General features: G+C 38.6%; 1 protein-coding gene across 1 annotated transcript; it reads left to right on the forward strand.

Moving 5' to 3' along the window:
- The first annotated feature begins 20254 nt into the window (after positions 1-20254).
- On the forward strand, positions 20255-23099 carry LOC104230860 (cytochrome P450 93A3-like). The gene is made up of 2 exons (XM_009783756.2): positions 20255-21196; positions 22268-23099. The coding sequence occupies exons 1-2, from the start codon at positions 20288-20290 to the stop codon at positions 22904-22906; spliced, it is 1548 nt and encodes a 515-aa protein (XP_009782058.1). The 5' UTR covers positions 20255-20287; the 3' UTR covers positions 22907-23099.
- The last annotated feature ends 48990 nt before the right edge of the window (positions 23100-72089 follow it).

The raw sequence follows: 72089 nt of genomic DNA on the forward strand, positions 1-72089 counted from the left end.
TAACGACGGTGAAGTTGCGGCGACATGGATGATGAGGACGAAGGAAGCTGAAGCAGCAGCGCGGAACGGAGGAGCTGGAGGATAAAACACCAACTGAAGAAGATGAAACAGTAGCTCGGAGGAAGATGAAGTGAGGCAAAACAGGAGCAGCCGGAGGTCGACGACGGGGAGCAGCCATGGCGGACAGCAGTAGCTCGGAGGTGACGCGTTCTTGTTCGTTTTCTGGGTTTTTGCCGGAGAAGAAAGTGGCGCAGCAGCAACATCAACAGCTGCTACTCGACAGGGGGGTCCGATGGTTCGAGCATTGGGGGTGCGAGGGGTCGTCTGGGCAGTGGCGTTTGGTGGTTGTTTGGTCGTTGACTGGACAGTGACGACGAGGGGGAAGCTGGTGGTTGACGGGGACTGTTTGGTCGAAGGTGTTTGGACGTGAGGGAGGTGATGGGTGGTGGACGACGACGGGGAGGCAGTCGACGCAGCAACAATGGTCGACGCAACAATGGCGGAGAAGAAGAAGAAGGTGAGGTCAAGGAAGAAGAAGGTGGAACGGGAAGCAGAGGAAGTAGTGACAATGGCGGATTGCGGAGGGTACGCGAAGAAGATGATGGTGAGGCAGCCATGGGAGGTCTTCATTTGGGTGATGGAGAAGAAGACAACCAAGGGGGGGAGGCGGATCATTTCCTTAGTTTTTTAGGGTTTTGTCTTGTTCTTTTTGTTTTGTTTTTATGTTTAGACCAAAAAATGAAGAAAGGGGTTGGGTATTGGATTAATGGGGCAGACCGGGTCGACCCGTGTGAAGTGGACTGGGTCGTGGACAATTGTTTGGGCCTGGGGTTGAAAATTGAAGAAGTGGCCCAATCCGATTTTTATTTGTATTTTTGTTATCTTTTCTTCTTTTATTTTCTAAAACTAAATTATAAAAATACTTAAATTATTATTAAGAACTAAATTAAGTTATAAAATCGCAAATTAACTCCCAATAACAATTAACGCACAATTAAGTAATAATTAAGCATAAAATTGTTCATTTGGACATTAAATGCTAAAAATGCAAAAGATGCCTATTTTTGTAATTTTAATTTTTGTAAAACTAATTTAATTACTAAAAATTGTAGAATTAAATCCTACATGCAAAATGCGACATATTTTTATATTTTTTATTAATTTAACAAATAAACAAACACAGACAAATACAAATAATTATCCAAAAATATCACAAAAATACTCAAAATTGCACACCAAGGAAAATCATTTTATTTTGCATTTTCTGGGAGTATTTCTCATATAGGGCAAAAATCACGTGCTTACAGCTGCCCCTCTTTGCCCGAAGACACGAAGGGTTTTCGCGCAAAGATAAAGTGAGCGATTTTTGCCTATCCGAGTACTCCGTGTGAAGCATTTTTTTTGAAAAAGATTTAACCGAACCTCTGCTTCAAAGGTTTCCTACATATCCCTGGCTAAAGGGGAATCAGGTTAATGTAGTTCGGGAAACTTTGGGTAGCTGGGACTACCATGGGATTGCAATGCTTGTTGTTACTACTGTTGCTGTTGTCACCGCTGCTTTACTGACCGCCTTATTACAACCAAAGAAAAATTGAAACTGAACTAAACACTTATATGCATGTCAACTGCTAGTTACAAGATTCCTATCTATGATTCTTTTGCGACTTGATCTTGGGTCTTAGCTGATTCTGCTTGTAGACTCCGATCTGAATCTTGATGCTTGCAAGTTGTAGGCGCCTATTTATTTCTGTGATACTGAATATGACGGGGTTGGTAGAACTCGGGACCTTGATCAAATCTTGGAGCGATCCGCCTTCCATTTTCTCCGGTGTCTCGGGACATCTTTTTTCTTTTTCTTCTTAGATTCTGAGTTGAGACTCATCTTGTGGGTCGTTTCGATCCGTGTGGCTCGAGGTTAGACCTGCGGGAAAAACAAATGAACGAAATTTTCTGCCCCAGTTTCACTAGGAAAATTTCGTGAATTATTCGCCAGGAAGTTCATAAAATTGATGAAAGAGGATATGCATGCTCAGTTCAGGGTTGGAGCCCTAATATCGACTAGCTGGGGAAAGGTTCAGTTTAGAGTTGAAACTCTAATACTGACCAACTGGGGAAAAGTTCAGTCTAGGGTTTAAAACCCTAATGCTGATTAAAGGAAAAAGTTCAGTTTAGGGTTAAAAAACCCTAATGCTGACTGAAAGGGAAAGGTTCAGTTTAGGGTTTAAAACCCTAATGCTGGCTGAATGGAAAAAAGTTCAGTTTAGGGTTTAAAACCCTAATGCTGACTAAAGGAAAAATTCAGTTTAGGGTTTAAAACCCTAATGCTGACTGGAAGGAAAAGCTCAGTTTAGGGTTTAAAACCCTAATGCTGGCTGAATGGAAAAAGTTCAGTTTAGGGTTTAAAACCCTAAGGCTGATTAAAGGAAAAAGTTCAGTTCAGGGTTTAAAACCCTAATGCTGACTAAAGGAAAGAGTTCAGTTTAGGGTTTAAAACCCTAATGCTGACATGCATGGAAAAAGCTCAGTTTAGGGTTTAAAACCCTAATGCTGGCTGAATGGAAAGAGTTCAGTTTAGGGTTTAAAACCCTAATGCTGATTGCATGGAAAAGCTCAGTTTAGGGTTTAAAACCCTAATGCTGGCTGAAAGGAAAAAAATTCAGTTTAGGGTTTAAAACCCTAATGCTGACTAAAGGAAAAAAGTTCAGTTTAGGGTTTAAAACCCTAATGCTGACTAAAGGAAAAATTCAGTTTACGGTTTAAAACCCTAATGCTGATTAAAGGAAAAATTCAGTTTAGGGTTTAAAACCCTAATGCTGATTGCATGGAAAAGCTCAGTTTAGGGTTTAAAACCCTAATGTTGGCTGAAAGGAAAAAAGTTCAGTTTAGGGTTTAAAACCCTAATGCTGACTAAAGGAAAAATTCAGTTCAGGGTTTAAAACCTTAATGCTGATTGCATGGAAAAGCTCAGTTTAGGGTTTAAAACCCTAATGCTGGCTGAATGGAAAAAAGTTCAGTTTAGGGTTTAAAACCCTAATGCTGACTAAAGGAAAAAAGTTCAGTTTAGGGTTTAAAACCCTAATGCTGACTAAAGGAAAAATTCAGTTTAGGGTTTAAAACCCTAATGCTGATTGCATGGAAAAGCTCAGTTTAGGGTTTAAAACCCTAATGCTGGCTGAAAGGAAAAAAAGTTCAGTTTAGGGTTTAAAACCCTAATGCTGACTAAAGGAAGAATTCAGTTCAGGGTTTAAAACCCTAATGCTGATTGCATGGAAAAGCTCAGTTTAGGATTTAAAACCCTAATGCTGGCTGAATGGAAAAAAGTTCAGTTTAGGGTTTAAAACCCTAATGCTGACTAAAGGAAAAATTCAGTTCAGGGTTTAAAACCCTAATGCTGATTGCATGGAAAAGCTCAGTTTAGGGTTTAAAACCATAATGCTGGCTGAATGGAAAAAAGTTCAGTTTAGGGTTTAAAACCCTAATGCTGACTAAAGGAAAAAAGTTCAGTTTAGGATTTAAAACCCTAATGCTGACTAAAGGGAACGAGTTCAGTTTAGGGTTTAAAACCCTAATGCTGACTGAAAGGGAAAATTCAGTTTAGAGTTTAAAACCCTAATGCTGACTGGTTGGGGGGTAAAGTTCGAGAATGCTAGCTAGCCTCTTTTTTTTTTGGATTTTCTTGTTTTAGTAGCAGATAAAAGGGAGTCTCGTAGAAACTTACCTTTCGAGTGAATTCCTTATTGTCAAAATATTTCTTGTACCCATGTACCTTCTTCTTTGGGCGACACCTGCTTCTTGCACGGTTGTCTTGGATTATACCTGTTTCAACTTTTCAGACAGAGAACAATTGTTAGTTCGGAAATGACAGTCGGTTTGGTGACCTTGATCGTTCCTGTTGCTTTGTTGCGTCCTTATTTCTGTCGCGAAGTCCCGCCGTTGATTGGATTCAAATGGCGAAACACTTTTGACTGCTCAGGCTTTGTATTTCCAGATCCTGTGATGATTTGCCTCTTAAGGCTCTCTTTTATTTAATTTTTTTTATTTTTTTTTGTGTCCCATCTTGCTTGGAGATTCTCAACGGGGATTTTATTGGGGATACTCTGTGGGGATTTGTACAAAAGGAAGCTCTGTGGGGGGAATATTTACAAAGTGGATTCTTTGTGTGGATTTTTGTACAACGGGGCATGCTGGGGATTTGTTTCAAAGCGGGCTTTCTAGGATTTGTTGGGGTAAGCTTGTTGGGGAATTTTTACAAAGGGACTCGCTGGGGATGTGCTGAGGAAATTCCAACGGGGATTTTTTTTTTAATATTGGGGAGACTCTGTGGGGGATTGTACAAGGGGAGACTCTGTGGGGATTTGTACAGAACGGACTTGCTGGGGATTTGTTGGGGCAAGCTTGCTGGAGGATTTTTACAAGGGAACTCGCTGGGGATGTGATCTTAGGATGTTTTGGCATCTTAGGAGAAAGATTCATCAGACTAAGATTTTGATCCTAGGAGAAGGTTCATCAGACTAGGTCTCTATCTTAGGAGAAAAATTCGTCAGACTAAGATTTTGATCCTAGGAGAAGGTTCGTCAGACTAGGTCTTGTTTTTTTTTTGGTATCCTAGGAGAAAGATTCATCAGACTAAGATTTTGATCCTAGGAGAAGGTTCATCAGACTAGGTCTCTATCTTAGGAGAAAAATTCATCGGACTAAGATTTTGATCCTAGGAGAAGGTTCGTCAGACTAGGTCTTTTCTTTTTTGGTATCTTAGGAGAAAGATTCATCGGACTAAGATTTTGATCCTAGGAGAAGGTTCATCTGACTAGGTCTTGTTTTTTTGGTATCCTAGGAGAAAGATTCGTCAGACTAAGATTTGGATCCTAGGAGAATTTATCAGACTAGGTCTCTATCTTAGGAGAAAAAATTCATCGGACTAAGATTTTGATCCTAGGAAAAGGTTCGTCAGACTAGGTCTTTTCTTTTTTGGTATCTTAGGAGAAAGATTCATCGGACTAAGATTTTGATCCTAGGAGAAGGTTCATCAGACTAGGTCTCTGTCTTAGGAGAAAGATTCGTCGGACTAAGATTTTGATCCTAGGAGAAGGTTCATCAGACTAGGTCTTTTCTTTTTTGGTATCTTAGGAGAAAGATTCATCGGACTAAGATTTTGATCCTAGGAGAAGGTTCATCTGACTAGGTCTCTATCTTAGGAGAAAGATTCGTCGGACTAAGATTTTGATCCTAGGAGAAGGTTCATCGGACTAGGTCTTGTTTTTTTTATTCTTTTTTATTTTATTTTAATTATTATTCTTTTTTTTTTGCATAGCTTCTTCCTTCGAAGATTACCTCCCTTGAGAGTGGTTTTGCCTTTCCCCGAAAGGAACCGCTGAGGATACCGACTTTCCAACCTTATGTTGGACTCCTCGCAACTGCTAGGGATAACACTGTTGGGGAATTATTTACTTACATGTTGGGGGTACCTGACTTCCAGAAAATTTTCTAAATGGAAGGAAAATTTTCTGCCCCAGTTTGATAATATCCCTGTGCATGCATTTCTGGCATCAATGCCATTTCCCTTACCTGTTTCAAATCAGACAAAATTTGTTAGTTTAAAACATGGTGGTTGGTTGTGATACTCCCACTGGGATGGTTTTCCCTTTCTCCTTCCTTGCTCTACGCTCCACAGCTTGTTGGGGATGATATTATGTGCTGGGGATAATCCCTTTCTGCTGGGGATATCCCTCTTCTTTTGCGACATAGCTCGGAAACTGGCATTTCCCCGACCTTTTAGTCTAGTATGAATTTACCAAATCATGCTCACTGCTCTCCCTGCTCTGTTCATGGGCCTTGGCCTTGAGGTTTATAACTTTTGATAAAGGCAATGGTATCCCTCTTGACACTTGTCAACCCTTCTGTCAATTCCCTTTTTGCTAGGGATATCTTTTTGACACTGGCCTCGCGTTTGTTCCCTGTTGACTATACCACTTGGATGTACTAGTCAGATCTCATTTTGGAAAGCTGATGGCCTATTTTGAAGTCAATTCACACTTGTTCTGACCAAACAGACTCTATTGGGGATTTTTTTTATGAAAGAAAAAAAAAGATAAAAGGGAACAGAATAAAAGGACAAAAGGAAACAATGACTCTTTAACAAAAGAAACTATAAATGAAAACCTATCAAATGCAGATACCGACTCTAATGGCCATGACATGCGTATGTGGCCTATCCTCTACCGTCAATCATCTTTCAAGATCTTCAATTGGCGATTCCCCATCTGATTCTCAATCTTATTCGACTTGTAGTGCCCGAAGGGTTTTCACTATCAAGTCTCTCTCATTTTTGGGTTCTTCTCTCAGCTTTCATCGCCTTATGGTGCCTGTGAAGGTTTTCACCAATAAGACTCTCTCGTTTTATATCTCTCTCCAGCTGGGGATTTGGAGTGTTGCCGGTATGACTCTTTCTGCTGTGGAATAGAGTCCTTTCTGCTGTGGAACAGAACGTTATGCTCACCGGTGAGACTCTCATTTGTCTGACTTGGCATCTTTTGAAGACTGATCAAAAGGTCTTTCTTTGGACCGTAATGTGGGTTTTGGATAGGGCTAGAAAGAAAAGGTATAAAAGGCTCAAAAATACATTAATTTTTGGGTTATTAGTTACAACCTTCGGAATTAGATTTATTTACAACAAACGCAACTTTTGCCCCAGTTTCTTCCCTGGGGATATTTTAATTGATTTTTTTTCATTTTCAAAACTATGACCGAGCCGTGAAGCGCCTACGTATCCTCTTTGAGGAATCAGGTCAAACGTAGTTCCCAATTCCTCGTCTTTCAGTTGACTTTCTTTCTCTGTTATCATTTTTCTTTTCTTTTTTCTTTTCTTTTTTTTCGTTTTGTTGTTTTCTTTCTTTTTTCTTTTTCTTCGTTGCTACTGATTCCGAACGAGGCGTATGAAAGAAAGTAAATAAGGCTCAAAAGGGGTAACGAAGGATAAAGTGTTTAGGTAGCAGAACAAAATGTCTTCGTCATTCCAGTCTTCAAAACATGCCAAGTGCAAACAACACAATTGAGCATAGATTTATAGTCTCTTCCGATGGTGCTGGACTTGACAATTATGTTAAACATTTATTTTTCCTTTGTCATTTCTAAGCACCGTTGGGTGACACTCTCATTATCATGACCGACCTTCATGCCAATTTGGCGAATCTTGCTTTTAACGGTTTTCTTTGTGCTTAACTTGCCCCGGTTCCACATGACTCGAGCTCTGAATAATCTCAAACCGTCCTTATTTTCTTTAAATGGTCTGATCGCCTTTCCGGGGTTTAATGATTAACTTTAAAGATTAGGCCCAAACTGGGTGCGCATGTCATGTCCCTAGAATCGGCAGTGAACGAAATGATAAAAGTATTAAACAAAGAGATGATTGGAAATAATAAAAGACCGGATTTGCTTTAGACTACCGGTGGAATGGATTGAGAAAACCAAACAAACCAGAATAAAATCCTAACACAAACTGGACAAAATTTAAACAAACTGCTAGGACAAAATGGAAAGATAAGAAGGTTTGACACAGGACAAAATCCAAATTACAACCTTAATAATCCGGACAACAGAAATGACAACAAAATAAGCCACCAACAGCGTCTCTCTCGCTAACCAAAGAATGGAGCGGCCTCCCACTTCATCAAAAACTGGCATCTTAGCCACTGAGCTTTGCATCAATACTGCCAAGACCATTACTAGCTTCGACATCATCAACCTCTGTCAACAAGTTCTCGATAGGGCTCGAGTGCTCCATGTCACTGTTATTGATCACAATCCGCCCTTCTTGGATCATTCTTTCTATTTCTCTTTTCAAATCCCGACAGCTTCCCACATTGTGCCCCTGGGCATTGGAATGGTATTCGCACCTTTTAGAAGGGTCAAAGCTTCTTGCACGTGGGTCCACACGATTTGGAGGAATAGGTGCAATCATGTCATGATTCTTTAACTTCTCAAATAAGCTTTCATAGGACTCTCCTATTGGTGTAAAATTATCTTTCAACCTTTGTTCCCCTTTATACCTCTGGCTTGGATGTGGGTTATAGGGCACCTGAAAATTTTGTGGAGACTTCCTGGAGATTTTGTGATGCTCGTGCTCGCCTCCTGGGGCGTTTTGGTGGCTGGACAACATACTGAGGTGGAGCGATAAAGTATTGAGGGTTCTGAGGTGGATAATACTGCTCAGGGGAGCCATGAAACATCTGAGGAGGCTGCTCATACCTTCGAGATGTACTCCTGGGACCTCTTCTAGACCCTGATGTCATCATGATTTCTTCAATCTCCTCATTTGTGTCGCTAAGATTATCAGACTCAACCCGGACAACCTGAGTTGCGGCTTTAAGAACAGCTTGACTTATAATTTTGCCTGTCTTGAGACCAATCTCTACCATCTCTCCAATTTTGATTGCTTCCGAGAAGGTTTTGCCAACTGCGGACACCATGTTTTGAAAGTAATCTGGCTCTTGCGCTTGAAGGAAGATAGTAATTATCTCGTGGTCATCCATGGGTGGCTTAATCGAGCTGCTTGCTCCCTCCATTTGATGGCATATTCCCTGAAACTTTCACTTGGTTTCTTCTTCAGGTTTGAGAGGGAAATGCGGTCTGGGGCAATGTCGATGTTGTATTGGAACTGTCTGACGAAGGCCTGTGCCATGTCACCCCAGACATGCCAGCGAGACGTGTCTTGATCCATAAACCATTCGGAGGCTACTCCCGTAAGGCTTTCCGCAAAATAAGCCATCAATAACTCTTCATTTCTTCCCGCACCTCTCAGTTGATTGCAATACCTTTTCAGGTGGGCTATGGGATCTCCATGTCCATCGTACTTTTCAAATTTGCGAGTCTTGAAACCAGGCGGCAAGTGGACATCGGGGAACATACATAGATCTTTGAAGGCAACACTCTTTTGGCCTGCCAGCCCTTGCATGTTTTCCAACCATTGTTCTAAGCTTTTCACTCTTTGGGTCATTTCTTCCTGTACCATCTTTCGGGCAGGCTTCTCAGTTTTCGCCGCAAGATCAAACGAGTACGAGTGGTACTCAGGAGAGTGGTACTGCTCTTGTTGTGTCGCGAATTGTGACTCATGACGAGGAACCCTCCGACTCTGAGTCTCTGAAGCACTTGTAACAGCTTCGACGTTAGTTGTCATTTTTCTTTGGATCTTGTGTCGGCCGCTTACCAAAAACCGACCACCTCAACTTTCTTTGTAATTCAAAACAGAACATGTTAGAATGGACTCAGTCGGTCCTTATTATTGTCAATATATCTTTTTCATCATTTTTTCGATTTTTCATTTTTTTGTTGTGGTCGAATCTTATGGAGATTACCTACGTATCATGACCCCGCATGAATCAGACCTTGCGTAGTTCGTGCCAATAAAAGATAAACTATCAAATTTAAACACATTTTTCAACTTTCAAATTAAAACAAACTTGGTTGCAAAAGTTTAAAAACTAACCATACTAACAGACTTTTGAATCAAAGAATTACGAACTCAAAAACAAACGGCCAGTTCCTTTCCCCGTTTGCCAAAACAAAAGACGGTATTCACTTGACCGCTGACTCTTTGATTTTTTTTCAAATTACAATAAAAGACTTGGTGTTGTAAACACGGCCCCTTCAGCGCCTCAGGGACGAAGATTTATAAGGCTGTGTGGGTCAACTTAGACCAAAAATTCTAAACATGACCCAAAGGTGGCTATTTATGCAAAGTCAGCCTTCCGGCGTCCCTTTCGGGAATATTCGGCTATTTATGACAAAACAGCATCACCTGACTTATTTATGACTCTTTTTATCGTTTTTTTTTCAAATTAGAAAACTCAATATTGCCAACACGACCTTTCAACGCCTCAGTGACGAAGATTTTAAGGTTGTGTGGGTCAACTGGACCAAACCTTAAAAAATGACCCAAAGGTGGCTGTTTATGCAAAGTCAGCCTTCCGGCGTCCCTTTCGGGAACATTCGGCTATTTATGACAAAACAGCATCACCTGACTTATTTATGACTCTTTTTATCGTTTTTCAAATTAGAAAACTCAATATTGCCAACACGGCCTTTCAACACCTCGGTGACGAATATTTTAAGGCTGTGTGGGTCAACTGGACCAAACCTTAAAAAATGACCCAAATGTGGCTGTTTATGCAAAGTCAGCCTTCCGGCGTCCCTTTCGGGAACATTCGGCTATTTATGACAAAACAACATCACCTGACTTATTTATGACTCTTTTTATCATTTTTTTTCAAATTAGAAAACTCAATATTGCCAACACGGCCTTTCAACGCCTGGTGACGAAGATTTTAAGGCTGTGTGGGTCAACTAGACGAAACCTTAAAAAATGACCCAAAGGTGGCTGTTTATGCAAAGTCAGCCTTCCGGCGTCCCTTTCGGGAACATTCGGCTATTTATGACAAAACAACATCACCTGACTTATTTATGACAGATTTAAAATTTGACATATATTTTTGGCTATTTTTAGCAAAAGGGAAGGTTGGACACCACCCAACTTATTTATGGCAAAATTTAAAATTTGACACGTTTTATTTATTTATTGATTTTTGGCTATTTTAGCGAAAGGTGGGGTTGGACCCGATGAGGGTTGCCTACGTATCTCACATCCGGTGAGAATCAAACCGGCGTAGTTCTCGCCTCGAAAATGGAGTAACTAAACTAACCCTTTTTTTTTGAATTTTGAAAGGAATGCTTTTAAAAGAAGAAAGAATTATTTTTTTTGATTTTTGTTTTATTTTTTAAAGAAAGACTTCTAAAAATTTATTTGCTTTTGACTTGAACTTTGGGATTTTATATATATATATATATATATATATATATATATATATATATATATATATATATATATTTAAACGAAAAAGAAAATGTGTTTGGTTGATTTTTTTTTCATTTGTTTCACCTTTTCTACGGAAGAAAGAATGTATATTTTTTGATTTATGATGTTGCCTCTTAAATTTTGAAAGAGGGACTTTTAAGAAAATGATGTGGAATTTCTGAGTTTTATTTATTTACAAAAGCACTTCTAAAGAAAAGTCCTAATATTTTGGAATTCAATTTTTCAACTATTTTTTTTGAACATTTTACAAAAGAGAGACTAAAAAGCAAAGAGTATTTTTTTTGGATTTTTATTGCTGATTTTTAATTCTTATTTCATTATTTCACATGAAAGACTTCAGAAAGAAGGAACCTATTTTTATTTGAGTTTAAAGAAAACTTCTATATTAATTTTTATTTCTTTTTTTTTTGTATTTTCTAAGGAAAAATTTATAAAGAAAGAACTAAAGGGAAATATATTTTTTTTGGATTTTTGAAAATTGGGGCCGGAACCGATGAGGTTTGCCTACGTATCTCACATCCGGTGAGAATCAGACCCGCGTAGTTCGGTCAAATTAACCGAATTATTTTAGAACAAAATTCTTTCCTTTTATTTTTCAACAAACAACTTCCCAAAAATAAAAGACTATTTTTCTATCTTTTTGTTTTTCTTTTTCTTAGTAAATAAAACATTTTCCCCTTTTATTATCGCAAAATTTCGGCAGAGTTTTGACAGTAATTGGGCATTGCTATTTTTCAAAGTAGAAAATTAGCCCTATACACTGTTATTTTTTATTATTTTTTTTTGTTGATATTTTTCAAATACTCCAAAGTCAGGCAGCATGCATGTCCGAGACAAATAAATGCACGAAAACAAATAGGATGCAACAGGATGGTCTTTTCATTTCAGGTTGCTAGCCCTAGACGGACCCAACCCCTGTGTTGAGTCCCCTAAGTCAAATGCAACATGATGCAAATAAGCGTTCCTACTAGGGATCCGGCATGAAGTCAAGTTATTCTAGGTTCGTAACCTGGGTATTTGTTCTAGACTGTGTACCCGAGCGGACAACTCGAGTCGAGGAGGGGGCTACGTACCGGGGACCCGCGAGATCGTCCGGCTTTGTAACTTGTCCGACCTCTTTCTTATTTCAGGTATTGACACTAACAGAATAGGGAGTCTCGACCAGCGAGCTTCTCCCCGGAGGTAAGAAGAGAAGGGTTTCGGCACAGTTTATATACAGTTCAGATAATATCAAAGCGGTAAAAGACAACATTTAGCACGTTATGCAAAAACATGTAATAAAGATCAGATAATAAAGCCAAATATAACAATTATTCTAAGCTCGAATTCTTGAACCCTGAACCAGTGGTTCTGGGTAAATTTCCCCAGCAGAGTCGCCAGAGCTGTCACACCTCCTTTTTGCGCGCCCGCCCCGAAGGGTTAAATGCGCGAGGGAGTTTTTCCAATTTAAGTGACAATATTCGAAATGGGATTATTTATTTAATTCAGAGTCGCCACTTGGGAAAGGTTTGGCTTTTGGTGTCCCAAGTCACCGGTTTATCTTGAATCCCAAATCGAGGAAATTTTCGACTTTTCCAAATGAAGTCTGCGAACCAGAAATTCTAAGTAAGGAATTCTGTTGACCCGAGGGAAGGTGTTAGGCACCCTCGAATCCCGTGGTTCTAGCACGGTCGCTTAAATTGTTATAATGGCTAAATATCTGATTTAAATACATGTTATGACTTACGTGCTTTTATTAAGTTTAAACCGCTTTTATTATTATCATTTATTTTTATAGAATTGCAACGTCGTGGAAATGCATCTCGAACCACGTCACAATCAATGCACCCGTGGTCGTCGACACATTTTGACTCCGTTGAGATTTGGATTTGGGTCACATCAATGTGCACCCGTGTTTAAGAAGGTTAAATTATTAAAGGTACGCCTAAAGCAACTAGCGTATTGTTATTTTAGGAAGAGGCCGTGAAGGTTCATTAAACGGCCAAATCCAAAGTCTAGTCAATGGTTATGTATTTTATTGAGGACCCCGGCGGTTTGTGATTTATTTGGCGAGGCTCGTCTCATTTTTATTTTAAAGGATAAACCTATAGTGACTATATTTTCTATTAAGTTCGTCTCTAAAATAAAAGAAAATCTCTTAATTATTTACATGCTGAAAACGTAACTTATTAGTTATTAGTTTACGGCTAATGCGATTGGAAAATTGCGATCGAGTTTGTACAAAGAAAAACTGCTTTCATTTTTATATTCTATTATTTACTAATGCTGGAACATGAGAGGGATACACAATAATATCAAAGCCGATTAACTATTCTTCAAGTAATTTAAACTAGCATTATTAGATGAAGACATCATACATATGCAGCCTCATTACTAATTAATTAATCGACTACATTTTTATACAAAGAGAGGAAAATTAATATTCAAACACAGATCCAAACAAAAGAATTCAACAGGAACAGGAGCCTGATTAATATTTCATTTTTTCGCTTCAAGCCAAGAGTGTACAAATGTGTACCTGGAAACAGCAGTACAAGAACAAAAGAAGTAGGAGTCAGCGACAGTAATAACGCGGCAACAGCAGGTTCAGCAACACCGCAAAACCAGTAAAAACCAGTAGAATAACCCAGTAACAGATTGAAAACTCAGCAGTGCAAAAGTACAATCGCAGTCAAAGCAGAAGAGAGAAAAGATACGAGATGCAGTAGTTTCTGACTTTTGAATAACACTCGAAGAAAAGCAAACAGAATTGTTCGAGTGAAAGTTCAAATTGTCTTTCTCTTTTACTATCACAAACTCTCTCCAAGTATAAAAGTATGTCAACTCTCAAGTGTAAAAAGAATCTGTCAACTCTCTCTAAAAATCCTCTCAATAATATTCAACTCTTTTTCTCTCCCCCCAAAAAATCTCCCTTAAAACTCTCAAGTCTCTCCCTTTTAATGTCAAGAATGACTCTATATATAGCAAGACAAGTCTTCAATTCCCAACCCCAAATTATTCCCCCAATGGCATGTTGTGTCCCACTATTAAATGTCTTCTTTAAATAAATATCACATTCCCAACCCATTACCATATGTCCCCCATGTCTACATTAAAATAAATGCCACATTACCAACCCATTACAATATGTCCCCCATGCCTACATTAAACAAGTACAAGATTCCTCCCCATTATGTTTTGTCTTGTCCCCCATTATATTAAACAAGTACATCAAAAACCCCACCCCATTATATTTGTCCCCCATGCTTAACATAAAGAATCAAAATAATGTTCAATTACCAAACTACCCCTCCGACCTTATTGCAATTACAAATCTACCCCCGAATGCACTGCAATTTACCAAATTACCCCTCTGCTCTAAACAATCAATTAAATCATAACTTGACCAAAATATAGTCAAGATGACCAATTTCTCAACAATCTTCAACAACAAATCATATGAACATGATGAACAACACAAACTCCAAATTAATGGAAATAAATCAACCATATCGGGAACCAATCCTGGTTAATTTAGATCATCAATGGATGAACAAAGATACAACAATACCAACAACAATATGCATGATTCAAATTAAATCAACAAATCACAAACAAACATAAACTCACATTAAATCACTGGATTTAAACATGAACTTCAAACAAAGATGAACATGAATTAAATCTGTTTTTTAAGCAACATACATGACGGATTCTAATGATTCAAACAACATTAACATTTTCTGGAAAATTCATAACAACATGAAACAAATTGAAGAAATAATTAATTAAATTTCAATTTGAATCTAACAAACATTAAACTAACAAATATTCACTTCAACAATAATACGAACATGAAATAAACATGAAAAACAAGTAATTAATCTTTCATTTGGAATCTGAAAAATTAATTTAACAAACAACACATGAACATGAACTAAAAATTAAATATCTAAACATAGACATGAACAAAACAAAAATTTGCCGATTTCAGATTCGAAAAATATCCAAACGAAATACGGACAAAATAAAACTCAAAAACTACTAACCAGATCGACACGAATATGTATGGACTGTTTTGATGAACCTCGACCAAAGCTCGACCAAACGTCGACGAACACGAACCTAAGAAACAAACGAAACTATATCGAGGCACTATCGGCAGTTGGGGGGTTCGTTTGGTTACGTGAAAGAGCTGGGGTGCTGGCAGCAGTGATGGGCTTGACTGGTTCATCAATGGAGGGAAGGCAGTAGCAACAGTAACGACGGTGAAGCTGCGGCGACATGGATGATGAGGACGAAGGAAGCTGAAGCAGCAGCGCGGAACGGAGGAGCTGGAGGATGAAGCACCAGCTGAAGAAGATGAAACAGTAGCTCGGAGGAAGATGAAGTGAGGCAGAACAGGAGCAGCCGGAGGTCGACGACGGGGAGCAGCCATGGCGGACAGCAGTAGCTCGGAGGTGACGCGTTCTTGTTCGTTTTCTGGGTTTTTGCCGGAGAAGAAAGTGGCGCAGCAGCAGCATCAACAGCTGCTACTCGACAGGGGGGTCCGATGGTTCGAGCATTGGGGGTGCGAGGGGTCGTCTGGGCAGTGGCATTTGGTGGTTGTTTGGTCGTCGACTGGACAGTGATGATGAGGGGGAAGCTGGTGGTTGACGGGGACTGTTTGGTCGAAGGTGTTTGGACGTGAGGGAGGTGATGGGTGGTGGACGACGACGGGGAGGCAGTCGACACAGCAACAATGGTCGACGCAACAATGGCGGAGAAGAAGAAGAAGGTGAGGTCAAGGAAGAAGAAGGTGGAACGGGAAGCAGAGGAAGTAGTGACAATGGCGGATTGCGGAGGGTACGTGAAGAAGATGATGGTGAGGCAGCCATGGGAGATCTTCATTTGGGTGATGGAGAAGAAGACAACCAAGGGGGGGGAGGCGGATCATTTCCTTAGTTTTTTAGGGTTTTGTCTTGTTCTTTTTGTTTTGTTTTTGTGTTTAGACCAAAAAATGAAGAAAGGGGTTGGGTATTGGATTAATGGGGCGGACCGGGTCGACCCGTGTGAAGTGGACTGGGTCGTGGACAATTGTTTGGGCCTGGGGTTGAAAATTGAAGAAGTGGCCCAATCCGATTTTTATTTGTATTTTTGTTATCTTTTCTTCTTTTATTTTCTAAAACTAAATTATAAAAATACTTAAATTATTATTAAGAACTAAATTAAGTTATAAAATCGCAAATTAACTCCCAATAACAATTAACGCACAATTAAGTAATAATTAAGCATAAAATTGTTCATTTGGACATTAAATGCTAAAAATGCAAAAGATGCCTATTTTTGTAATTTTAATTTTTGTAAAACTAATTTAATTACTAACAATTGTAGAATTAAATCCTACATGCAAAATGCGACATATTTTTATATTTTTTATTAATTTAACAAATAAGCAAACACAGACAAATACGAAAAATATCACAAAAATACTCAAAATACTCAAAATTGCACACCAAGGAAAATCATTTTATTTCGAATTTGTGGGAGTAATTCTCATATAGGGCAAAAATCACGTGCTTACACTCATGAGTTGGTCATTATTAGTTTATGACTTTGTTAATTTTCCAATTTGTTAAGTCTGCTCAGTTTCAAAGTGTTGGTCTCTGTTCTATGCGTGATTCTATCCCTAAGTGTACTTCTTAATCTGTCCTGCACTCTTCTGAATTCAAACTCTTTGCTAGAAAACCGAAGCAATTTAGGCATTGTCCTCTAGCCTTCTTGGTGTGAGCACTGCTCAAGGTTCTTATGAGACCCTCGTGAACTCCGACACATCAGGATTTGGTCCATAGTTTTTCTTGAATTGGTTCTAATCTTTTTACTCTTGTGTGAGCACTGCCCGAGGTTTGTGAAGCCCTTGGGAACTCTGACACACTAGAGGATTGGACTTGGTATGCTTATCCTTGAAACAAAGGTGAATCAGTCATTGTTGGTCACTATGAACACTGGCTTTTGGAGATATTGTGGATTGAAGGGCTTGGCCTATCCAGATGTATTTGGGCCTGCTGCAGGCTTCCTATAGTCTATATACTTTGTAATTTATTCATGGTCTGTAATAATTATTTGTAAATACAATTGGGGGCAATAATAAAATTGGGAAATGGGCCTATATGACCTTCTATATGAAAGGGGTAGATAACATGCCTATAGGTCCTTTTACTATTATATGTTAGATAACATGCACATCGATCTTTCTGCTATTATTGTTAGATAACATGCCTATAGGTTTTACGTTACGCCAAGAAATATTCAACTAAAACTTGTCTAAGTGTTTAGGTTTGCCATTGCATGATTAGGTACCATGCATATAGGAAATGCAATAAACAAGTTCAACTTACAGCATACTTTAAACTGTTTCTTTAGAAATCATGTCTATAGGTTTTAATTAATTGTCACACTCGCTTGGTTAATATACATATCTCTCGGAATTAATAAGCAGTTTGAATCACCAAAAAGTAGAATTCATGCCTATAGGGATAACTATCATTTGTCCCAAATACTAAAATTGGATCTTTGCATAGCGTTTTGCTAAATACAACTAGAAAGCATGCCTATAGGAGTAACTAAATAATTCTAAGCATTTTTTTGTTATCACTGTTAACTGCTGAATAAGTCACCTAGATAACATGCCTATAGGTTCAAACGCTTTTAATTGTAATCAGTAGGCAATTGCATAGTCACCTAGAAATTGTTTCTCATAAACTGCCAGTATAATTAAAATCCAGAATCACACAGAAATCATGTCTATAGGACCTACCAACCTTAACTGTTAAAATTGTCAATATGCCAATCTGTTTGCGTGCATTTGCTGCCTAATGTGTGGAGGCTAAATTGAGCCTTTATCTGCTCTTGTATAAAAAGTCCAACTTGTTTTGTATGTCGCCTAGTTTTACAATTCTGAGCAACCTATGTTGAGTCTAGAACTATCCAAAATAGAGGTTTCAGTGCCTCCAAGACCATAGGTAAGGGATTGGTAGTGCACGCATAGGATACGAGTTAGAATTGATTAGAGTGCTTTAGGTAAATAATTTAAAGATAGTAATCGGGTAGCAGGAGATGATAGTCTGTGCCCGCTGAATAATATGAGTAACACCCCCATCTTGTGGGAGTTACGACGTATTATTTATGTTGCACAGGGTGATCCTTTAGGCTAAAAACTTAGGACCCCCCATCCCTATTAAATAATTCCCTCGCTTCTTTATTAGACTATTTCACATAATTTAAGTTCGGTCGGGACCCACTGTTGTGGACCTCGAGGAGTGCCTAATACCTTATCCTCGAGGTAATTTGAGCCCTTACCCGATCTTTGGTGATGCAACTAGTAAAACCTGAGTTATTTGCAATAGGTGCCCTAACACACCTTAATCCGTTAGGTGGCGACTCTCTCTTTTAAAACCCTTCCTTAAAAGAGTTGACAAAATCGAAACCTGATTTTGCGAGAAAAAGGGGTGCGACAGGTCCCTTAAATATAACCCTAAGCATATTTAGTCCCTTAAGTATGCTACAGTGGAGCATCTTTAGTCTCACTAACAGAATATGTCCAAGACTAATCACGGGGTTGGTTTCGGCATATTTAGTCCCTTAAGTATGCTACAGTGGAGCATCTTTAGTCTCACTAACAGAATATGTTCAAGACTAATTACGGGGTTGGTTTCGGCACTCACCGTCTTTTTAATTAACTTATCGAAAATATTTTATAAACCAACACCCACTAATAGTACAGAGCTAATACAACATCATTCTTTGTTAGCGAAAGGACAAGTTACGAACCCCACAAGTCATTGTAAAGTGTAACCAGTGGCGCACTACTTTATGAGAGAAACGATGGATTGGAAAACGTTGAATTTTATTTGAAAAGACAAGAATTACATAAAGTAAACTTTGTCTATGGCTGAACCTGGCGAAGAAAATGTATTCGGAAAAGAGTTCAGGATTCTAGAGTGGGGATACCCTAGGCGATGGTGCCAACTGCCAATGTCCATGAGGAATTGTTATAGTGGTGACTTGAACAGTAGGGTTATTTTTTATTAATAGCATGTGAACACAATGTGTCGATTAGTTTAATAGCATTAGTTGAATATAACATTGATTTGAGCGGCTTACTGTTCCCTAAATCTAAGTTCTACTGTGTAGAATATTCTCAACAATAAGGAAAACTGCAGAAAACAACAATTGCTTAGATTGACAAGAAATATGAGTAAGAAGAGTATAGAACAAAAGTATACTATTTAATCATTAATCTATTTATATCCAGAATCATCTCTTTGATAAATAACTAGGAAACCATACTCATATGCCGGCTGTTGATTACTTTTAGATGCTAAATAGACATTTTCTTAATTGTCATTGCGTGTAAAACTAGTGAACCTTTGCAATAGCAGGAGATTCTCAGATAACATGTTAAATATTTCATTGTGTTTCAGCTTGTCTTTCAGTATGGTGGGCTGAGTCGTTTAAAGATATTTTTAACGCAGTATAATATTATTTACTTTAGTTGAAACTCCATTTTTTTTCAAATGGCATCTTACTATTAAAAGCATCCCTTCACCTTAATTGTAGCCTTTTTTTTCTTTTCAACTTTCAATATGGGATTTTGTTCACATATCTAATTATTTCCTCCAAAAGCAAGTATCACATTATCCATTACCAAGATTTATGTGTTTATAAGATTGATTGTTTGTCATCCACATTATCTTATCTTAGTATTTATGGACATCAAAGCCCACGAGCATATTCTAGTGTGTGCATCTCAAAACAACGAAAAAAGGGAATAAACGAACATGTTCCACGACATCACTCGGTTGGGCTTGTAGTTTTTAATTAACTCTTCATGGAGCACAACATGAGAACTACATACTCGTCGCGCACAACCATCAACTGTAATATCATTTTGTTGGATTGAGCTAGACCAAAGAAACTTTTTAACATGGTGTGATATTATTCATTTTGAACCAAATTCGTGCGATTCTCACTAAATGTCTCACCCTTAAAAAATATCTCTACATCTTTATATATAACTTCTATTTTCTTATCAAGTCTTAAAGTGCGACTTTGTTCGCACACGAAACATTGTTTACTTTGCAAGTAGCAAGTAAAAATAAACCTGTTTAATGTCGGAAATTGTCAAAAGTTAAGCAAAGCACAATGGAATATTCACATAAAATCTTCCACCTTATTTGCGTCGATAGAAGACAAAGAAAAGCTAGTCTAGTACAAATACCTTAGAGAAGTACTAGATTTTATATGTACCAGCTCATCAGTCTTTTGTATTTATAATTTAATATTGTCATCATCTTACTGCAAATATACAAATACAGCCGATTGATCCATTATTCTGTTGTATAAATAGCACTAAACAGCATCACCATTAGCATTATAATCTACAAACTAAACCTTTCCATCATGGTTGATATCCATGCCTATATCCTTCTTTTCTTCATTTGGCCTATTTCTATTATTATAGTTAGAGCATTATTAAGAAATAGAACCACAATTTGCCTTCCTCCAAGCACTTTAAAGCTTCCACTTATTGGTCACCTCCACCTTTTAAGTAACAAACCACATGAATCTCTACACAAATTATCCAACAAATATGGACCATTATTTCACTTATTCCTTGGTTCTATTCCATGTGTGGTTGCTTCTTCACCTGAAATAGCCAAACAATTCCTCAAAAATAATGAGATTACCTTTTCAAACCGTCCCAAAATATCCAATATTGATTACTTAACTTATCACCAAGACTTCTCATTTGCACCTTATGGAACTTATAGGAAGTTCATGACAAAACTATGCTTTTCTAAACTTCTTGGCGGACAAACTCTTCATCTTCTGCTTCCAATTAGACGCGACGAAATTAAGCGTTTGATTAAAGTACTATCAAGAAATGCTGCAGTTGGCAAAGCAGTTAATATTCGAGATGAAATTACGACGATGACAAACAATGTTATAACAAGAATGCTTATGAGTAAAGGGTGTTGTGAAAATGAAGATGAAGCTGAAAATGTCAGGAAAATGATTCTTGAAATGGCTAAGCTATCAGGGAAATTTAATCTGTCGGATACGTTTTGGTTTTTTAAAAAGTGGGATTTGCAAGGTTTTGGGAAGAAGTTAAAGGGTGTTCGAGACAAGTTTGATGAGATTATGGAGAGCATAATTGAGGAGCATCAAGAAATAAGAAGGAAAAGGCAGAAAATGAAATATGGGAATCAGGAAATTGCAAAGGATCTTCTTGAGATTTTACTTGATATTTCAGAAGATAACAGCTCAGAAATTCGATTGACAAGAGAAAATATCAAAGCTTTTGTTCTGGTAATTAACATGCTAATCCACCCCGTCTAAATTTATGTGATAATTTTCGCTTTTTAGACTTAATTTGACTAATTTTCAAAATTAAATTGAATTAGAGCAACTCAATAATTAATTTTCAATTGAACTTTAGATATTCAAAAACTTCAAGTACTATAAGCTTGCAATTATTGAAATGTCAATATAATGAAAAAAATACATTTTAATATGTTAGTCAAAATTCACATAATCTGAATCTTAAGAAACATAAAAGTATTATATAACTTGTGGTCTTAAGCCATAATTTTTAAATTCAACAGACTATAAAGGAATTAGGGCAGCTTATGCAGCCTTACCGGCCTGCATTTCCGCAAGAGGTTGCTTTCACGGCTCGAACCTGTGACCTCCTGGTCACATGACATCAACTTTATCAGTTACGCCAAGGCTCCTCTCACCGGCCTGCATTTCCGCAAGAGGTTGTTTTCACGGCTCGAACCTGTGACCTCCTGGTCACATGACATCAACTTTATCAGTTACGCCAAGGCTCCCCTCCTATAAAGAAATTAGATCACATAAATTAGAACGGAAAAAAAAGAAAAAAGTACTTACTGTCAGTTTATATCATAATCTGTTGGCCAGTCACGAAATAGTAACCATTTTCGCCGCTTCTATCTGCTTTGTGAATAGTATTAATTCTAATCTCCTTACATTTATCTCATTATATGTAACGGTGTTTGATCAAGTATGGAATATAACTAACAGACATTTTTTTAAAGACCACTTAATTTGTGCAAAGTACCAAATTAGAGCTACTCTTACTATATCAACAGTTACGTAAGAGGTAGTGAGAGTCTTACATGTATTTTCATATCTATCTGTATAAAAAGGTAAACTTTTATTTTTATATCTAAGTGAGTCCTTATAAATCATGTCTTTAAAGAGTAAATAAAACAATAAAACTAGGATACCAATACACTTTTTGGTTTAGAAAGTTCATCGGCTGATATGATGCTTTCTATAATTTATTTTTTTAATTTTCAGTTCTTGATCGATTTTTTTTTTTAAATGACAATATGCATTTCACTAATTTTACAGGACCTATTTTCTGGTGGAACTGATACCTCAGCCATTGCAACGGAGTGGGCACTTGTAGAATTAATTAATCATCCAAATATTATGGAGAAAGCAGTCCAAGAAATTGACAATGTCACTGGAAAAACTAGAGCAGTGCAAGAATCAGATATTTCTCAACTTCCCTATCTTCAAGCCATTGTTAAAGAAACACTAAGTCTTCACTCTCCTGCTCCAATGATTCTTAGAGAGTCAAGTGAAGACTGCACAATTGAAGGCTATCATATACCAGCAAAAACTAGACTTTTTGTGAATGTTTGGGCTATGAATAGGGATCCAAAATATTGGGAAAATCCTCTTGAGTATAGGCCAGAAAGGTTTATGAATGAAACAAAAATATTGGATGTAAGGGGACAAAATAATTTCCATTATTTGCCATTTGGGAGTGGGAGAAGAGGATGTCCTGGAATTTCATTAGCATTGCAAATATTGCACACAAGTCTTGCTGCTATAATTCAATGCTTTGAGTGGAAAGTTGGTGGTGAAGGTAATAATGGTAAAGTGGACATGGAAGAAGGTAGTGGTGTCACGGTCCCTAGAGCCAATCCTTTGGTTTGTGTTCCAGTGGCTAGGTTCAATCCTACTAATCATGAATTAAATTAATCGAATCAATGAGTTTTGAATATCAAATGCTTCGATCATTTTTGAAAAAATGCATAATTTTATTGTATGTGGAAAGTGATTATCATGTATTCAATGTGAGCTTGCTCATGTTATCTAGCCCAAAGTCGATTAAAAGAGGAGCTACAATAAGCTAATTGTTATTATTGTAATATTACCCTATATCATATTGTTGTTGTGGAAAGGGATCATGCTACATGCATTAATATCATGTTATAAAGTTTGGCTCGTCATTATATATCTATGTTTTATTTGAATCGTAACCACATAGCAGTTTGTATAATACTATATAATAATGTATAGATGCGTATTGATAAATGCAAAATACAACACAAAATTAATGCTCGCTAGCCAAATATAGTATAGTTTAATTATCGTCTCCACAGAGATTGGATTTAAATAATGGTAGAGTAATTTGTGGTTTAATGTTATTCAAGATGATTAACACTTTAGTTGGAGTGATTATGAATTAAAATTGACCACTAAAATTAAATCAAGAAACAATTGATTATAGAAAACTAGAGAGTAAAGCAATGAGTTATTATCTAGACGAAGAACAAGGGTTTTGACATAATAGGTGCAAGACTGCTATCCTGGATATGACACTGTTATATTTCACTCTTGAGATTCTATAGATTCTCACAAATTCAATAGGTGATTAGCTTATACTTCCGATTCAAACTCCTCTCTTGATTAAATTTAAATCTTTCAAATAAACTAATGTGAAGTGCGGTGAAACTTGCAAGAATCTATTGGTAGGAATGATCTAAGAGAAACTTCTCGCGGATATTTCTCAATCTTAATTTAAACGATAACTCAAAAAGCTCATCTCGATCACTTCAAAGAATCAACAAAATAAACTAAGACATACGCTGTTGTCACACCTCCTTTTTCCGCACCCAAGGGGCGCGAGGGAGTTTTTCCAATTAAAGGACAATCGAGACGGGATTTGTTTATTTATTTCAGAGTCGCCACTTGGGAGATTTAGGGTGTCCCAAGTCACCAATTTTAATCCCGAATCGAGGAAAAATAATGACTCCATATTACAGTCTGCGTACCAGAAATCCGGATAAGGAATTCTGTTAACCCGGGAGAAGGTGTTAGGCATTCCCGAGTTCCGTGGTTCTAGCACGGTCGCTCAACTGTTATATTCGGCTTATTTATCTGATTTTTAATACAATTATGAACCATGTGCAAATTTTATCTTTTACCGCTTTATTATCATTATTTTTTAGGAATGTGAACATCGCTTAAAACATATCTTTGGACTGTGTCACATGAAATGCACCCACAATCCGAAACATATTTTATTTGATGTTTTAGGATTTGGATTTGGGTCGCATGAAATGCACACCCGAGTTTAAGAAAGTAATTTAATTAAATCGCGTCTAAAGAGGCTAACGCGTTATTATCTTTAGGGAAGGCAGTGAAATTCACTAAACGGTCCATCCCAAATTCTAAGTATTTATTATGACTAATTATTGAGGGCCCCGCAATTTGCATTTTTATTTGGCGAGGCTCGTCTCATTCATTATTAAAAAAGGGAATTTGCAACGTCATGGAAATGCATCTTATACCACGTCACAGTCAATGTACCCGTGATTAGAGACACATTTCGATTTCGTTGAGATTTGGATTTGGGTCACATAAATGTGCACCCGAGTTTAGGGAGATAACATTATTAAAGGCGCACCTAAAGCAACTAGCGCATTATTATATTGGGTAGGGCCGTGAATTTTGCTAAACGGCCCGTTCCAGAATCTAAGTATTTAATACATATATTTTGTGAGGGCTCCGCAATCTGTACATTTTTATTTTTGGCGAAGCTAGTCTCGTTTTTATTTTAAAGGGTAAACCTACAACGACTATATTTTCTATTAAGTTCGTTTCTAAAAAAAGAAATCCTAATTTATTAATCGAACAATGGAAGCTAGTAGGATACACGGCTAATGAAGAGTATCTCAAGCTTTGACGAATTACAATTAAACATGAACCTACATTTAGAACTAAACCATATGATGAACAACTGAATAATGACTAATAAAATTATAACAGAGCTTATTAAATCAATCCGACTACCCATTCGGCAAGCTAGTCACGAACATGAAAACTTTTGTACAACTTTCGTCTAGCATGCCCATTCGAGATAGCAATAACATAAGCACAAAACTAAAACTCGACGGATTTAAGCAAAATCTTCAACATAACATGTATTCAAGCTCGGACACGATAGTAACCGATAGCAACTCAAACAAATATTGGAAAACGAACCTCTAATGATAAACACTGCTGGGGATTTACAACTCATTCATCAAACCGAAATGGAGCCATAGTCGGCGAAATGACGCAACGAGACCAACGAACTAGAACCTCACCTCGACACTCGAACGGACTTCAAACGGGAAACCATGGAAACAGTCATCACAGCTCAAACGGAATAGCTCGCGCTAAAACTCGAACTCGAACGGACTGAGCATGAAACATGGCTGCCACTGGTTTTCCCAGGTGAACCTTTGAATGCGAGGGGGGAGGGTGCGACTGGTTTGGACGTTCGAGCTGGGCAGCGGCAGTGGGTTGTTGTCGACGGGGGGTGCGACGACGGGGAGCAGCTGTGGTTGTGGGGAAGCTGGACGGGATGGAGGGAGTTGGTGGCGCGACGGACAGTGATGACGCAGCAACAACAGCTGCTGCTCGTCCGGTTGGGTTATGGTGGTTTGGACAATGGTCGTTTGGGTGTGACGACGAGGGCAGAGTTGGGTTATGGGGTGGTGGTCGACGATGGCGGAGATGGTAACGACGATGGTGGTCGTTCGGAGGAGCTGGGCGTTGTTCGGGTGATGGAGGGGGCTGTTTGGACAGTGGTTTGGGGTGAGGGTTATCGTCGCCGGTGGTTTGTTGGTTTCGGACGTGAGGTCGAGGAGCTGGGTAGTGATGATGGTGAAGGTGACGGACTGGTAAGGAATGGAGTTGGAGGTTGACGATGAGGTTAGGTTGTTGCTGTTGGTCGTGGTGCTGGGGGAAGGTGACGGGGTGGTGTTCGGACAGTGGAGGTGACGACGCTGCTGCTACTCGTCGGACTGGGTAGTGATGATGGTGGAGCTGGGAGGAGGAGGGTGGTCTGTTGGAGCAGGTGGTCGACGAGCAGGTGGGTTTGGACGTGAGGTTGTTGACGGAGTGAGTAGGGTTTGTTTATGGTGGTTTCACGGTGGGAACGAGGGTGAAGGTCGTGGCAGTGTTGGGTGGTTTTTGACGATGGTTTGGGTGGAAGTTATGGCGTCGGGGGGTGGTGGTGCGACTGGTTTGGGTTCGGGAGCTCCTAGGGTTTTTTCTTCTCCTTTTTAGGAAGAAGACGATGAACAGCTCCAATTTTTCCAAAAAATTCCAAAAGTCCCCCCTGCTTTGGCCCTTTGTCCGTGTATTTGATACACAATGCCCAGAAAAATGAGCCCACGCGTGGTGGGGTTCAAGGTTTGTGTCCCCCACACGTGGTGGGGTTCCCCATGTGTCCTGGACACGGTTTATTATGGGTTAGGTCCGAAATTAGGCCTAAAACCGGGTAGTTTGAACCCGAATATTATTCTTTTGCCCGGACTCGAGAAATAGGAACACGTTGCTTAACTAGTCCTATGTAAGCAAAATAACTACCAAAAATAAGACTAGTATTTAAACAAAACTATATCTTTTTTTAAATATTTTTCAAGATTTAAAATAGCTACAAAATATTAATAAAACTATTTTTTTTGTAATTTTCGTTTTTATATAAAGATAAAATATAAAGTAATATTTTTGCATTTTTTCCAAATTAAAATGACTACAAAACCTTAATAGAATTATATTTTTTTGTAATTTTCGAAATTATATAAAGTACAAAAATAAAGTGCAATTTTTGTATTTTTCAAGTTTATGAGAGATACATAAACTAAAATTTATATATATATTTTTTTGAAATTTTTCTTTTTGCAACGAAATAAAGTAAAAATAGTTAAAATAGCTATACTAGACCCAATTTCACATATTCACGCTAAAAATGTGAAAATTCTCGGGGAGGGTCAAAAATCACGTGCTTACAGCTGCCCCTCTTTGACTGGAAACACGAAGAGTTTTCCGACAAAGAACGACTAGACGTGTTTTTGACCCGACCATTACTTGGACGGACTACACTTAAGGAAAGGGAGGGAATGTGACCGAGCCCTGGTATCTGAGCTGCCTACATATCCTTGGTTATACAGGAATCAGGCCACGTGTAGTTCGGGAATGAGAGAGATAGTGAAGTGTACCGAGGTGGAGAGCCGATCGAGGTGCCGTTCCGTTGAGGTTCCGGTCCGCGGTCCTGTCATTACAACAAAAATGAAAACTGAAAAAGTCTAACTAAACCTATCAGCTACTAGTTACAAGGATTCCTATCTCTAAGTCTTCTGAAACTTGGTCTTGAGTCTTGAATGGTGCTTCATACAGACTTTGGATTTGAACCTTGATACTTGCTAGTTGTAGGTGTTAGTTCTTGAGCAGACCACATCTGTTCTCCACTTCCGTATTTTTCTCTTTTTTGTTTTTCTCTTTTCTTGTTCTTCTTCTTTTTTTTCTTGTTTTTTTTTTGTTTTTTGTTTTTGTGACCAGCTTCTGTTGATCATCCCAGACTATTGATTCGCGTTCTTGAGGCGAGCTTCTAACTTGGATTGAATGCTGGGGATTTCTGTTGTAATCCTTCTGCTTTCCAGTGGGTCACTGCTTGATCTTTGACAGGCAGACTCCTGACTTCTTCGATCTTTGACATACCACAAACTCCGTTCTACAGGCGGGTCCCTGACAATCAAAACAAACAAAACAAACAAAATTTCCTAACCCAGTTTGCACTGGGGAGGTTTGTGAGTCGTTAGCAAAATCGTAGCCCACTGATACTACTGATGCAGTGCTGAGAGTGAACTAAACACTAGATTAGGATTTATTCCCTTGTTATACAGGTGGGCGCCTAACTTCAATGCTTGAAATGTAAGGACTGAAATGTATTCCTCTGTTCTATGGGCGGGCTCCCAACTTCAACACTTGAAAAGTAAAGACTGAAATGTATGCCTCTGTTATCTAGGCGGGCTCCCAACTTCAACACTTGAAAGTAAAAACTGAATGTATGCCTCTGTTATTATGGGCGGGCTCCCAATTTCAACACTTGAAAGTAAAACTAAAATGTATTCCTCTCGTTATACAGGTGGGTGCCTGGTTTTAGGAATGCAAATACTGAAATGTATTCCTCTCGTTATACAGGTGGGCGCCTGGAACATGAAATGCAAATACTGAAATGTATTCCTCTCGTTATTCAGGTGGGCGCCTGGGTTCAACAAAATGTATTCCTCTCGTTATACAGGTGGGCGCCTGGTTTAGGAAAATGACTCTTTTTCAAAATGTTTTTTTTTAGCATCTTAGGAGAAAGATTCATCGGACTAAGATTTTGATCCTAGGAGAAGGTTCGTCAGACTAGGTCTCTATCTTAGGAGAAAAATTCATCGGACTAAGATTTTGATCCTAGGAGAAGGTTCATCAGACTAGGTCTTTTCTTTTTGGTATCTTAGGAGAAAGATTCATCAGACTAAGATTTTGATCCTAGGAGAAGGTTCATCAGACTAGGTCTCTATCTTAGGAGAAAAATTCGTCAGACTAAGATTTTGATCCTAGGAGAAGGTTCATCAGACTAGGTCATTTTTTGTTTTTTGGTATCTTAGGAGAAAGATTCATCAGACTAAGATTTTGATCCTAGGAGAAGGTTCATCAGACTAGGTCTCTATCTTAGGAGAAAAATTCGTCAGACTAAGATTTGGATCCTAGGAGAAGGTTCATCAGACTAGGTCTTTTCTTGTTTTTTTTGGTATCTTAGGAGAGAGATTCATCGGACTAAGATTTTGATCCTAGGAGAAGGTTCGTCAGACTAGGTCTCTATCTTAGGAGAAAAATTCATCGGACTAAGATTTTGATCCTAGGAGAATGTTCATCAGACTAGGTCATTTTTTTGTTTTTTGGTTATCTTAGGAGAAAGATTCATCAGACTAAGATTTTGATCCTAGGAGAAGGTTCATCAGACTAGGTCTCTATCTTAGGAGAAAAATTCATCGGACTAAGATTTTGATCCTAGGAGAATGTTCATCAGACTAGGTCATTTTTTTTTGTTATCTTAGGAGAAAGATTCATCAGACTAAGATTTTGATCCTAGGAGAAGGTTCGTCAGACTAGGTCTCTATCTTAGGAGAAAAATTCGTCAGACTAAGATTTTGATCCTAGGAGAAGGTTCATCAGACTAGGTCTTGTTGTTTTTTTTTCTTCAAAAACAACTTATGAGGAAATGCATCTCCTATGGGCAAAACTAAACTTTGAGGAAGTGCGTCTCCTGTGGGTACAATAAACTTAGGAAGTGCGTCTCCTATGGGTACAATAAACTTAGGAAGTGCGTCTCCTATTGGGGATAACTGTTCTTAGGAAGTGCGTCTCCTACTGGGTGAAACTATTCTTAGGAAGTGCGTCTCCTATTGGTACAATGGATCTAGGAAGTGCGTCTCCTATTGGTAAAACTTAACTTAGGAAGTGCGTCTCCTATCGGTGAACTTAACTTAGGATGTGCGTCTCCTATCGGTGAAACTTTTTAGGAAGTGCGTCTCCTATCGGTGAAACTTGTCTTAGGAAGTGCGTCTCCTACTGGTAAAACTTGCTTAGGAAGTGCGTCTCCTCAGGAAGTGCGTCTCCTATGGTAAAACTGAACTTAGGAAGTGCGTCTCCTATGGTAAAACTGAACTTAGGAAGTGCGTCTCCTATGGTAAAACTTTTTAGGAAGTGCGTCTCCTACTGGTACAATGGATTTAGGAAGTGCGTCTCATGTGGGTACAATAAACTTAGGAAGTGCGTCTCCTATTGGGAAAAACTGTTCTTAGGAAGTGCGTCTCCTACTGGGTGAAACTATTCTTAGGAAGTGCGTCTCCTATTGGTGAAGCTGAACTTAGGAAGTGTGTCTCCTACTGGTGAAATTTGTCTTAGGAAGTGCGTCTCCTACTGGTAAAACTTATCTTAGGAAGTGCGTCTCCTATTGGTAAAACTTATCTTAGGAAGGAAATGTATGCCTCTGTTATCTGGGCGGGCTCCCAATTTCAACACTTGAAATAAAAAGACTGAAACCAACATATCCTATTTGAGGGCGGATGAACCCAACATATCCTATTTGAGGGCGGATGAACCCAACATATCCTATTTGAGGGCGGATGAACCCAACATATCCTATTTGAGGGCGGATGAACCCAACATATCCTATTTGAGGGCGGATGAACCCAACATATCCTATTTGAGGGCGGATGAACCCAACATATCCTATTTGAGGGCGGATGAACCCGACATATCCTATTTGAGGGCGGATGAACCCAACATATCCTATTTGAGGGCGGATGAACCCGACAGATCCTATTTGAGGGCGGATGAACCCGACATATCCTATTTGAGGGCGGATGAACCCGACAGATCCTATTTGAGGGCGGATGAACCCGACATATCCTATTTGAGGGCGGATGAACCCGACATATCCTATTTGAGGGCGGATGAACCCCACATATCCTATTTGAGGGCGGACGAACCCAACATGTCCTATTTGAGGGCGGACGAACCCGACATATCCTATTTGAGGGCGGATGAACCCGACATATCCTATTTGAGGGCGGATGAACCCGACATATCCTATTTGAGGGCGGATGAACCCGACATATCCTATTTGAGGGCGGATGAACCCAACATATCCTATTTGAGGGCGGATGAACCCGACATATCCTATTTGAGGGCGGATGAACCCGACATAATCCTATTTGAGGGCGGATGAACCCGACATATCCTATTTGAGGGCGGATGAACCCAACGGATCCTATTTGAGGGCGGATGAACCCAACATATCCTTAAGACTTGAAGATGTCTTACCTTGAATACTTGTTGGGATGAATTTTCTCTTTCTACCTTCCCCATTTATTTTTTTTTTATTTTTTTTTTCTTCTTCTATTTATTATTATTATTATTATTATTATTATTATTTAGCTTCCTCCTTTGAAGTCTAACCGCTGAGGATACCGACTTTCCAACCTTGTGTTGGACTACTCGCAGCCGCTAGGGATAACACTGTTGAGGAATTATTTACTTACCTGTTGGGGGTAAAATGTTATCAGCTGGGGGTACCTGACTTCCAGAAAATTTTCTAAATGGAAGGAAAATTTTCTGCCCCAGTTTGATAATATCCCTTGTGGCATGCGTTTCTGCATCAATGCCATTTCCTTTACCTGTTTCAAATCAAACAAAATTTGTTAGTTTAAAACATGGTGGTTGGCTGTGATACTCCTATTGGGATTGCTTTCCCTTTCTCCTTCATTGCGCTGTGCTCCACGACTTGTTGGGGATGATATTATGTGCTGGGGATAATCCCTTCCTGCTGGGGATATCCCTCTTCTTTTGTGGCATAGCTTGGAAACTGGCATTTCCCCGACCTTTTAGTCTAGTATGGATTTCGCCGAATCATGCTCACTGCTCTCCTTGCTTTGTTCACGGGCCTTGTCTTTGAGGTTTATAACCTTGGTTTTGGCAAGGATATCCCTCTTGACGCTCGTCAATCCTTTTGTCAATTCCCTTTTGCTGGGGATATCTTTATTGACACTGGCCTCGCGCTTGTTCCTTGCTGACTATACCATTTGGATGTACTAGTCAGATCTCATCTTGAAAAGCTGATGGCATATTTGGACTCTATTGGGGAAATTTTTTATGAAAGGAGAAAGATAACAGAAACAAAATAAAAGACAAAGGAAACGATGACTCTTTTACAAAAGAAACTATAAATAAAAACCTATCAAACGCAGATACCGACTCTAATGGCCATGACATGCATATGGGGCCTATCCTTTACCGTCAATCATCTTTCAAGATCCTCAATTGGTGATTCCCCATCTGATTCTTAATCTTATTCGACTTGCAGTGCCCGAAGGGTTTTCACTATCAAGTCTCTCTCATTTTTGGCTTTTCTCTCAGCTTTCATCGCCTTATGGTGCCTGTGAAGGTTTTCACCGATAAGACTCTCTCATTTGTATCACTTTCCAGCTGGGGATTTGGAGTGTTGCCGGTATGACTCTCTCTGCTGGAGATTAGAGTCCTTTCTGCTGTGGAACAGAATGTTATGTTCGCCGGTAAGACTCTCATTTGTCTGACTTGGCATCTTTTGAAGACTGGTCAGAAGGTCTTTCTTTGGACCGTAATGTGGGTTTTGGATAGGGCTAGAAAAAAAAGGGTATTAAAGGCTCAAAAATGCATTAATTCTGGGTTATTAGTTACAACTTTCGGAACTAGATTTATTTACCACAAACGCAACTTTTGCCCCAGTTTCTTGCTTGGGGATATTTTACTTGATTGATTTATATTTTTTCAAAACTATGACCGAGCCGTGAAGCGCCTACGTATCCTCTTTGAGGAATCAGGTCAAACATAGTTCCCAATTCCTCCTTTTCATTTGATTCTTTTTGTCTTTGTTATCAATTTTCTTTTCTTTTCTTTTCTTTTTTTTTTCTCTTTTTTCGTTGTTGTTTTCTTCCAGGCTCGTATTTCCTAGTCGTTGCTATTGATTCCGAACGAGGGGTATGAAAGAAAATAAATAAGGCTCAAAAGGGGTAACGAAGGATAAAGTGTTTAGGTAGCAGAATAAAATGCCTTCGTCATTCCAGTCTTCAAAACATGCCAAGTGCAAACAACACAATTGAACAATAGATTTATAGTCTCTTCCGATGGTGCTGGACTTGACAATTATATTCAACATCTGTTTGTTCATTTGTCACTTCTAAAGCACCGTTGGGCGACACTCTCATTCTCATTATTATGAACGACCCTCATGCCAATTTAGGCGAATCTTTCTTTAACGGTTTTCTTTGTGTTTAACTTGCCCCAGTTCCACATGACTCGAGCTCTGTATGATCTCAACCGTTCTTATTTTTCTTTAACTGTTCTGATCACCTCTCCAGGGTTTGGTGATTAACTTTAAAGACTAAGCCCAAAGTGTGTGCGCATGTCATGTCACTAGAATCGGCACTGAACAAAATGACAAAAGGACTAAACAAAAGATGACTGAATATAATATAAGACCGGATTTTGCATTAGACCGGTGAAATGGTTTAAATAACAAAACAAACAAAATAAACCAGAACAAAATCCTGAAACAAACTGGACAAAATTTAAACAACCACTATAAAAAAAATGGAAAGATAAGAAAGTTTGACACAGGACAAAATCCGAATTATAACCCTAACAATCCGAACAACAGAAATGACCACAAAATAAGCCACCACAAGCTTCTCTCTTGCTGACCAAGGAACGAAGCGTCCTCCCACTTTATCAAAACCTTGCATCTTAGCCACTGAGCTTTGCATCAATACTGCCAAGACCATTACCCGCTTCAACATCATCACCCTCCGTCAACAAGTTCTCGATAGGGTTCGAGTGCTCCATGTCACTGTTATTGATCACAATCCGCCCTTCTTGGATCATTCTTTCTATTTCTCTTTTCAAATCCCGACAGCTTTCAACATTGTGCCCCTGGGCATTGGAATGGTATTCACACCTTTTAGAAGGGTCAAAGCTTCTTGCACGTGGGTCCACACGATTTGGAGGAATAGGTGCAATCATGTCATGATTCTTTAATTTCTCAAATAAGCTTTCATAGGACTCTCCTATTGGTGTAAAATTATCTTTCAACCTTTGTTCCCCTTTATACCACTGGCTTGGCTGTGGGTTATAGGGCACCTGAAAATTTTGTGGAGACTTATGGAGATTTTGTGATGCTCGTGCTCGCCTCCTGGGGCGTTTTGGTGGCTGGACAACATACTGAGGTGGAGCGACAGAGTATTGAGCGTCCTGAGGTGGATAATACTGCTCAGGGGAGCCATAGAAAATCTGAGGAGGCTGCTCATACCTTCGAGATGTTCTCCTGGGACCTCTTCTAGACCCTGATGTCATCATGATTTCTTCGATCTCCTCATTTGTGCCGCTAAGATTATCTGACTCAACCCGGACAGCCTGAGTTGCAGCCTTAAGAACAACTTGACTTATAATTTTGCCTGTCTTAAGACCATTCTCTACCATTTCTCCAATTTTGATTGCTTCCGAGAAGGTTTTGCCAACTGCGGACACCATGTTTTGAAAGTAATCTGGCTCTTGCGCTTGAAGGAAGACAGTAATTAGCTCGTGGTCATCCATGGGTGGCTTAACTCGAGCTGCTTGCTCTCTCCATTTTATGGCATATTCCCTGAAACTTTCACTTGGTTTCTTCTTCAGGTTTGAAAGGGACATGCGGTCTGGGGGAATGTCGATGTTGTATTGGAACTGTCTGACAAAGGCCTGTGCCATGTCATCCCAGACATACCAGCGAGACGTGTCTTGATCCATAAACCATTCGGAGGCTACTCCCGTAAGGCTTTCCACAAAATAAGCCATCAACAATTTTTCATTTCTTCCTGCCCCTCTCAGTTGATTGCAATACCTTTTCAGGTGGGCTATGGGATCTCCATGTCCATCGTACTTTTCAAATTTTGGAGTCTTGAAACCAGGCGGCAAGTGGACATCGGGGAACATACATAGATCTTTGAAGGCAACACTCTTTTGGCCTGCCAACCCTTGCATGTTTTCCAACCATTGTTCTAAGCTTTTCACTCTTCGGGTCATTTCTTCCTGTACCATCTTTCGGGCAGGCTTCTCAGTTTTTGCAGCAAGATCAAACGAGTACGAGTGATACTCAGGAGAGTGGTACTGCTCTTGTTGTGTCGCAAATTGTGACTCATGACGAGGAACCTTCCCACTCTGAGTCTCTGGAGCACTTGTAACAGCTTCGACGTTAGTTGTCATTTTTCTTTGAGGCACAAACCAACCACCTCAACTTTCTTCACAATTCAAAACCAAATATGTTAGAATGGACTCAGTCGGTCCTTATTATTATCAATATATATATATATTTATTTATTTATTTATTTTTTACCTTTGTTTTTCTTTTTCTTTTTTTCTCTTTTCATCATTTTTTTGTGTGTGGTCGAATCTTATGGAGATTGCCTACGTATCATGACCCCGCATGAATCAAACCTTGCGTAGTTCGGACCGCTGAAAGATAAATAATACTAAACCTTTTTTATATTAGAACAAACTGGGTTTCAAAGGTTTGAATATGACCTACAAACTCAAAAATCAAACAACCCACATATTTTAATCAAAAGCTTTATAAACTTCAAAACAAATGGCCAACTTCCTTCCTCCGTTTGCTAATTTTAACCAAATGGTTATTTTTTGCAAATGTGGCCCCTTCCAATTTCCACATGAATTTTGAGGCCGGGGAGGATTATTTTGACACTTTACAAACTTGTCCATTCTTTTACGAAAATAGCCTTTCGACAACTAAAAGATACTCTAAGGCTATTTCGGCAAGAACGGTTTAAGACGCGGCCGAAGCTGGCTCGGCTTATTTTATTTTTTCATTTTTTTTGACTAAACATCCAAACGGCATTCTCCTGACCGTTTACTCTTTGTTTTTTTTTCAAATTACGATAAAAACCTTGTGTTTCAAACACGGCCTTTCGACATCTCGGGGACGAAGCTTTTTAAGGCTGTGTGGGTCAACTGGACCAAACTCCTAGAAATGACCCAAAAGGTGGTTGTTTACGCAAAGTCAGCCTTCCGGCGTCCCTTTCGGGAACATTCGGCTATTTATGACAAACAACATCTCCTGACTTAGTTATGACTCTTTATCATTTTTCAGAAATAGGAAACTCAATATTGCAAACACGGCCTGTCAACGTCTCGGGGACGAAGATTTTTAAGGCTGTGTGGGTCGACTGGACCAAATCTTAAAATGACCCAAAAGTGGTTGTTTATGCAAAGTCAGCCTTCCGGCGTCCCTTTCGGGAACATTCGGCTATGTCTTGATAAAACAGCGTCACCCGACTTCTTTATGACAAAAACTAAAATTTGACATGTATTTTTTTTATGATTATTATTTGTTTGTTTTTGGCTTTTTAGCAAAACGGTGGGGTTGAACCCGATGAGGGTTGCCTACGTATCTCACATCCGGTGAGAATCAAACCCGCGTAGTTCGGGCAAAATAACTACTTTAAAAGAAGAAATGAAGTATTTTTTTTTTTTGGATTTTTGATTGATCTTTTTTGAAAGAAATACTTCTAAGATATATTTTGAATTTCATTTGCTTTTTTTTTTATTCTAAAGAAGAAGAATATATTTTTTTGGAATTTTACCTTTAATAAAAGAAACGCTTCTAAAATGTTTTTTTTTTGAATCTTGAATTTTCTTTTCAATTTTTGAAAGAAGAATCAAAATATTTTTGGATTTTTTATTATAAATATATATATATATATATATATATATTTAAAACAATTAGAAAGACTTTCTAAAGAAGTGAATAATGGAGAAAATATTTTGGATTATTTTAATTTTGTCATTTTCATAAACAAATAAATAACACAAATTTTAAAAACAAGACTTTTTTTTTCATTTTTTTTTATGGCAAGACAAACTATTTTCTTTTCTATTAATGTTTTTTTTTAAAAAAAAAAATAAGACAAAACAATGATTATTTTTTCTACTTTTCCTTTGCTTTAATAAAACAAACTAATAAGACATATATATTTTTTATTTTATATCCCCAAAATTTCGGCAGAGTTTCGACACTACTTGGACATTTGTTTTTTTCTAACAATAAGTAGTTATATCTCTACACTGTTATTTTCTCCTATTTTCCACTATTTTTTAATTTGTGGATGATGATGAAAACATACACAATCTTTTTTCTTGAATTTTCAATGTTTTTTTTTATATATATACATATATATTTTATTTTTTATATTTATTATATTTTCAAAAATGTGGCATGGGGGACATAGGGAATTTTAAGACTTCTTGGATTCCGCAAATGTTCCCCATGTGCTTTTCCCAAAAATGAAGCGTGGGGGACATAGGGAATTCCAAGACTTCTTGGATTCCACAAATGTTCCCTAGGTGCTTTTCCCAAAAATGAAGCGTGGGGGACATAGGGAATTCCAAGGCTCCTTGGATTCCACAAATGTTCCCCATGCTTTGATTAAAATAACACCATGCTGGAAATGACCAAATGACCCATTCGCCCTTGACTAAATACAACATGTAGCACATAGGATGCCAAAAGCTGGTCTATTATTTTCAGGTTGCTTGTCCTAGACGGACCCAACCCCTGTGTTGAGTCCCCTAAGTCAAATGCACATGATGCAAATAAACGTTCCTACTAGGGATCCGGCATGTGGCTTTGTTATACTAGGTTCAGAACCTGGGTGTTTGTTCTAGACCTGGCTTACCCGAGCGGACAGCTCGAGCCGAGGGGGGGCAGCGTACCGGGAATACAGAAGCTTCACCGGCTTAGCAACTTATCCGAACCTCGTTCTAAATTGGGATTTGACACTATACAGAAAAGAAGTCATACGAAGTACGCCCTTCTTCATGATTTAGAAGACTCAGAGAGAAGATGGGTTTCGGCACAATTTATATACAGTTCACATAATATCAAAGCGGTAAAAGCAACATTTAGCACATTAGGCTTAAAACATGTAAAAAATCAGATAAAGCCAAATATAACAATTTATCTAAGCTCGAATTTCTAACCCTGAACCAGTGGTTCTGGGTTATCTAGTCCCCAGCAGAGTCGCCAGAGCTGTCACACCTCCTTTTTCCGCACCCGAGGGGCGCGAGGGAGTTTTTCCAATTAAAGGACAATCGAGACGGGATTTGTTTATTTATTTCAGAGTCGCCACTTGGGAGATTTAGGGTGTCCCAAGTCACCAATTTTAATCCCGAATCGAGGAAAAAGAATGACTCCATATTACAGTCTGCGTACCAGAAATCCGGATAAGGAATTCTGTTAACCCGGGAGAAGGTGTTAGGCATTCCCGAGTTCCGTGGTTCTAGCACGGTCGCTCAACTGTTATATTCGGCTTATTTATCTGATTTTTAATACAATTATGAACCATGTGCAAATTTTATCTTTTACCGCTTTATTATCATTATTTTTTAGGAATGTGAACATCGCTTAAAACATATCTTTGGACTGTGTCACATGAAATGCACCCACAATCCGAAACATATTTTATTTGATGTTTTAGGATTTGGATTTGGGTCGCATGAAATGCACACCCGAGTTTAAGAAAGTAATTTAATTAAATCGCGTCTAAAGAGGCTAACGCGTTATTATCTTTAGGGAAGGCAGTGAAATTCACTAAACGGTCCATCCCAAATTCTAAGTATTTATTATGACTAATTATTGAGGGCCCCGCAATTTGCATTTTTATTTGGCGAGGCTCGTCTCATTCATTATTAAAAAAGGGAATTTGCAACGTCATGGAAATGCATCTTATACCACGTCACAGTCAATGTACCCGTGATTAGAGACACATTTCGATTTCGTTGAGATTTGGATTTGGGTCACATAAATGTGCACCCGAGTTTAGGGAGATAACATTATTAAAGGCGCACCTAAAGCAACTAGCGCATTATTAGATTGGGTAGGGCCGTGAATTTTGCTAAACGGCCCGTTCCGGAATCTAAGTGTTTAATACATATATTTTGTGAGGGCTCCGCAATCTGTACATTTTTATTTTTGGCGAAGCTAGTCTCGTTTTTATTTTAAAGGGTAAACCTACAACGACTATATTTTCTATTAAGTTCGTTTCTAAAAAAGAAATCCTAATTTATTAATCGAACAATGGAAGCTAGTAGGATACACGGCTAATGAAGAGTATCTCAAGCTTTGACGAATTACAATTAAACATGAACCTACATTTAGAACTAAACCATATGATGAACAACTGAATAATGACTAATAAAATTATAACAGAGCTTATTAAATCAATCCGACTACCCATTCGGCAAGCTAGTCACGAACATGAAAACTTTTGTACAACTTTCGTCTAGCATGCCCATTCGAGATAGCAATAACATAAGCACAAAACTAAAACTCGACGGATTTAAGCAAAATCTTCAACATAACATGTATTCAAGCTCGGACACGATAGTAACCGATAGCAACTCAAACAAAGATTGGAAAACGAACCTCTAATGATAAACACTGCTGGGGATTTACAACTCATTCATCAAACCGAAATGGAGCCATAGTCAGCGAAATGATGCAACGAGACCAACGAACTGGAACCTCACCTCGACACTCGAACGGACTTCAAACGGGAAACCATGGAAACAGTCATCACAGCTCAAATGGAATAGCTCGCGCTAAAACTCGAACTCGAACGGACTGAGCATGAAACATGGCTGCCACTGGTTTTCCCAGGTGAACCTTTGAATGCGAGGGGGGAGGGTGCGACTGGTTTGGACGTTCGAGCTGGGCAGCGGCAGTGGGTTGTTGTCGACGGGGGAGTGCGACGACGGGGAGCAGCTGTGGTTGTGGGGAAGCTGGACGGGATGGAGGGAGTTGGTGGCGCGACGGACAGTGATGACGCAGCAACAACAGCTGCTGCTCGTCCGGATGGGTTATGGTGGTTTGGACAATGGTCGTTTGGGTGTGACGACGAGGGAAGAGTTGGGTTATGGGGTGGTGGTCGACAATGGCGGAGATGGTAACGACGATGGTGGTCGTTCGGAGGAGATGGGCGTTGTTCGGGTGATGGAGGGGGCTGTTTGGACAGTGGTTTGGGGTGAGGGTTATCGTCGCCGGTGGTTTGTTGGTTTCGGACGTGAGGTCGAGGAGCTGGGTAGTGATGATGGTGAAGGTGACGGACTGGTAAGGAATGGAGTTGGAGGTTGACAATGAGGTTAGGTTGTTGCTGTTGGTCGTGGTGCTGGGGGAAAGTGACGGGGTGGTGTTCGGACAGTGGAGGTGACGACGCTGCTGCTACTCGTCGGACTGGGTAGTGATGATGGTGGAGCTGGGAGGAGGAGGGTGGTCTGTTGGAGCAGGTGGTCGACGAGCAGGTGGGTTTGGACGTGAGGTTGTTGACGGAGTGAGTAGGGTTTGTTTATGGTGGTTTCACGGTGGGAACGAGGGTGATGGTGGTGGCGGTGTTGGGTGGTTTTTGACGATGGTTTGGGTGGAAGTTATGGCGTCGGGGGGTGGTGGTGCGACTGGTTTGGGTTCGGGAGCTCCTAGGGTTTTTTCTTCTCCTTTTTAGGAAGAAGACGATGAACAGCTCCAATTTTTCCAAAAAATTCCAAAAGTCCCCCCTGCTTTGGCCCTTTGTCCGTGTATTTGATACACAATGCCCAGAAAAATGAGCCCACGCGTGGTGGGGTTCAAGGTTTGTGTCCCCCACGCGTGGTGGGGTTCCCCATGTGTCCTGGACACGGTTTATTATGGGTTAGATCCGAAATTAGGCCTAAAACTGGGTAGTTTGAACCCGAATATTATTCTTTTGCCCGGACCCGAGAAATAGGAACACGTTGCTTAACTAGTCCTATGTAAGCAAAATAACTACCAAAAATAAGACTAGTATTTAAACAAAACTATATCTTTTTTTAAATATTTTTCAAGATTTAAAATAGCTACAAAATATTAATAAAACTATTTTTTTTGTAATTTTCGTTTTTATATAAAGATAAAATATAAAGTAATATTTTTGCATTTTTTCCAAATTAAAATGACTACAAAACCTTAATAGAATTATATTTTTTTGTAATTTTCGAAATTATATAAAGTACAAAAATAAAGTGCAATTTTTGTATTTTTCAAGTTTATGAGAGATACATAAACTAAAATTTATATATATATTTTTTTGAAATTTTTCTTTTTGCAACGAAATAAAGTAAAAATAGTTAAAATAGCTATACTAGACCCAATTTCACATATTCACGCTAAAAATGTGAAAATTCTCGGGGAGGGTCAAAAATCACGTGCTTACAGCTGTAATAATATTCAATAAGATATTCCTCTTTCAATTAAATACTAGTAGTTGCCTCTGTCAAAACTCCCCACAACATTTACTACTTCATCTGCAATCAAGGCTGACACTCATGGGTTGCATGATCCATTCCACAAAAATCACAGACTGGTAATGGCTGGCTCTAGACTTTGACTAAGGTAAACTTTCTTATCTCTCTGGCCATAATGTCTAGTTGGGCTTGCACTGATGTGTTAGAATCTATCTGGTGAACCCCGGCTAATTTTCCTCTATCATTACTCTCAGCAGGCCATTGGTTAGAATCTTCAGAGAGCTTATCAAGAATTGCAACAATCTCCTTAAGAGTCTTCTTCATTAAAGGACCTCCAACTGCGGTACTCAGAGTTCGTCATGAGGAAGGTGTCAGTGCATCCTAAAAGTCCTGGAGTTGCATCCACAATCCGATTCCATTATGCTGAAACTTTCTCACTATCTCTTTGTATCTTTCCCAAGCTTTGAAGACTGTTTCAGTATCCTTCTGAAAGAAATTGTGGATTTCTCTTCTGAATTTCACTGTTTTTGCCGCTGAGAAGTATTTTTCAAGAAACTTTTTAGTCATATCTTTCTATGTCTTGATTGACCTAGTTGGTAAGCTTCGAAGTCAGTGTTGTACATCATGCTTCAGTGAAAAGAGGAATGCCCTTAAGTAGACTATATCTTTTGATACTCCGTTCTACTTGAAAGAATTCATGATTTCATCAAAGTCCATCAAGTGTTCGGATCTTCATTCACCCTCCCTCTAAAAACACAGTTGTTCTAGATGGTTTGAAGCAAACCTTGCTTCAAATCAAATTTATTTGATGCTACGGGTGGAGGTCTGACACTTAATAGTCCATGATTGTAGACTGGTTTGGCATAATCGCCTAATGCTCTTCCAGGCCTGGGCATATTATTTTCAAATTCATCTTCAACCAGAGGTCGGTTCAGGTTGAATCCTCATTCTTCATTCCCGTCAACTGTTTCATCAGCTTTGAGAGCTTTCTCAGCAACTGTCGTGCTGCTGCTTCTCGTGTAGCCAAATCAACTACCTGCTCACCGTTTTTAGCCATGTTCTCTTGGGTTGAAGATTGCCCAAGGAATGTTTTGGTAAGCCCTTTCTATTTCCTCAACTATCGCAGACACTTTTCCATCTCTACATTATATGGAATCAATTCTTTTGAAGAAGATCAAGTATACACCTCCTCACACGAAGAGAAAAACCATAAAGAATAAAATAAAATTGGTTCCTAAATTAGCACCCAAAAGTAATTTGAATACCATCAATTGCCAATCTTCGGCAACGGCGCCGAAATTTGACGTGCACAAAATACAATACAAAATTGATACTTGCTAGCCAAAGATAGTATAATTTAATTATCGTCTCCACATGAATTGAATTTTAATAATGGTCGAGTAATTTCTGGGTTAACGTTGTTCAAGATGATTAACACTTTAGTTGGGGTGATTATGAACTAAAATTGACTACCAAAATTAAAGCAAGAAACAATTGATCATAGAAAACTAGAGAGTAAAACAATGAGTTATTATCAAAATGAAGAATAAGGGGTTTGACATAATAGGTGCAAGACTACTATCCTGGATATGACACTATTATATTTCATTCTTGAGGTTCTATCGATTCTCACGAATTCAATAGGTGATTAACTTATACTTCCTATTCAGATTCCTCTCTCGATTAAATCTAAATCTTTTAAATAAATAAATGTGAAGTGTGGTGAAACTTGCAAGAATCTATTGGCAAAAATGATCTAAGAAAAGCTTCTCGCGGATATTTCTCAATATTATTTTAATTGGTAACTCAAAAAGCTCTCTCGATCACTTCATATAATCACCAAAATAAATTAAGGCATACACTGCAATAATATTCAATAAGATGCTCCTCTTACAATTAAACACTATAAGGAATAAAAGCACAACTAATATTAAAGCTCGTCCAATAAACTCAAGCAATTAAATAGTCTCCAAATCCATAAATAACAACCAAGTCACCAAATCATGTCAAACCCTAACGTAAACTATTCCATAGATTTGGAAAAAGCCATCACAAAAAGAGTTAAAGAATAAGAAAGCATTAATCCAACGTTACAATCCAAACTCGAGTATTGAGTTGGTACAAGAAAGATGAATTCTTGTATCTTTAAACGGTAACTCAAAAAACTCTCTCGATCACTTCAAAGAATCACCAAAATAAACTAAGGCATACGTTGCAATAATATTCAATTAGATATTCCTCTTTCAATTAAACACTATAAAGAATAAAAGCACAACTAATATTAAAGCTCATCCAATAAACTCAAGCAATTAAACAGTCGCCAAATCCATAAATAATAACCAAGTCACCAAATCATGTCAAACCCTAAGGTAAATATTCCATAGATATGGAAAAAACCATCACAAAAAGAGTTAAAGAATAAGAAAGCATTAATCCAGCGTTACAATCCACACCCGTGTATTGTATTGGTACAAGGAAGATGAATTCTTGTGTCTTTAAGCCTCCAATACTCTCCAAAAGTTCCCAAGGTCAAAAGGACCTTCAAATACATGTTTTTGGTGTATTTATACCAAGTAAGAGCGAACCCGGACGAAATTACCCTTTTCAAGCCGAAACTAAAAAAAACACTCTACGAATTTTGTATAGGCACGACGCAGGGCGCGCTGCTCCACGCGGCGCGCTAGTGGACATTTTCAAAGGCACGTTTCTGACAGAGTTGGCAAGTTTGCACAGCCACGCCGCACCTAGTGGCGCCCCATGCAGCGTGGCTGTGTATTTTTTACAGAGTATTTTTGTTTCTTCAATTTTTAATATCCGGACTTGGTCCTCGATCCCGGAACGTGATCCCGATTTAATTCTTTGGGCTTTGCTCAGACTTTAAAACTCCAACTTGTTCGATTTAGCTCTCGATTATTTTTTTTAAATTCGGAATCACTTTATGCAAGGCATAAAACACATAATAAGTGCAATTCACTATTTATTTAAGCTCAAACATAGGTAAAATACAGTAATTAGAGTGCAAACTATGGCTAAAATACGGTTTCTAGCCTACCATCAATACCCCCACACTTAAATTATTTCTCGTTCTCGAGCAATCAAACTGCACTTCACATAGAGACGACCCTTTTTATCAGACAACTTCCCTAACGCATCATGCGAAGAATATTTAAAGTAGATTAAGCACCCTATCATAACATCCAAGCTTCAAGATTTGACTCAAAAACACCACATATTTTTAAAAACTTGCTAACTTACTCTAATACAGAGGCCAAAGACATTATCTTTCCTTCGTAAATCATGTGTTTCATACCAAAGATAGAGGATAGTTCTACACACAATAAAATTCAAGAACAAATAGGAACTCAAGATAGAAAGAATTTACTTATTCTCAGAATTAAAAATCATGTGCCCTAGAATATGCACCATATACTTGCCTGTAGTGCAATACTTTACTAATTTAAGCTCATACAGTCAAAGATCAAGTAGGACTTTATTTTGATAATGTAAGCTGCGAGGCGGGTAGGATACATTTGTATATAGTGATTACACCTCCCTAAGAATGTTAATATATATACATATACATTAACACTTTAAACCCTACATGTATGTTGAACTACTCCTCAATCATCACAAAATAGCATCAACTCCTAATTTCATTAAGCACAATTAAGATAAGAGCTACCACTAGCAAGGAATTAATTTTTTTTTCTTTTATAATGCAGACGCAAACTCTTTTTTTCTTTTCTTTTTCACCGTTCTGATTTTTTTCTTCAAGAAGATTCACTTTTTTTTCAATTCCTTTCAGGAGACTCTCACAAATTTTCAAATAGTGCACCTTCCTCCTATTTTTCCTAGTTTCACTTAAAAATCCAACCATACCTCCATTTAGATGTTTACAAACTCATGATAATTTCAAATGCTTAAGAGAGGTAAAGGTTCAAATGGATAGTTAATTCAAACAAAAGGGTCGGGCTTGTAGCATGGTTACAAAAGAAAATAGAATTACAGGCTCAAAGGGGCTAACTAGGATACGCAACAATTAGGTGAGTCAAATGCATATATATGGCTCAACAAAGAAACATATATATCACTTCCTAGACTGAACAAGATTGCTATTTCACTTTGTAAACATACAGGACAAGTTCTAGACATCAACTGACATGCACGGAATATCAATTAAATCTCACACACATTGACACATAACTCATTTAGGACAGGATCTATCCCGACTCTCTAGTCAAAGCAGTTAAGCAAAGTCGAGCACAACTAAATTAAGATACTTATACATAAGTCAAGAACTGATCCTACGCGTCATAACTAAGGCACTCACGACTCTCAAGGCATACAAAAAGTAAAGAACAGTTATCTCCCTTTAGACATTTCTATTTCTAACAAAAAAAAGTAACTATACTTGGTTCAAGAAAAACCCTTAGAAAAGAATCGCGACACAAAAAAAACTAAGAGAGAATTGTTACACTACCTAAGAAAATAAAAAAACATGAAAAACATTTTTTTCTTCGACTTTGATCCCTCAAGAAAACAGTCAAGGAAATCCATCGTCGGGGAAAGTCAAAAAAAAAATCTTTTAAACAAAATATAAGAAAAAAAAGACACATATACATTTTTACATCCCCCAACCCACACTTTAACATGACACACAAATAAAAATCAAGTGGTAAAGAAAACTTCCCTGATTCATCTAGTCGAGGTATGAATCGAAGTAGGGATCTCCTTTGCAAGCCCGACCTAGTACACACATCCATGCTAAGAGCTTCTTTTCTGCCTTCTTTGGGTACACCCCACACTTGTCATGCTTACTCTCTCCAGCTTATTCTTTTAGGGCCCCCATTATTCCTTCCAACTTGAAGACTGTTGATACCCAATTGTTTTTATAATATTTTCAAAATTATGCTTTGGCATAAATTAGCATTTTTTTATCCAATTTCTGCATTTTAAAATATTTTTAACTAATTTCTCCCAGCATTTTATTTATAAAACAATCACTAATTGTATCACAAATAGTTTTATAATAATTTTTGTAGTTTAATTTTATCATTGTCATTTGTACTAAGTTTCAACTATTGCACAAATAGCCACTTTTATATTTTTAGGATGCATTGCAATTACTTTGCAATTATAGTCTATGCATGCATTATTATATTATTTCACCAAAAAATAGCCCTTTATATTTTTTAAATATTAAGTAATTATTTTAAAATATTTCCAGGCATAAAAATTATTTATTACAGCCTATTAGTTATTTTTAAAAATTATTTATCAATTACAATCGGGTATTTAACAAATAGCACCTTTAACCATAATTAAATTTGAACCCCTGGCTCAATCAAATACACCCCTAGCCCAATTAAAACCCCAACCCAGAACCCTGATCCAATTTTGTAACCCGCCTCAGCCCCGAACCAATCTTGGCCGTTGATCTCAAGAGATCAACGGTCCAAAACAAACCTTCCTTTTTTATCTAACCTAACCCCCAAAACCCTAAGCCATTTTCACCAAACAACCGCCCTGAAACCCCCTTTCTTCTCCAATTCTCTCTGAGACCTAAACCTAACCCTAGTCGCCACCACCCAAAACCAGCCCTAATCCCTGTGATTCCTACTCAATCTATGGCTTCTCATGGTTGTACGAGGCCTCTACTTGTCTCTTATCTCCCTGGTTGCTCGATTGTGTAGTTTTTAAGAAGGACCTCGAAGAGATCTGGTCCTACTCAATCTATGGCTTCTATGGCTTTGATTGATTTACCTTATTGAACCTGTAACTTGGTTGTTTATTGATTATTTCTAATTTAAGGGGTGCTTTCCAGATTTTGTTGAATTATTTGATTAGGTTTAGCCCCAATTAAATATTTAATTTTACTTGCATACCTTATTTGGAACTCTTAATTATTCTTTCCCTTATTTCTTTTACTCTACTATGTGCTATATAATCTCCACATTCTGACTTTCGAAAAGAGACGAACATTATTTCATAAAACCACTACTTTTACACTCTGAAAAGCTCTTTCTACTCTCTCTACTACTTGTGATCTTTGTTAGTCTAGCCGGCTGCAAGCCAAGGCTGGAAATTGTGTGACACCTGTCTTACATCTTGTGTTTTCTTTCTCTAATTGGTATTCCTCTTATTAAATTTTAGAATCCAAACCTATGTGTTTATTTACTGCCTTAGTTCATCAATTCTTAGTCCATTCCTACTTCTGTTTACTGCTTAGCATGTCTTCACTTTATGTGTCTGTTTACTATCTTGTTTAACATGTCTTACACTGTCTTATTCCACATGTGACTAGCATGTTTGCCTAACTATTGTTTATCCAGCATGCCTAAACTATGCTTTTGTGTAATTAGCATGCCTAATACTTGCCTAGCATGTCCATTTAAGTCATTGCCTATTCTGCCCTGCTCATGCTTAAGTTATCTAGTCTCCTTAGAGTGACTCTAGTTGTGTTGTTTATATGTCCTCAACATGCTTCTGCTGTGATCTTTGCTTCATGTTTCAATGACCTGCATTCTATTTAACCTATTAGTTCTGTAGAAACCTTTGAGAACTCTATGCCTCCTATTTTTTATGTGCTCCATTAAGGTGTACTCTATGTGTTCACAACCCCTCTTTCCTTGTGTGGAAATTGTTTGTCAAAGTATTTGCCAAAGCTATTTGTTTTGTGGCTTGTGTTCTAATTGCAAATTGTTTTTCACACTTTTTGAAATTGTTTTTATCACTAAAATTAGTACTGGTTTTCAGAAAATCTTTCCCTTCTTAGACTTTTCTTTATATTGTTTACCAAAACTCTCTCAAATCATGTCAAGCACTCTCACTTATTCTTAGATGACTAAGTCATGCCCTCTGGTATGTGTACTGCTTAGAGACCCTTGAGATCTCTCTGAACTCTAGCATACCAGGGCTGGCATTTTCACACTGCACATAAATCGGTCCTTATTTGAGAAAGGTCTAGGTGTGAGAACTGCCCGAGATCCTTAAAGTCCTTAGGGAACTCTGACACACCTAGACATGAAATTGGGCTATGGAACTTTAGGCATTTGAGACTAGTGAAGGCTTGGTACACCAGGATTGCTTTGGGCCTGCTTCAGGCTCCCTATAGCTTAACTTCTATTCTATTTATGTAATTTTTATTCAATCATTGGTCTATAATAATTAATTATAAACAGATAATGGGGTGACTAGTGAAAAAGGGGTAGTTGTATACTATGGGTAAAGTTGGGTAGATAACATGCCTATAGGGGTCATTTGGTTCAAATGTGTTTATTAGATAACATGCCTATAGGGTTCATTTGGTTCAAATGTGTTTTATTAGATAACATGCCTATAGGGTTCAAATGTGTTTTGTTAGATAATATGCCTATAGGATTTTGCTTTGGTTCAAACAAATTCTGCTTACTTTACTTTACATAATTAGAAGTCATGCCTAAAATTAGCTTTAATTATAGAAATCATGTCTATAAGATCTAAAACCAGTTTAGTTAGATCTAAAATCAGTTTAACTTTAACCCATGCTTGTAAGTTCTGAATCAGATTAACTAACCTACTCATTTCTTTAATAGTATTCAACGTTGTGTTAATTAATAATACTAGAAAGCATGCCTATAGGATCCAAATTGCGCGCTTTAAAATGGTTTGATGGTTTACTGCATTCCTGATTAATGATTAGATACCATGCTCATAGGATATCACTATTACACGCCTAGGCAAGCCTATAGGGTGATTAAAATCCTGCAAACTGTAAAAATATGCTTTATCATCTGTGACTGCTCATATTCAACAGGTCTAAAATCAGTAGGCAAACTGAATAGGTCTTTGACACTTTGGTCCTAACTCAATACTGCATATTCTTTGCTCACCTAGATATCCTGTTCTAGGGCTTATTTTAAATACTCGAAACTGTGTTTAAGACGTGCACTTGCTTGCTCTATTTGTGGAGGTAAAACTTGAGCATTTAATTATTCCATCTTTGGTCCAGTCCTAATTATTTTTGGTTGTCGCCTAGAATTTTCTCCTTTAAGTACCTTAGAATAGTCTAGAACTACCCAAATTAGAGGTCCTAAATACCTCAGGACCACAAGGAAGGGACGGGTAGTGCACGCATAGGACATCTTTTAAGGTTGCTAGAATGTTTTAAGCTATGACCAAGGGGAGGGAATTGGGTAGTAAGGATATGATGACTGTGCGTTAATGTCACGTGTAGCCCCTCATTGAGGAGTGATTACCGGACATTGCATGGGTGTGATCCTTTAGGCTAACCAACCTAGGACCCCTCTTTCCCAATTCCTATGTGTTTTAAATGAACTTCCTTTTCTTTACGTATATATATATATATATATATATATATATATATATATATATATATATATATATATATATATATATATATTATTCCAACCTCTCCCTTGCTTCCATTACCTGAATCATATATGTGTTGAGAATGTGAAAACATGCCTTTATTTGCGAATATGTGTTGAAATTGTTTACTTGTAAAATGACTAATTCACATAGTTTAAGTTCGGCCGAGACCCACCGTTGTGGACCGCGCGGGGTGCCTAACACCTTCCCCTCAAGTTTATTTCGAGCCCTTACCCTAATCTCTTGTAATGCAAGCTAGTTCATCAGTTAAAAACTCTAGGTGCCCTAACGCACCTTAATCCGTTAGGTGGCGACTCTTAAAATACCCAATTCACAAAAGGAAACGAGATGTTCCCCCATGAATACCGAAACCCGGACTTCCCCGTCAAAAAGGGAAAAAGGGGGCGCGACAGCATGGCGACTCTGCTGGGGATATTTTAGGCTCTTACCATAACGAACTTATCTTTGTGAATTAGTCCAAGCATGCTCTATCCAACGTACCCTTTCCCCTTATTTGAATTTAACAGTCTATTTTCAAGCATTTATGATTTCTTTACTTTCCTGAAACTAACTTGTCTCTTTGTTTTCTTTTTCCGTAACTGTCTTTCAATTATTTAAATACTGTATTTATCATTTTTTACGTGCAAATACTTGACAACATGCTATTTATTGTTGCATAAATCATGCTCAACATTATATTCCTTTCGTGCGTAATTAATCTTATAGCAACTCTTGATGAGTGTTTGCGCTCTTCCTATATATCACCCTTTAAATTCGGAAAGGCATATTTGTGGTAAAACTAGTCGATCAGCGGTGTGTTCGACGGTTCCATGACTTTCCCCCTCAAGTTATTTGCTTGAGGGTCCCAGTCTAGACCTCTATATACAGCCTTACTCTGATTAATTGTACATTCGTCATGGTCAAACCTAGCCGGGTTAATATGTTGTTCGCATAATAACCCTTTAAGACAAGCCTTGTCCAAAAGTCCATCTGGTTTTCCATAATTCCAACGGATGTAACCACGATTATGTGCATTAATTTGGAGAAATAAGTGCCAATATACTAATCATTACTGTATAAATAGACGAACCTGGAGGGGGAAAGGACCTAACTCTCTTTGTTTTGCAGAAAATGAGGCATGAAGTCCCCAGATTCGGTATGGTTGGTAGCATACCCTCACTCTCGCTAGATTGGTGGAGGGATCTTCCTTCATGTGACCAAAACCATGTGAAACGAGTCTTAGGAAACTTGTCTTCTCTATTGGACCTTCAACCCAACAAAATGTTGATCGAGGCTGCAACTATGTTTTGGTACAAGGAAAGGGTTGTGTTCCATTTTGGGAATATAGAAATGACCCCCCTTCTAGAAGAAATAGGAGGATTTGTTGGGTTGCCTTAGGATAGCCCTAATCTGTTAGCACCTGAAAATCACACTGCTAGGGGATTTCTGAAGATGATAGGGCTGAAGAAAAATGACAACTTGAAATGCCTAAAGGACTCCTGCATACCTTTTGAGTTCCTTTATGAAAGATACAATCATAGCAGCTCTTACCGTATTTTTGATGATAAATTCTCAACCACTTCTTTAGGTTGGATTCATCGTAGGGTCTTCGTGTTTATTATGTGTTTCTTGGGCATGCTGGTATTCCCAATCCAAGGGGATAAAATCCATACTAGGCTGGCCATATTAACCAAAACTCTTATGGATGGGATCGAGAAGGAGACATACACTATCGTCCCTATGATCGTTGCAGACATGTACCGGGCTTTGGAGCGATGTCAGAAGGGGTTCAGGTTCTTCGAGGGTTGCAACTTGCTGTTACAGGTCTGGTTGTTGGAACATCTCCAAAAGGGACAATACCATCAAGAATTTCTGCGAAGTCCATGGAATGATCACATAGCCTTCCATCATCCCAAAAGAATGAACTATATTCCAAACATGTTGGCCCAACCGGAGGACGCTGTGGGATGGGTACAACTTTTTGAAAATTTAACAGAGGATCAAGTCCAGTGGATGTTCGAGTGGTTCCCTACTGATGAGTTCATCATCAGATCCAGAAATTTTTCATACTTGTTGTTGATTGGGTTGAGGGGTATATACCCTTACGCTCCTCTCAGGGTTATGAGACAAGCAGGCAGGAGACAAGTCATACCACTGTCACACCTCCTTTTTCCGCCCCCGCGAGGGTACAAGGGAGTTTTTTCCAATTAAAGGACAATCGAAAATGGGATTTGTTTATTTATTTCAGAGTCGCCACTTGGGAGATTTATGGTGTCCCAAGTCACCAATTTTAATCCCTAATCGAGGAAAAGAATGACTCCATATTATAGTCTGCGCACCAGAAATCCGGATAAGGAATTCTGTTAACCCGGGAGAAGGTGTTAGGCATTCTCGAGTTCCGTGGTTCTAGCACGGTCGCTCAACTGTCATATTTGGCTTGATTATCCGATTTGATACAGGTTGAACCTATGTGTAAAATTTAACTTTTAACCGCTTTTATCATTTACTGTTATTTTTATCAAGAATTGCAATGTTGTGAAAATGTATCTCAAACCGTGTTACAATCAATGTACCCGTGGTCGTCGACACACTTTGACTCCGTTGAGATTTGGATTTGGGTCACATCAATGTGAAACCGAGTTTAAGGAAATTAAATTATTAAAGGCGCGCCTAAAGCGACTAGCATATCATCTACTTTGGGTAGGGCCGTGGAATTTTGCTAAACGGTCTATCCCGAAGTCTAAGCAATTTTAAAGAAAATATTTACTGATGGCCCCGCAACTTTGTATTTTTCATTTGGCGAGGCTCGTCTCATTTTTATTTTTAAAGGAATTTGCAACGTCATGGACATGCGTCTTGGACCACGTCACAATCAATGTACCCGTGGTTAGAGCCGCATTTCGACTTCGTTGAGATTTGGATTTGGGTCACATAAATGTGCACCCGGATTTAAGAAGGTAGGATTTATTACAACGTGTCCTAAGGAGACTAACGTATTGTTATTTTAGGAAGAGGCCGTGAAGGTTCATTAAACGGCCAAATCCAAAGTCTAGTCAATGGTTATGTATTTATTGAGGGCCCCAGCGATGTGTGATTTATTTGGCGAGGCTCGTCTCATTTTATTTTAAGGATAAACCTACAGTGACTACATTTCTTCTATTAAGTTCGTCTCTAAAATAAAAGAAGATCCCTCAATTAATTACATGCTGAAAAATACGTAACTTATTAGTTATTAACTTACGGCTAATGCAAATGGAAAATTGCAATCGAGTTTGTACAAAGAGAGATTGCTTCCGTTCTATATTCTATTTTTTAATAACACTGGAACATGAGATTGACGCACAATAATATCAAAAACAGATTAACTATTCTTCGATTAATTTAAACTAACATTATTAGATGAAGAAGTTATACATATGCAACCTCATTACTCATTAATCAATCAACTACATTTTTATACAAAGACAGGAAAATTATATTCAAACACAAATCCAAACAGAAGTAATTCAACAGGAACGAAGCCTGATTAATATTTCATTTCGCTTCAAGCCGAGAGTGTACAAATGTGTACCTGGAAATGGCAGCACAAGAACAAAAGAAGGAGAAGTCAGCAGCAATAATAACACAGCAACAACAGGTTCAGCAACACCGCAAACCAGTAACAACCAATGGATTGAAAAATCAGCAATACCAAAGTGCAATCGCAATCAAAGCAGAAGAGAGACGGATACAAGATGCAGTAGTTTACTGATTTTGAGTAACACTCGAGAAAAGACAAACGGAATTTATTCAAGTAGAAGTTCAAGTTGTCTTTCTCTTTTACTCTCTAACACTCTTGAAATTTTCCAGAATGTATTACTCTAAAAAATATTCTCCCAATAATAATCTCTAACCTCTCCCCTCTCCCATTCAAGTCCTCTAAAATATGTCAAATGACCTTATATATATAGCAAGACCCTTGCATTGAATCCCCAACCCGAAATTATTCCCCCAATGGCATGCTTTGTCCCCACTACTTAATGTTTTCTTTATTTTAAGCCTTGTCCTACATGCCCACATTAAATAAATACATCAACCCCAACCCATTACAATTTGTCCCCCATGCCTACATTAAATAAATACATCAACCCCAACCCATTATAATTTGTCCCCCATGCCTAACATAAACAAATACAATATTCCCCTCCACTACATTATGTTTTGTCCCCCATTATGTTAAACAATTATATCAAACACCACCCCATTATATTTTGTCCCCCATGCCTACATAAACAATTATAATAATGTTCAATTACCAAACTACCCCTCCGACCTTATTGCAATCACCCTTGTATGATTAAATAGTGAACTGCACATCTCGGGTTTGATTTAACATCCTCAGAAGAACCTCTTTTATTAAAAGTATGCTCGAAGTTGCGCGAACACATAATCCGAATTGCCTTTAGGAGTATAATCAGGTCACGCGAACGCATCCCTAATTGCACAAAATATTCTTGATGGTAGTATAAATTTTTCCACAAATTGTTTATTACATCCATATATTTTATGTGAAAGTTATGAGAAATCAATATTTGGGACGTCTCTAAATTCCTCGAAAAGAATTCACAATTTATTGGATGTTGACCGCAAATTATATTTTTTCGTGTATAAATTATATTCCTCCAAGCCATTCAAATTTAAAGAGTAAAAAATATACAACGTGTGATTAATACTACCATTTTTCTCGTACATACAATATGTGTATACCCAAAAAGTGAATGGCATATAAAACAAAAAAAAAATTGATTTATGAAAGGAAGTGATATTTTCGAAGAATTTTCATTATTCTATTTGTAGCGAATGCTATTTTTACATTCTTAAAATTGTTACAATTTATAAATCTAATCTCCTTCTACATCACTTGTTCTTAATCCGATAGGCATAATTATTTTGGTTAATTCTGCTTATGATTGAGTTTGGGATATACATAATCAAACCAATTTTTATTCTCAACCTATGCGAACTATTGGCAAACACTAACTTTACACGTTGTAAAAATTGTTGACGTTATCTTTTACATTATTTTTAAAGAAATGAGTTGATCGCTTTCAAATAACTAGGCCATTTGTTATTAAGAAAGAGAACTAATCTACATGTTGACTTAATAAGATGATATCACATATAACATAAATATACATCTACACCATTCGCCATATTCCAACATTGTGAACATAACGGATTGTATCAATGCATCTTTCAACTATTGATTATAAACATAACCATTATTACGCCATATATGAACAAAATACAACTAACATCACTCAATCCACAACTAAATCAGATATTTGACAAAATAGGCTAGTAATATGGTTTTTTGACATTTCCATACTATTCTTTACTTAACTAACAATGTCACAAGACTTAATTAATGGCCAACTTTATGCCATGTTCCCTATCTTGACAATTCAATCATAACTATACTTAATGAAATTCTGAAATAGATAACATTATTACAACACTTATACGAACTTCAAAAGGGAATGATTAACTAATAGTCATCATGTCAAGCACAAGCTAATAGTTAATAAAAATTAAATTCAACTAATGCCTATGAACAACTGACATATTTAAAATTCCAGATTTCGTTTACTGACAATATTAAAACTTTTCATGACATGAGTCTACAGATATGTACCTGGAAATAAGGGTGAAAGAGGTAAAGTTCAGCAGTAGCAGCAGCAACAAAACCAACAGAATATACCAATAATGCAGCAAATTTGAGCAAAACAACAAGTCCCGTGAAACCAAACGAACAGTAACAGAAACTTAAGAAGAATTTCAGATTAAAACCAAGCAATATCGACAAACAAAACCCGAACAGATTCAAGAAACAATGATTCAGATTTTCTTTCTTTCTCTTCTATTTTTCTGTTCCAGATTCTTTCTTCTTTTTATTTTTCTTAGTTCTGTTTTTTTTCTTTCCTTCTCAATCTCTCTTTCAGATTCCTCTCTATAATCTCTCTCTCCCTGTGTGTATCTCTCCCTTTAAATCAGTCCCAACTTTCCCTCTTTATACAAGTTTCTCTCCCCTAATGCTGCCTGGACCCCTTCTTTCTTTTAAAATCAGAAAATCCCATTATGTAAAACCTTTTCCTGATTTTCAGCACTCCCATTACGCTTTGTTTCCCATTATCCCATTAAATTATAGCCATCAACATTCCACTATAACACACTAATACTAACATATTATTCCTACTGTTTCAATCCCAGAAATACCCCTGAAATCCTACTGTTATTACTGCCCTTAATACAAAAATCAAAATCTGATACAAAACAGATTTTATAATCTGTTCAAACTTAATTATCAATCATGCTTTCTGATTTAAACAGCTATAACCAATTCTCTTAAGCTCTGGACTGAATCTTAACTGAGAAATGCAACCTTCTAACACAATTGTATCTAATTGTAAAATTGAATTTAAACCCAACATCACAATAACATCACACTGAACAACAGAACAATTTAAACTGATTTTGAAAATCGAACTAAGATCAAACAAATGCAGGAGCATTGTCAGTATATTGACAATGCCCTGAAACTAACTGCCCAGAAATCAACACACACACAACATCCATTTGACGGACTCATTGATTTACAAACAAGCATGATTTAACTGACAAATACTAATCAACTGACTATCTACAACAATTGTCAACAAACAATTTATGAATAGATAAACAGATTATTTCAATCAGCATTTTCAGAAACGGGAATTCATAATATAACTAATCGACGAACTTAATCGAGTCGATTACACACATTGTAAACAATCACGACAAACAGAAACAATGCCATTATTTGATCAAATAAACGGGTATGAGACAGAATCAAAATAAAAGATGGGGAAAATTACACAGACTAATAAAACAAGCAACAATATACACATAGGGTACAAAAAGAAGTAAGAAAAATACCTCTGAATCTTCAAATTTATACGGACACAGGCTCAACTTGGATTCGGACCTTTTGAGGTTGAACAGACTTTATTCGAAGTATTCTCAATTGAGAATACCTCGATTAAAGTCTATTAGACCTCAATCCCTTACTTAATTCGGACAAATTCCACAAGTTGGTATTTTAGGGTTTCACTTTTTCTCAGATTTAGGGTTCGACCAATTTTGGGCAGATTCGAAGGGAACCAAAGATGACTTAGGGGTGAGGGAGGCTTAGGGGTCATTGGGTGTGAATTTGAGACAGATCTGGGTGAGTTCATGTTTGGCTCGAATCTTCAAATGAAGATTCGAGAAGCTCTGAGGTGATTCGAGCCAAACAAACAACAGATCCATAACGAGGCAAGTTAGGGGGTGCTATGGTGTTAATTGTGGCTTGATTGGTTTGGATCTAAGTTTGCCTCGAATCTTCAAATGAAGATTCGAAAAACTCCAGGAAGATTCGAACTCAATGGTTATCATATTCGGATAGAGGATGGTCAGGGGGTTCAGGGGTGTTAAGGTGGTGACCGGCGGCGGCGTTGCCACCGGGTTTCAGGCGAGGGGGAGTTAGGGTGGCTAGGGTTTTGTGTGTATCGTCTGAAGACGATGATGAACAGGAGAGGGGGGTTCTTAGTTAGGGGGCCGGGGTATGGATTTGGGGTTTATATAGGGGAGGGGTGAATTGATCTAAGTCGTTAGATCAAGCAGAATAGATGGCCAGGATCTATCCACTTACAGGAACGGCGTCGTTTTGGTTTAGTTGGGGAATGGGTCGGCCCGGGCAATAAATTGGGTAGGGGTTACGGGTAAGGGTGTGGAATATCAGCCGTTGGATTGATTTAATCCAACGGCCCTTGATGAAATATGACCAAACATCGTCGTTTGGTTTACTCCTGAGTTGGACCGGACCTGGGGTGTTTGGATTGGGCTGTGGAGGGGGCCTGGATTTCAGTCCAGGTCCGATTTTTTTACCTTTATAACTTATTTTCCATTTTCTAATTTTATTCCTAATTATTAAATTCCTAATTTTAAAAACAAAAAATAACCTTACAAAACATTAATCACCCTTTAACAAACATTAACATACAAGACAAATCATTAATCACACAATGGCATATTTAAATGACGAAAAATAAGATAAATGCATATTTTTGTGATTTATTATTTATTTATTTTTTTAATTAACTCTTAAATGCATAATTAAATCCTAGATATGCAACATGTATTTTTATTTTATTTTTTCATTTAATTATAACAAAGTAAACATTTACGGACAAAACACAAATAATTAATAAATGCCAAATAAATTCTAAAAATTGCACACTAAGAAAATTTGTTTTATTTTTTGATTTATTTTGGAGTAGTTTTCGTGAGGCAAAAATCACGTGCTCACAGCTACCCCTCTTTGTGCAGAAACTCGAAGAGTTTTCGTGCAAAGATAAAGTGAGCGGATACGAGCAATTTTTGCCTGTTTGAATACTCCGTGGGAAGCATTTTTTGAAAGATTTGACCGAACCTCTGCTTCAAAGGTTTCCTACATATCCTTGGCTATAAAGGAATCAGGTCAATTTAGTTCGGGAAGTTTTGGTAGCTAGGACTACCATGGGACTGTGATGTTACTGTTGTTTTGTGCTGCTTTTACTGCTTGCTGACCTCCTTATTACACCCTGTTTTAAAGGTAAAACAAAAAGCTAAACTAGACTATGTTATATGAATTACAAAATCTTATCTAGATCATGCCCTTGCGTTTCTTGTTGTCTTGATGTCTTGGTGACTCTTGGGCATCCTTTGCTTCTGACTTGTTCCACATTTCCTTTCATTATGTCTCGTATTTCCTTTATCTGTTTGGGACTCTTGTTGTTTCCTGCTAGGGATTTGGTTTGACTCCTCTGCTTTATTGACTCTACGTGTGCTCCTTTCTTATATGAGCGGGCTCTTGACTGCTGACACTTCAATTATATTCCCTTATTCTCCAGGTGGGCGCCTGACTGCTGATACTTCAATTGTATTCCCTTATTCTCCAGGTGGGCGCCTGACTGCTGATATTTCAACTGTATTCCCTTATTCTCCAGGTGGGCGCCTGACTGCTGATACTTCAATTGTATTCCCTTATTCTCCAGGTGGGCGCCTGACTTCTTTTTAACTTCTTCATCCTCATTCTCCAGGTGGGCACCTGATTGCTGATACTTCAATTGTATTCCCTTATTCTCCAGGTGGGCGCCTGACTGCTGATACTTCAATTGTATTTCCTTATTCTCCAGGTGGGCGCCTGACTGCTATTTCTTTTCCCTTATTCTCTAGGTGGACGCCTGATTGCTATTTCCTTTTCCTCATCCTTGTTTTCCAGGTGGACGCCTGATTGCTATTTCCTTTCTTCATCCTTGTTCTCCAGGTGGATGCCTGATTGCCATTTCAATTCTTCATCCTTGTTCTCCAGGTGGACGCCTGATTGCTATTTCCTTTCTTCATCCTTTTTCTCCAGGTGGACACCTGATTGCTATTTCCTTTCTTCATCCTTGTTCTCCAGGTGGACACCTGATTGCCTTTTCCTTTCTTCATCCTTGTTCTCCAGGTGGACGCCTGATTGCCTTTTCCTTTCTTCATCCTTGTTCTCCAGGTGGACGCCTGATTGCCTTTTCCTTTCTTCATCCTTGTTCTCCAGGTGGACGCCTGATTGCTATTTCCTTTCTTCATCCTTGTTCTCCAGGTGGACGCCTGATTGCCTTTTCCTTTCTTCATCCTTGTTCTCTAGGTGGACGCCTGATTGCCTTTTCAATTCTTCATCCTTGTTCTCCAGGTGGACGCCTGATTGCTATTTCCTTTCTTCGTCCTTGTTCTCCAGGTGGACGCCTGATTTCTTCTTCAATTGCTCTTCCTTGTTCTCCAGGTGGACGCCTGATTTCTTCTATTTCCTTCACCGGGTGTTTCCTGATACAAATGCTGTTTTTGCCCCTGTTTTAAATCAAAGAAAATTTTGTTAGTTTAAAGCAGGGTGGTTAGTTGTGGCATTCTTGCTGAGGGTGGGGTTTCTCTTTGTCTTGTTTTACTCTCTTGGAGTGGTTGAAAAGACTGTTTTGTCCTTGTAATTGATCCTTAACTATAGGATTCCCAACTGTTGTTTTCACCTCAAACCCTTTCAATTGTAATCATATATCTCTCCTGGCATTACTGAACCACTTTTCGGATTCAACTTTTCTTACACCCATGTCTTATTTTCATCCTATTACTTCCTGCCCATCATGGCCGTATTTTGCCCTATGCAATCTTGAATCTTGGTAGTATACCTTGACATTCCTTCTTATTTGTTTGGAATGAAACTCATATTAAAAACTTTAGAAGAGTAAGATTATTAGTGACGAAAACATGACGATTACGACAATCTAAAAAGAAAAATCCAAATTTGGATGATTGTTGGAGAAAGAATAAAGAACTTATCTGATTGGAGTCACTGGCACCAATGATCAAGGTATGCATTTTGGATTAATCAACCCAGTCTTTTTAACCAATCTCTTTTCAATTGTTTCATTTTGTTTTCCCAAAATTTCTACAACCCAATTTTTCTTTTGCCAATTTACAAACCTTATTCGAATTGCAGTATCTAAAAGAGTTTTCACCGACAAACCTTCCTCATTTGTTAATTTCTTCATTCTTTTTCGCCTTATGGTGCCCGTGAAGGTTTTCACCAATAAGACTCTCTCATTTTACTTTCTCTCAGCTTCCATCGTCTCATGGTGCCCGTGTGGGTTTTCACCTATAAGACTCTCTCATTTTACTTTCTCTCAACTTCCGTCGTCTCATGGTGCCCGTGAGGGTTTTCACCTATAAGACTCTCTCATTTTCATTACTTCTTCTTGTTTGGACCAGAGTGTTATGAATCTCTTCATTTGCTCGACTCGGCATTTTTCTAAGATTGATCGAAAGGTCTTTTTGGTATGTGGTTGTAATGAAAAGGTATCAAAAGTTAAACAATTTTGATATGGGTTTAAAATTACAACTCTTGGAATCTTTTTCTTATTACCAATACAATTCCTGCCCCAGTTTCTTGATTGGGGTCTCTTGATGTTTCTTTTTATGCACATTTATGCGTATTATGCACCCTATGACCGAGCCGTGAGGTGCCTACGTATCCTCTTTGAGGAATCAGGTCAAACGTAGTTCACTTCGTAATAGTGATTTTCTATTTTTTCTTTTTTTTTTCTTTTTTTTTCTTTTTTTTATTTGACTTTCATTGATTCCAAGAGAGGGTAAGAAAGAAACGAATGTGGCTCAAAGGGGAAACAAAGGGTACAGTGTTTGGATAGCAGAATAAATTGCCTTTGTCATTCCAATCTTCGAAATAATGCCGAATACAAACATTTAATAACTATACCAAAGAAAAATCATGCATAATATCTCTTTACCGCATCAGAATTGATAGCCATGTCTATGCATTTTCCTTCAATATCTGTTAAACATAATGCACCATTGGACAATACTCTGGTCACAATGAATGGTCCTTGCCAATTCGGGGCAAATTTGCCCTTTGCTTCGACCTGATGTGGAAGAATACGTTTCAGCACATGTTGACCCACTTCAAACTTTCGGGGACGCACCTTTTTGTTGTATGCCCTTGCTATTCTTCTTTGATACAATTGGCCATGACATACTGCTGCCAATCGTTTTTCATCAATCAAGTTTAACTGTTCCAAACGGGTTTTGACCCATTCATCATCATCAATCTTAGCTTCGGCGATGATCCGAAGGGAAGGAATTTCAACTTCTGCAGGAATTACCACCTCAGTGCCATATACCAACAAATAAGGAGTTGCCCCTACTGAAGTGCGAACAGTAGTGCGATATCCCAACAAAGCAAATGGTAATTTTTCGTGCCATTGTCTTGAACCTTCTACCATTTTCTGAAGTATCTTCTTTATGTTTTTGTTGGCTGCCTCGACTGCTCTATTCGCCTTGGGCCGATATGGGATAGAATTGCGATGTATAATCTTAAACTGTTGATATACTTCCCTCATTAAGTTACTGTTAAGATTAGCACCGTTATCTGTGATGATCACCTTTGCGATTCCGAATCGACATATGATATTTGAGTGAACAAAATCGACCACAGCTTTCTTGGTCACTGATTTGAATGTTTTGGCCTCAACACATTTGGTAAAATAATCAATGGCTACCAGAATGAACCTGTGCCCATTGGATGCTGCCAGCTCAATTGGTCCAATCACATCCATGCCCCAGGCGACGAAAGGCCACGGTGCCGACATTGTGTGCAACTCGGATGGTGGAGAATGAATCAAATCCCCATGTATCTGGCATTGATGATATTTGCGCACAAAAACTGATACAATCTCGCTCCATGGTAAGCCAATAGTAACCAGCTTGGAGAATTTTCTTTGCCAACACATATCCGCTCATATGGGGTCCGCAAACTCCCGAATGTACTTCAGATATGACAGCCGTAGCTTGTCTGGCATCTATGCATCTTAATAATCCAAGGTTTGGTGTTCTTTTATACAAAACTCCTATGCTTAATAAGAATCCATTTGCCAATCACCTAATGGTTCTCTTTTGATCCCCTATGGCTTGTGCTGGATATATCCCCATTCTGATATACTCCTTGATGTCGTGGAACCATGGTTCACCGTCAAATTCCTCTTCAACCATATTGCAGTAAGCATGCTGATCATGGACTTGAATGTGCAGTGGATCTACATAAGCTTTGTCCGGATGGTGCAACATTGATGCCAGGGTAGCCAATGTATCGGCAACCTCATTATGGATCCTTGGAATATGTCGGAACTCCATTGATTGAAACCGCTGACAAAGATCATGTAGACATTGTCGGTATGGTATGAGCTTCAAGTCTCGGGTTTCCCATTCTCCTTGAATTTGATGTACCAGAAGATCCGAATCTCCCATGACTAAGATTTCCTGGATACCCATGTCTGCGGCTAGCCTTAACCCCAAAATACAAGCTTCATATTCAGCCATATTATTGGTGCAATAAAATCGAAGTTGAGTCGTAACAGGATAGTGATGCCCTGTTTTAGAAATAATTACAGCTCCTATCCCGACTCCTTTCATGTTAGCGGCCCCATCAAAGAAAAGTTTCCAGCCAGGTTTTTCAATTTGCTCCATCTCATCGATATGCATTATTTCTTCATCGGGAAAATAGGTTTTCAATGACCCGTACTCCTCATCGACCGGGTTTTCAGCTAAATGATCGGCCAACACTTGGGCTTTCATTGCAGTCCGAGTCACATAGATGATGTCAAATTCTGTGAGCAATATCTGCCACTTTGCAAGTCTCCCCATTGGCATAGGCTTTTGAAAAATATATTTCAATGGATCCAGACGCGAAATGAGGTAAGTAGTGTAGGATGATAAATAGTGTTTCAATTTCTGAGCTACCCAAGTTAGGGCGCAACATGTCCTTTCCAGATGAGTATACTTAACCTCATAAGCTGTGAATTTCTTGCTAAGGTAGTAGATGGCCTGTTCTTTTCTGCCGATGGGGTCATGTTTCCCCAATACACAACCAAATGAATTTTCCAAGACCGTCAAGTAAAGAATCAGAGGTCTTCCTGGCTCTGGCGGGACCAGCACGGGTGGGTTTGACAAGTATCCTTTTATCTTATCAAATTCTTCTTGACACTCATCAGTCCATTTGACCGCAGCATCCTTTTTTAACAATTTGAAAATAGGCTCACAGGTTGTTGTGAGCTGAGCAATAAACCTGCTGATGTAATTCAACCTCCCTAACAAACTCATTACTTCAGTTTTGTTCCTTGGAGGTGGCAATTCTTGGATGGCTTTGATCTTTGATGGGTCTAGCTCGATGCCTCGCCGACTGACTATGAATCCCAACAACTTTCCAGATGGAACACCAAATGCGCATTTGGCAGGGTTAAGCTTGAGGTTGTACCTGCGAAGTCTTAAGAAGAATTTCCTCAAATCCACAACGTGGTCGGCCTGATGCTTTGATTTTATGATCACATCGTCCACGTATACCTCAATCTCCTTGTGTATCATATCATGAAACACCGTGATCATTGCTCTCATGTAAGTTGCCCCGGCGTTCTTCAAACCGAATGGCATTACCCGGTAGCAATAAGTTCCCCATGGTGTGATGAATGCCGTCTTTTCTGCATCTTCTTCATCCATTAGAATTTGATGATACCCGGCATAACAATCCACGAAAGATCCTATCTCATGCTTGGCACAATTATCGATCAAAATATGGATTTTGGGTAATGGGAAATTATCCTTTGGACTTGCTTTGTTGAGATTGCGGTAGTCGACGCATACTCTAATTTTGTCGTCTTTCTTTAGCACATGAACGATATTAGCCAATCAAACAGGATATCGAGTGACTTGAATGACCTTTGCCTCCAGTTGTTTGGTGATTTCTTCTTTAATTCTCATACTCATATCAGGCTTGAACTTTCTCAATTTTTGCTTGACAGGCGGCACCATTGGATCAGTGGGCAATTTGTGAACCACTAAATTAGTGCTCAAACCTAGCATGTCGTCATATGACCATGCAAAAACATCTTTGAATTCTATGAGTACTTTAATCAACTCTTCTCGGATCTTTTGTTCGAGATGGACACTTATTTTAGTTTTTCGAATATTATTTGTGTCCCCTATATTGATGTCTTCGGTATCACTCAGGTTAGGTTTGCTTTTTTCTTCAAAATGAATTAACTCTTTACTAATCTCTTCGAAAGCCTCATCCTCATCATATTCTGATTCATAATCGCAATATATTTCTTGAATTATTATTTTGGAACCAGATTGATTTTTAAGAGTGGGCTGAGGATTCCTCATGCATGCCATATCACAAGAGCCAGTGTAAAAAGAACTGTACAGAAAAAAAGAAGAAAAAGAAAAGAAAACTATCAGGAATGATAATGAAAAAGGAAACTGTATTTTATTGGATGATGAAAGATAACAAGGTTTGCACACTTCAAACAAGCTGTAAGATAAGCATTGGGATTACAACCCTGAGGTAACCCAAACAAACTGAAGGAAAATCAAAAATAAACTACCAAGACTCCTTTCGAATGGGGAGAGGAGTGACTTTCCAATTATTAAGCTTTGTTTCTGGCCCAACGAATTGGACTTCTGCGTTGCTACAACCTTCCCCGCTTTCCACCACATTCACATCGTCAAACAATTTCTCGAATCTTTCAATCAATTCCTCCTCAGGATTGGCCAGGGATTTAGGAATTGTTGTTATCGGGTGATTTTTAGCACCGATCTTGACAAAAGACTTTGATAGATGTGGGACTGGTTTTGGAAGAACCTATGCCTTTTGTTTCAGCTTTTTGGCCTTTCTCACGTCTGTCACAGTGGGTATGAATCCCAAACCAAATGTTCCCCAGTTCTCGGGAAGAGATACTGGTTGTATAATTCCTTGCAAAGATGAGCCCAAACCTTTGCCGGGTGTAAAACCATTTTTTAACATTTCATAGGCTACCATGACTGATGCAGAGGTTATCTTTGGATTCGGAAGGTACTTCCCCTCTGGAATTTTCTCTACCGACACTGTGTCGGACACTTGGTAAACCCATGGTCCCTGGTCATTTTCTATTCCCTCGATCGGTACAATGGCACTGCTGTGAGCATTTAAACTGTCCTCCCCATGCACAACTATTTCCTGTTGATCCCATTCAAACTTGACCGCCTGGTGTAGTGTTGATGGGACTGCTTTAGCAGCATGGATCCATGGTCGACCCAACAGCAAATTATAAGAATAGTTATATCCAACACTTGAAACTCCATTGTGAATTCAACTGGCCCTATTGTCATTTCCAGCACTATGTCGCCAAATGAATCTCTGCTTCCACCGTCAAATCCCCGTACGCAAATACTATTTTTCTGGATCCTCTCCTCTTTTATTTTCAATTTGCTTAAAGTGGAGAGAGGGAAGATGTTTGCACTTGACCCGTTGTCAACCAATACCCGGGTTACTACGGAGTTTTCACATTTCACAGTGAGGTAAAGAGCTTTGTTGTGCTCAGTACCTTCCACAGGCAATTCATCATCAGAAAATTAATTCTGTTTGCCTCAAAGATTCTGTTGGCTATTCTTCCCAAATGATTTACGGAGATCTTATCAGGAACGTATGCCTCATTCAGGATTTTCATCAAAGCTTGACGGTGCTCCTCTGAATGGATCAGTAATGACAATAATGAAATTTGAGCGGGCGTCTTCTTCAATTTATCCACAACAGAATAGTCATGGAGCTTCATTTTTCTCAAAAATTCTTCCGCTTCTTCTTCCGTCACAGCTTTCTTCATTGGTGTTGGATTTTTAGTTTTTCTTAACTCTTCGGGAGTGAAACATCTTCCCGAACGAGTCAAGCCTTGCACCTCACAGACTTCTTCCTTGACTTCTTTTCCTTTGTACATTACCATCACCCGTTCGTAGTTCCATGGAATGGCCTTGTTGTTGATCACTGGTAACTGGGTTACCGTCTTGATAATAACCCGCTCTATACGGGCTCCTTCCACGACTACAATGGGTTTGTTGGCGACCCCTGGTACAATCACTTTTAATCCTTCCTGCTTTGTAGCAATTTTGCTTGAAGATCCCTTCTCAACTACCACAGATGGTTCATCACCATTTTTGTTCTGCTTAGGTACCGACTTCTCCTCTGTTAACTGCTCATCTGGCTTGGCTTCATGAGACCGAATCATCATGACGGTTTGTGATGGCTTCTTTATTTCTCCATCAGCCCGTACTATTTCTATCATATTGGCCTCCTGATGAGATGGTATTGAATTTCTGTTGATATTGGGAGTTTCGGGGGTTTGAACTTCAATTTTATTAGTATCAATCAGCTCTTGTATTGCATTCTTCAAATGCCAGCACTTTTCTGTATCATGGCCTGGTGCACCAGAACAATACTCACAGCTAATGGTGTAGTCCAGATTCTTTGGAGGAGGATTGGGTAGCTTGGATTGTATTGGTCTTAGCATGTCTAGCTGTCTCAGCCTGTGGAACAGACTAGTGTAGGACTCTCCCAATGGAGTGAAGGTTTTCCTTTTCTGCCCCCTTTCACCCCTGAATACTGGACTAGGCCTGAAACCTGGTCCGGAGTAGGCTCGCGGATAAGGGTAGGTACTTGGTATGACAGGAGCACGCCAATTAGCGTGAGCAGGTGGTCGATTGTATGCTTGTGCATGGTTAATGGAAAAATGAGGTTCCGAAGGGTGATAGTAGTGTTGGGGTGAATTGTGGTGGTAAGTTGATTGGTGGGGTCGATGTTGATTATAGTAAAGAGGTGAACCTCTGGATCCCGACCAAGTTCTTGAATCAACCACCGCTGCTTCCTTCCTTTTCTTTCTTCCAATACCTCCTACTCCGCCTTGAATAGCTTGAGTAGTTGCCTTAATAGCCTAATAACTCATGATTTTATTTGTTTTGAGGCCTTCTTCCACCATACCTCCCATCTTCACTACTTCGTTGAATGATTTTCCTACCGCTGAAACCAAATGGGCATAGTAAGTTGGCTCCAGGGCTTGTAAAAAATAGTCTACCATTTCACTTTCCTTCATAGGAGGATCCACCCATGCTGCATGTTCCCTCCACCGGAAACCATACTCTCTAAAGCTCTCATTGTGCTTTTTCTCGAATTTTGTCAGGGATAGTCGATCTGGGATAATTTCTAGATTGTATTGGAAGTGATACGCAAATGCCTGTGCCAGGTCATCCCAGGTGTACCATCTCCCATGGTCCTAGTGAGTATACCACTCTAGAGCTGATCCGCTCAAACTTTGACTGAAATAAGCCATTAGTAATTCGTCCTTTCCCCCAGCTCCTCGCATCTTGCTGCAGAAACCCCTTAAGTGGGCTACTGGATCGCCATGACTGTTGTATAGGTCAAATTTGGGCATCTTAAAACCAATTGGTAATTGCACATTTGGGAATAAGCATAAGTCCTTGTAAGCCACACTGACATGTCCTCCCAACCCTCTCATGTCTCGAAACGATTGTTCTAAACTTTTGACCTTTCTGAACATCTCTTCTTGTTCATCATTTTTGGCTAGCTTGTCAGTTTCAGTTGGGAGGCCAAGACGGGGAGTAAATGAATGGATTTCGGAGGCTTTGAAAGTAGGCTCCGGCGGGTAGTATTGGTTGTCCTAGGCCTGGAATGTAGGCTCACTAGGAGATTTGTGGAGTGTAGCTGTGGGAGGTGCCACAAAGACAGGAGTTACAGGTGGAGGAAGGTATGGAACTGGTTTAGGAGGTGGAGACTGCGGTGTCTGAGAGGTGGTGCCTCGGTAGTGTTGGTAGATGGGGAAATTTGGGGATAGTTCAGTGGTAAGATTATCCTGAGTTTGGGCTAGTGATGGAGCAGGGTTAGCTGGGTAAGATAGGGGTGACTGCCCTGTAGACCAAGCTCGGTACATTTCAGCCATTTGCTGCTTGAGTTTAAGCATCTCTTCTTTCATTTTACCGACATCCATCTCCTCTATCTCAATACCTGTGTCGACATCTGGGATAGACATACTTTCGGGTATTGGTCCTTTTGATCTCGTGTGATAATGATAATATGCCAGTATACTCTTTAGAGAAACTAACTGCTTGAATTCTGGAAATGAGCAAACTTGTTAGTTTTGAGAGTTTTTAACATATATATAATTACACGTTGAGATGCAATGTTCCTAGACAAATAACCCTTTTCTATTATGCATTTGCTCGGCTGCTTGTGTCATCCCAGCTTTTCTTGGTCTTTTATTGTTACTCACTCTCATTTTATTTTATTTTTTATATTTCTTTTTTATTGTGGTCGAATCTTATAGAGATTGCCTACGTATCATGCCCCCGCATGAATCAGACCTTGCGTAGTTCGGACGTAAGTCAAACACTTTTATTTATTCTTGAAAATAATACAAAGATGGAACAGACATTGCATTTGGAAAACATTATAAGAAAATGGTTTGAAAACACACACACCCAAATCAAAATGAAAGACACAACTCTTAACATCTCTGAACATGCCCCACTTTCCACTTTGGTTGTCAATCATTGGATTATCTGCTCAATGTGGGGCTTGACCTGGATGACCTCCCAGCGTACGATACATTCTTTCTAACTCCATTGCCAGATGACGGGCAAAAATAGGTGCATGCTCTATAAACCTTTCATAATCCATCCCTTGGCAGTTTACATAACTTTGAGAGGTATAAACCGCTAAATCATGGATTTGTGCCCTAAAATCTTGGAGACGTTGGTTTTGGTTTTGCAGTTGCTGTTGGCGAGTGGTGGCTATATCTCTGATACGGTCTTCATGATCTAAAGCTGACTCTAATTGAGCTCGGAGTCTGGCCTGATCGAGTCTTGCTTGTGCTCTTTCTCTGTCAATGTCTGCGTGTTGATGTTCTCTGTTGTATCTTCTCGCTTCTTCCAGTTGTGCACGCAGTTGGTCTTCTGAACGTATCCAATGGTCTTTCTCCTTCTTGAATTGTGCCCTGTCTTCTTCGGATTGCCTTACTTGGCGTTCCTTATTAGATCTGGCCTCTTCGTTTAATTGTTGGATTCTTTCTTTAGCTTTGCTCAACGCCTTTTCGGTTTTTGCCAAAATGGAATCATAATCTTGCATTTTTTTCAAAAAGATTGGCGATGATTTTTTGATCCTTCCAACTCCTCATTGGTGTTTCAGAAGCTTTTTTCATTTTTTGAAATTGAACGTGAAGATTTTCATTCTCACAAGCTAGACTCTTCTTCTTCCCTTCGGCTTCTTGTACTTGCAAATCTTTCTCCAGACTGAGGCTCCTCAGATTTTCCTTTAAGGCATGGATAGTTGCTTTGTACCCCTTTTCCTTTTCTCCCCAAATCAGCCGCTCTTGGATTTTATCGTTAAAGGTCTGAACATGGGGTCTTTTTGTTGGCCTTCTTAGATCGGGTTCTGGTGCATCATCCACGCGAGACCGTTTCTCAAACCACCTTGCATATCCTGGATTTATCTCGCCCTTTGTAGTGTCTGGGACTTGAGTATCATCTTTTAAGTATCGACATCCATTCCACATCTGCTGAATTAAAGCCTCGGGAAGAGTGGCTTCAGGGTGTAACTCGATTACTTGCATACTTAAATCTTCATCATCAGGAACCACTTGGTATCTCCCTAGTTGTCTTAGAACTCTTTGTGGCGCATATGGCTGGATGCTTCTCAATCCCAATAGTAGCAAATAACATTTCAAGGTTGACATGTGTATCACTTCTTTTATCGGGAGCCATCCCAAAGTCCACTCAATTTGATTCGCCGTTAAAGCCCTTAGATGAGATACCCAGGCTTCCATCCCTTCTGGGGACTTATAATCTTTTATTCTTTCCTCATAACTCTCGATGAAATTATCATTGCTTGGACCATACTGTATGATCTTGGGCTGATGTTGGAGATGTTCAATCATTCACATTTGCAACAAAATTTTGCATCCTTCGAAGACCTTTGCCCCTGATTTACATAAAGTCAACGCTCGATAAATGTCTGAGAGAATGATCGGGGCAAGGGTGTGATTCTCTTTGGTAGTGAGGACCTGTACGACTTTCACCGTGCGAATATCAATTGTTCGTTCTTTGTTTGGGAAAACCATGATTCCCAGAAAAGCCACTATGAAAGCGAAGCGTCGGTGACTTTGCCAGGTGTCTCTGTTCTGTTTGTTATAAGGCCCTTTTCATGAATTTCAAACCCGTCCGGCTTTCCGAATCTTGAATATAGGAAGTTGAAAGAACAACACCCGTTGACAACATTGTTTTTTCTGATTTGATTACTGATGTTTAGAAGACCGAAGAATCGATGCACCGAGGGAGCCTTTGTGAATATCAGATTTTGATTTCTTAGATCTCCGTCAAAACCAGCATATCCAGCTATCTCTTCTAATGTAGGAGTAAGCTCGAAATCAGAGAAATGAAAGACATTGTGAACAGGGTCCCAAAAGGTTACTAACGCCGCAATCAGATCATCACGCGGTTTAACTTTCATAATATCTGTGAGATTTCCCAAATGCTTAATGACCCATTTTTGACCATCTTCGCCTAACTCATACCACCACATCTGAAGCCGAAATAGAAACTCGTCTGCAATTGCGGACGGTGGGTTTTGTGTGGTGCTCATTTTGTATCTGAAATTAATTTTAACAAAATCAAGACTCATTTTGAAAACAGACACTAAAAAATCAATTTTTTTTTATCTATTTATTTAGCACTTCTTATTTTTTTTTCAAAACTTAAAACTATATATATATTTTTTTTTAAAAAAAAAACATTTTATTTCTCGGCTCTCGCAATGATTTTTTTTTTTTCAATTAAGCTGGTCAACAAGCAAATCCGAGGCAAATGAACGTACAAGTAGCAAGTAGGATGCATCAGAATGGTCTTTTCATTTCGGGTTCACCTGTCCTAGACAGACCCAACCCCTGTGTTGAGTCTCCAAGGTCAAATGTACATGATGCAAATAGACGTTCCTACTAGGGATCCAGTACGAGGCTGAGTTATTCTAAGTGAAAAACCTGAGGCATACTGTTCTAAACTTGGCATACCCAAGTGGACAGCTTGAGCCGAAGTGGGGGCAACGTACGGGGAGCACGAAAGTCTACCCGGCCTAGTTACTTGTCCCAACTTCGTCTTATTTGGTATGACCTTTAACAGAAAGGTGGGCCAGGCGCACGTGTGCACCATAAATTTAGAAGACTCAGAAAGAAGGTGGGTTTCGTAGCAGTTTTATATTCACAATTCAAATAATATTAAAGCGGTAAAAAGCAACATTTAGCATATTAAGCATAAACATGTAAAAATCATATAATAAATAAAGCCAACTATAACAGTTATTTTAAGCTCGAATTCTTAAACCCTGAACCAGTGGTTCTGGGTTACAAGTTGGATCCCCAGCAGAGTCGCCAGAGCTGTCACACCTCCTCCTTCCGGCCCCGCGAGGGTGCCAGGGAGTTTTCTCCAATTAAAGGACAGTCAAAACGGGATTTGTTTATTTATTTCAGAGTCGCCACCTGGGAATTTTAAGGCGTCCCAAGTCACCGGTTTTAATCCCGAATCAAGGAGAACATGACTCTGTTTGTCATTCGGCGAACCAGAAATCCGAGTAAGGAATTCTGTTAATCCGGGAGAAGGTGTTAGGCATTCCCGAATTTCGTGGTTCTAGCACGGTCGCTTAACCATTTTTATATTTGGCTTAATTATCTTGATTTACTAAATACATTTTTTCTTGTTGCACGATTTTATTACCGCTTTTGCTTAGATAGTTTGCACTTGTAGAGCTTTCTTGAAACGAATCACGCGTACGTATATTCGTATTATATACCTTTTATAATTGTAGCGAATCGTGCCACGCATACGTGTACACAATAAGATTGATAATATTATTTTATATTTTTATTATAAAAATCATATGTTCGCAATTTAAAATAAAATTAAGAACATCGTCACCCTTGTATGATTAAATAGTGAACTGCACATCTCGGGTTTGATTTAACATCCTCAGAAGAACCTCTTTTATTAAAAGTATGCTCGAAGTTGCGCGAACGCATAATCCAAATTGCCTTTAGGAGTATAATCAGGTCACCCGAACGCATCCCTAATTGCACAAAATATTCTTGATGGTAGTATAAATTTTTCCACAAATTGTTTATTACATCCATATATTTTATGTGAAAGTTATGAGAAATCAATATTTGGGACGTCTCTAAATTCCTCGAAAAGAATTCACAATTTATTGGATGTTGACCGCAAATTATATTTTTTCGTGTATAAATTATATTCCTCCAAGCCATTCAAATTTAAAGAGTAAAAAATAAACAACGTGTGATTAATACTACCATTTTTCTCGTAAATACAATATGTGTATACCCAAAAAGTGAAT

The sequence above is a fragment of the Nicotiana sylvestris genome, chromosome 3 (genome assembly GCF_000393655.2).
Source record: "Nicotiana sylvestris chromosome 3, ASM39365v2, whole genome shotgun sequence".
In the NCBI taxonomy this organism is placed as follows: domain Eukaryota; kingdom Viridiplantae; phylum Streptophyta; class Magnoliopsida; order Solanales; family Solanaceae; genus Nicotiana; species Nicotiana sylvestris.

What these genes read in the sequence shown, in the direction of transcription:
- LOC104230860 (XM_009783756.2), top strand. Translation starts at nt 20,288, where the DNA reads ATGGTTGATATCCATGCCTATATCCTTCTTTTCTTCATTTGGCCTATT. An exon ending in ATATCAAAGCTTTTGTTCTG is followed by an intron (nt 21,197 to 22,267) that starts GTAATTAACATG and finishes CTAATTTTACAG; the next exon opens with GACCTATTTTCTGGTGGAAC.